Here is a 60948-nt window from a genome sequence, read left to right on the forward strand (position 1 = left end):
TCAAAACGGAGGAAGCATTTCAGATATTTGGATTATCTGTTCCAAACCATTCATCTTTCATTAATATATTTTTTAATACACACAAGTTTCCCCCTTTCGTCTTACTTTCACTTTATCATCTCCTCACTCTTGTGAAATGGAAAAAACGAAAACAAAATACACAACGAACTGCTCATCAGTCAAACAATTGAAATATCAATAAATGATGCAGATCCACCGCAGTCTATCACTGCCTGAACAGCTGGATCCGGATCTTAAGTAAGAAAAAGACAAACTCGTTATTGCTGATTTGGAGTGACTAAGTTGTCAAAGTTGCTACTCGGGTTGGTTGCAAAGTCCCTCTCTGGCCTCTTCCAGCTGATCAAACACAGGTTAATACAAGGTAGAGTGAACGGCAGGTGCAGAGGGACGTTAAGGACAAACATGAGTCACGACTAATGACAGGAAGCAGAGCAGTAGGCTGTGAGGGAGGGCCGTAAAAAAACATCTTCAAACTCTCTTGTTGTCTTTGGCTTTCACATGATCCTATATCTGGTCATTTTGTGATTCGTTCATTTTGTGAGCACATTTTTAGACATTTGTCTCGTCCGTCGCATCTATTCTCTCTCCATTCTTTCTCCTACTACTGCAACTACTGCTGCAAGTATTCAAACGTGGATTGTTTAGCCTATAAACTCATCAACCGTCTAAACCCTAAAAAACGTTTAATTTTCACTTATTTAGACACCAGAGAATATTTGGCAATTTATTATGATTACCAGATTTTCACAATTGCTGCGGATCAACTTTCTGTCCATCGACTTCACAAATAATTGTCTGGATGCACATGCAATGCTTTGAAAAGTGCATTTTTAAATAAAGATTACTGACTAAATTGTACTGAACCACTTGTTTTGTTGTTTAAACAAACCTCTTACTTCAGTCTGCACTAACTGACTGTCATTTGGACAACGTTGTGTTTGAAGAGATGTGGAAGATTTCCAGGATCCTCATGTGGACAAAGTATGATCTCCGACATTGTTTTTTCCGGTATTTTTTTACTTACTGTCAGAGTACTATTTCAGTGTATGAATGCACCATGCCTCTGTCTGTCCGTTTATTTGTCAGCCCGTCAACATGTTGGACGGTCCTGCAGAGGCAGAGATCCAGAGATCAGCCACTCAGTCTGCAGGCAGCACTCAGCTTCTTCCTCTCAGTCAAACAAAGTCTTTAAACGACTCTCAAAAGGCCCAGCAGTCAACTCCACTGCCAGAGCGCGCACACACACACACACACACACACACACACACACACACAAATTTAAAACCTAATCCAAATAAGTCCGGTCCAACAGTGCCAGGCCCTCTCAAGAGGCTACAGTAATGAGATCACAACACAGAAGTCGACTTTTAAATCTTAACTGATCCTGAAACATCACATTACAATTCAAACTGCAGGATCACTCCAGATGTATCCACTGGATGACGTGTTGGCACACCATAATGTAAGTGAGTGTCCATGGTGACGTGTCTTATTTTGTGCAGGCCCGTGTGCAAAGGAGGTCGAGAAAATCCTCCTCATGAAGAAGTGTCAATGCATGGCTTAAAACTTCAAAACAAAAAGTACAAAAGTAGCTGTTTGGAAAACTGCGTTGATTTTAAAAAGTTACAAATTTATCTCCGAAACCTTTTAACATGGCGACATCTGCCAGCCAATCCCTCTCCAATATAGTGACTATTCAGTATGAGGCTTTTCTTAAAGGGGAATTCCAAGAAGTCGGGTTGCATTGTTGGTAATGTAGGCGGCAGGTTGACGAGGAAAAAGCATGTATGGAGTAAAAAAAAAAGAAAAAGACGATATCTCTGATTTATTTTCAAACTGTCCATCGTTATTCCGACTATGTTACAGTAGTGCAATATTAGATATGTGGAGAGCCTGTCATTACAAGTAGAGAACATAGTTCATAGTCAGTCAATATGTATCGAGAGGTTTGCTAACATTACAGCTATTGTTGACACCAGACCAAAATAGTCGATGGCAGCAAACCTCCTCAGTGTATTGAATTAGGCATTATATTGCTGATCAATTTAACTTTTTGTCTTTCAGAGGAAATGTGTTATTTCTTTATTTTTCTTCAAAACTTTAAAGATATATTTTATAAGATAAAAATACTATTTCAATTTCCCATGTTATAGCATGACAGTAAGCTGTGTGAAAGAGGAATTACTGGTGGTCAAAAAAGTACACCTTCATGAAAAATCTAATTCAGTACTTTCCACCTCTGCTCCAACCAGTGCAGACTTGCAAAGATTTTAAAATTGAGTCGCCTGTCGAATCGCGGCGATAACTGGGATTAAAATGGTGTGACGTGTTCCCGGGCTTAAAAGCACCAAACAACTGGCCTGTGATGCGGCAGTGAAGAGCGGTGACCTTTACTGATGACTTCTCTGCATCTCCCAGGCGTCCAGCTGACACTTTCACACCATTAACCCTGGCTGCTTCGCCCTAAATTTGTTTTCTTTCCCACCAGCGAGCAAGGCGAGAGAGGGTAAGGGGGAGAGATAAGGGGAGATATAGGAGAGGGGTGAGGGGCGTTCGCGACAGAAGGAGAGGGGTCCAAAAAACACTCAGGGCTTTGCATCTCCTTGGAGATGCACTCGGCTCTTTAACATGCTAATCTGACAGCATGTAATTGCTCAGGCAACAATGAAACCGAAGGACTCTCGGCCATCGCAGCCCAGTTTTAGCATCCACTTCTCAATGACAATGGACACTTGTGGGAGCATGACTGTAACCTGGAGTGGTATTATAAACATGTATCCCTGAGCATTTAGCAGAGGGATCCAAACGGCCGAATGTTTTCATGAAAGAATGTTCTTTTTTTGGGAGATTGGAAGTTGTGTAAAACAAAAATGGAGGACACCAACTTCTGATGAGGCAAACTGAGATGTATTGAAACCACTAACAAGTATTATCTGTATGTATCTTATCTCTCTGTGCCATAGACCTCCTCTGTTGTCCAAAAAAACTCACTAGAGCACCAAATGTGTATCAATCTGCAGCTGGAAATAGTCCCCAACCAAAGCACAATTCATTCCCGGTTGAGTAACGTTTGTTAAAAACTAAAGCGTCCAGATGTTTTAGGAAATGAAACTACAGATTGGTGACCTGGTCTGTCTCCAGTAGGATCCAGTGGGCTGAATGTGGAGGTCATATTGGGGGATGAACCAACACATTGTTGGTTTTGGTCTTTTCATGTGGTTTTTGTTGACAAAAAGAAATATAGATGTCAAAATAATTAAACTTAAACTTAAGGTCCATTTACTTTAATGATGTTGTGCCCTTAAAACACTTCTCATCCATGTTGCGTAAACGTTGAGCTGAACGTGGATGAGAAGTTGCTGCTAGAATTAAGAAAAAGTCTGAGCATCTATAATTCCATGACAACTGAGCAAACTCAACATGCTGTTGAAGACCATGTGATACGGTCAAATGCACAGGTGGGTCTTCAGTTTTGAGGTAAAGTTGCGTAAAACCAAACTTACCTCATCCTTTAATGGGAATTAAATTCAACATTTTTGTATTTAATAGTCAAAAATTAAGTGTGTGATTGATTAAAGTATAATTCAGATTTTGTGCAGTCAATCACACAGAGAGCGGTTATGAAATAATCTTAATTCTCTCCATTCCTTTCATCGGATTACTGCTCAGACTCCTGATCCCCATTTCCAAAGAACTTGTAATCCCAAACTTATCAGGGCCGAAAAAATACTTGTAAAGATTTTTTCAAAGAATCTCTCTATATGGGTCAACCTCCGGTGACTTTCTAAAAGCTTCCTGAAAGGCACAGCCGTGGAATGAGCTCTGCACACTGCAGTGCTACGTACAAAGCCCTGAGGAACAAAAAAAAAAAAAAAAGGAGGTGAGCTGCTTCAGGTACAGGACACAAAACACACACACATGCGGTACCTGATCTGCACGCATGTTTGCGGCATGACAAAATGAAAGAATGTGCTTGTGAACACACCGCGGGGCAATAAAAACAAAAAAACACACTCCTAAGAAAACTTGTCGAGGCAGAAACTCACACACACACAAAGATGACAGGGGCTGCTTTGTCCCACGTGACTCTTAGTCTTATTTTAGTGTCTTCATACGTTCTCGACTGCGATAAAACCCGCTGAACTTTTTTTTTAAATTGGAGTGAAGATCTCAAAAATCTCACGTTCATTTGGGGGAAAAAGTGTATAAAATGATGCACAAGACATTGAGAATAAGTTGAAGCCATAAAGATGTCTTGGGGTTTCAATATTTCACTCTGTAAACATTTTCACTCTGTAAACACTATTCGATCGATTGATTGAATAGTTATCACTCTCTCCTTCTCCTCTTACAACGTTTCTGTTCTGCTGAAAAGCCGAGATCTACAGGGGGTTCAAATCCCCCCCTCACACACAAACACCCACCCTGAGGTATACGCCTATTCCTGCTCTGCAGCTGGTCCACACTGGGAGCTGGTGAGGGGCCCATCTGTGGCAGCGAGAGTGTGTGGGGAGGGTGCAGCAATGGAGATAGAGAGTGAGGAGGAAGAGGAGGAGGAGGAGGAGGAGAGTCGAGTGTATGTGAAGTGAAGTGACACACATGCTCGGACGCAAATGCAACTGATGCTGTTCGCTGCTGCGGGGAACCATTTCTGTTGCCAGAAAAAATGGTAAATACTAAGAAGTGAGGTAATAAACGAGCAAGAATTATACAGACCAAATTGTGCTCTTCAATTTTGGGTTGCCAAGTAGTAAAAAAAAATACAAAGATCTTACTGTCTGCAAAGTCATAAATAATCAAATTATTGATGAAGTCATAAATAATGTAAAAAGGGCTTCTCACTTTCTGAGGCAACAGCAAAAGTTGATAATTCATCTGTAATTGTAAATGTTAATAATAAGGAGTTATAATTATGTCTTAAATTGTGAGTGTTAATATGTTGCTAATATGCACACTTTTCCAGAAGGTCAGAGGTCAACTAGATGAGCAAAAGAGCTACAAAGACAGAGAACGCATCCCTCTAAATAAGGATGAAAACCAGCCGGAGATTTTCCACAACCTGGTGTTTTTCTTATCAATAACAATAATGGATCTATAAATTGTTTACAGCTTAAAGACCCTTCATAAATGGTGCCTTATTAAAACGTGGTACCCTTAAATCTTAAACAATCCCTTTTTCTTTGCAATCTGTATAACAAACGACACCATTTCGTCTTTGAGGGTCAATGCAGATTGGAAAAATGTCACCAAAAAAAGAGAGAAAAAGCAGAAGTAACAACAGAAGATGGATCCCTCTTCCAGGACAGATAGACAAGTGAAGTATAGAAATATCACATTCTTCATAGTGCTACTGTTACATGATGTAAACACGCCATTTTTATTTTATTACATTGTATATATTGTGCATTTTCCACACTTAATATTTTTTAATTTTTTTTTAATTTTATTGTGTAACCCTGTTTGCTGCTGCCATAGACAAATTTCCCCTTGGGGATGAATAAAGTACGATTCTATTCTATTCTATTCATTACCCCGTAAGTATCACTTGTGGCTACAGTGACTGTTATTCAGTAAAGGTTACATTGACTCACTATAAGTAAATAAAGTTATACGACATAGAACATTAAGTAAATACTAAGTGTATTTGTGACTTTGTTTATCTTAATTCTCACACCAAAATCCGGGGTTGACCTTGTTGTACCATCTTCTTTAGATGATTATATTGAGCACTGGAAATATCTGAAAGTGGAGTCACATCATTTAGATTTGGTCAGGCAGGAAAGGATGTTTTTAAAGGTGCCCAAATAATTCTGGATGTGGTTCGTACTTCATTTGATCCGAGTGTGCTTCACTACATCAGGGTGACACATCTCAGCTAACTGTTGATAATAAAACTGACATGGTTGTTTTTTCTCTCTTCTGTTTCTGATCTGTGAGGAAAAAAACAACAACTGTTCAGCGAATATCCACCCACACGCGGAATAATCACAGCACAGGATTGTGGGTAGGTCAGATGGTGTCGAGCCTCTCACTATCAGAGAAATGATGTAAACGGATTTAAAAATAAATCTGTTGCCTGGCAACGTAATATCACAGCAAAGGAAGCGACGGGGAACGTTTAGGGCGATGTGAGGGAGAGTGACACGGAAGGAGGAAGAGGAGTAGGGGAGGGGTACGTTGTAAAAATATTGATTTAGGATTGATTATCTTTCAGCGGTTATGATCTCAGCATTCACGGAGCACTATTAGTTTTCTTTTAGTCCTCCTCCGCAGCCTGGATTATCCAGCGATATGCAGGTCAGGTGCAGTATGTGGGAGTGAAGAGCGGCTGAAAGCCAAGTGGCAAAACTCACAAGGTGTAAAAAAAAACCTGTAGTAATCTAAAAACTGAGCATGAGTGAATCACTACACATTTAGGAGTGGATTTATGACAGATTGATTGTAATTTGAGGTTGTTATCTCCGCCAGGCGAAGCCTGAGGAGATTATGTGTTCAGCCATTATGTGTGTGCATCTGTCTGTCTGTCCACGGCTAATCTCACATACTACTGGATCCATCAGCCTTATATCCATCAGCTCATCTATGACTGTATGCTCAAGGACGTCTCGTGGTAACAGCGAGTCACACTTAAAAGATATATATTTCATTGAGTGACTCCTCACTAATCTTAACCGGCTGGTGGGGACCACAAGTGACCAACCACTGCATCCGTTTGGACTCTTGTTTCCGCTACGGATTGCAAATTGTTCCTCTCTGGATTTGCATGTTAAGGTGGGACAATTGTATGTATAATGATGGCTTAGCAAATGACAAACTGAACTGAGTGCTGTTTGCAACGGAGCGCGTCTTCTCATGACGGTAGGAGGAGAGAGCTAGTTAGCTGTCAGCGGCCGGCGGGCAGCAATACAGCAGGACTGACAGTTTCTGTTCAGAGGATGCGTTAAACAGTCAACATGAAGCGTCACACAGTGAACTCTAGTTTAGCTCCACGGACGTGGTGCAGGCAGTCGCATATACAGTACAAAACCGTATCTGTTGAGCGAGATGTGTAAGATCTGATATGCTTGCGGTCTAGACTGCAGGCGATCGTGGTTTGGATTCACACAATCAAATGTTAAAAAAGTGGAAGTTGCAGACACACACAGCGGAGATCTACGCTCTTCTCTATAAACCACATCACTCTGCAAGAATCATACTAATCCAGGTTTTCTAGCAATCCACTCATAAACTTGTGTGTGTGTGTGTGTGTGTGTGTGTGTGCGCACGTGTGTGTGTTGCGTTGGTGGTGACACCACGTGATCGCAATAATTTCAGCTATTGGCTTTGGTGAAGGCAAATCTGTCTGACCTGACCAGCTTCTATCTGCCAGCAGGGAGGACAGAGGGCAACCAGGAGGCAGAATACAGGACAAATATGAAGATGGGAAGCATTTCTGTTGCCCGAGAAAATGCTGAATAGTACAGAGTGAAGAAACAAATGTGCAAGACTTAGGGACCAAATTGTTAAAAGTGTTCGTCATTTACAAGCAGATCTCCGTATAGAACAATTCCTCTGAGAATCACCTTACAACACATTACATCACAGTCGTTTAGCAGACACTTTTGTGCAAAGCAACTTATATGTTTTACCCAAATACCACCAGTGGGCCTATGTACATTTACCCAAATATGCAAGTACAATTTTCAGGTATTTGTACTGTACTTGAATAGAATTAATTATATTTGGTATTGGGGATGGGGCGACTGTGGCTAAGATAGCAGGGCCATCCTTCAAGGTTCGATCCCCGGCTCTGGCTCTGTCGCATGTCGAAGTGTCCTTGAGCATCACTTAACCCCAAAATTGCTCCCGTAGCTGTGCCTACAGTGTAGAAATGTGATAGAATCTGAATTGTAAGTCGCTTTGGATAAAAGCGTCTGCTAAATGACTGTAATGTAATGTATTTTCTGCCACTTTGTACCTCTACTACTACGTGTATTTTACAGCTATTGTTACGACTTACTTTGTCGATATAATTCACAATTTTATGATAATAATATAAATCTCTCTGAAGGCCTGGTCACCTAAAGGATTAAGGTTCACCATGTAATCTCAGTGTCCCCAGTTCGAGTTCATGTTGCATGTTCTCTCTTTTATTTCTGGTCATTTCTCTGCTGTATGTTATATTTAAAAAAGGGTCACAAAAAGCTTTAAAAATGTAAAAATAATATCATGTAATAAAGGTTTGATTCTGCATTATAAGTACTTTTACTTTTGATACTTAAAGTGCATTTCATTAATATTATTTTCACATAAGTGTCATTACGAATGCAGGAATTTGACTAATGACGGAGTATTTTTTGCTGAGAGGTGTCTCTAATATTTAGTCTATGCTTTTATGTCAACAAGAATACACTTAACAGCACTAAAACTGTTTTTGACAAAAAGCGCAAACATGGACATTATGACCTCCATAAAGGAATGATTTTTTTCAGTACTGTTGTATTAAACCGTCTTATTAGTTCGGTGTCCCTCATAAACTGGCAGCTAGAGGATAAATTGTTACGCAGTAGCCGATTGACATATTAAAGATGTGTTGTAGTTGAGTATTTGGCTGTGACACCTATGCATTATTTCCAGCTTTAAGGTTGTCACTTTTCCTCTTTTCTATCTCTAGCTCTCTTTTGGTGCTTCACTGATGGATACTATTTTTAATCCATCAACAGTCAGGTTCCATGAATCACCCATGCACACTCAGCACATGCAAATGCTGTCATCAGCCACTATATGCAAAGAGGAAGAGGGGGGAGGATGAGGAAGACCTGGGGGGGGGGGGGGGGGGGTCATCAGAGATGCGACCTCCCCCTTGCAGGCTCGTGTGGCGGCTGTGTTTCTGAGCTGAACAATGGCTAGGAAAGGGTTTCACTAAAGGCAGCGACTGTAATCACGAGTCGTGCGGATGTAACGTTGATAATTAGGCCGGTCCAATCGGTCGACTGAATGACCGATACTCGCCGATGATTCTGGCAAAGAGAGGAGAGGAGAGGAGAGGAGGAGAGGAAGGGATGCTGCCTTTTGGGTACCATGTTGGCTGCTCGCCTTGACGCCGGCCTGCTCCACATATGAGTCTAAAAATGAACACACACACACTCCACCGCCTGTCCGTCTGTTGATCCCAGATCAGCCTGTGATGGCATGGATGCCCTCGGAGCATCATGCGTTTATAAAACGCGCACATCGGCAACAAAAAAATTTGTGATCCGAAACGTAAATATTGCCGATGCTGCTGTCTGAAACCGAGGCCGTTCAGCGCGAGGCTGTATTGTGACAACGCACCATATGGGGGGGAAATGAATTATCACCAGCGCTTAAATAAATACATAAAAAAGGATGTCACTAACCTCTGTGCCATCCTCTATTGGCCGTTACAGGATGGATGAGGAGGAGGAGGCGCAGGTGCAGGGATGCGGAGCGACGCCCAGGGAGACAGAAACATGAAGATGTCAGTCACCGCGTTGATTCTCAATAAAACACACTGCTGTAAATTAAATTAAATTAAAAAACATAAACGCTCACCTGTTTTAACCGGGATGCGGCTCTTGTACCGGATGTTGGCCGTCATGTTGTCCGCTCTCCTCCCTCGATTTCACCGAAGCGACGGCTCTGAGAAAGCGGCCCCCACGCCTCGCCTCCAAAGCCCCGGACGGACAGCAGGAGGGCGGGCCGAAGATGACGGATGAAAGCTCCTCCTCCTCCTCCTCCACACAGACTCAGCCAATCACGCTGCAGAGTTTCCCTACAAGCAGAGTGAACGCACAAGATGCCACGAGGAGGGTTTAGGGTCCAGACCAACCTCACTGACATCCATCTAATTCTACACATTGTGTACATATCACTTCTCTCCGGTGTCTAGTCAGAGATTTTAGTTTTTTGGAAACTCGGCATAAAGGGTCGCAGTGTTCATTTGTTTTAGAAATAAATACTTGACAATCTGTCCCCCAAAATCATAATATTAATACCAATGAGATATTTTACAAGCAATCAAAGGTGAACATTCTACAAATCATTGGACCAGCCATAGACAACATCAGGTTCTGCCCGATAAACCTACAGCTTCAACACTTGGCCTCCCTTTATCCGAGGGTTTCTATTTGACTTTATAACATCCCGAAGAAGACTTTGCTATAACCTACCAAATGAACTAATGTTGATTATATTTAGCTGACTAAGGCCCACAACTCCTCGAGATGAATTAAAGTAAAACATCTTGAACCTCTCTTTACTTGAGAACATTCCTGCCCACTGCAATAAGACTCTACAATAAATCACCTCGAACCAAATCATTCACAAGACTATAACACCGCTACACTGTTGTTTGGTTAATCTTTACACTACTGTTTAGTTAGTTAATTAATATTATTCTATTTCATTGTATATTGTGCTTTTTTATATTCCAATTTTTTACTCTTTTATTTTTATTGTTTATATTGTGTATTTTTATACTTAATATATATATATATATTTTTTCTTTACTCTTACTTTGATTGCTTAAATATATTTTTGTTGCTGTAGCGAACAAAGTTCCCCTTGCGGGAAGAATAAAGTATCTATCTATCTAAGTACAAGTGTGAAGTCGAGTTGAAGCTCGGGTTCCTTCAACTGTTTCACTCAATTACGAGTTCACACTGGGTCTTAGCATCAGCAATAAAAAAAAAAGTCTTTAGACATACATATAAATAATTTGATGATAAAACGTATTGCACCATTTTTCTAAAATGTGTCAAGTCAAAAACACTAGAAACAAAAGAACTGAAGAAAGCAAGACGCATATCAGCGAGGATTATATAAAGGTCAGAAGACTTTCTACTGTCAACTAATAACCGCTAAACATGTCAAGTCATTCAAAAGTCACACATGTCAACTCTCTTTTTGTTTTAAAAGACATTTTATTTTGGAGAGAAATACAAAAAAAATAAAAATGTTTACACCTAAAAACAAGTCTCTACTGAAACATGGTTAAGAAATAATACTAATAATAATAATAATGTGTGTCTTAATAAGTTCAACAGACAGATTTGCGTATAAAAGACAGAAAAACTAAATAATGTCAACAACACATCGATGTTTGAAGGCTCTGCAGGGCGTTTACCCATATAACAGTTACATGTTTAAGTATTTGACTTTTAAATGGCCTGAATACATTACGATGAAAGGCGGCACATGTCGTGTACAAACAGAACATTTCACATATTAAATGACACCACTGAAGCAAATATGGACACATTAAGTCCCTGGACTGAACAGTGGGATTAGTTTTCAGTCTGTAGTTGTAGTTTGGCACCGACATTAAAGATCGCGCAGCTCTTGATGATAAATCCAAAAAATATATATTAACAAAATGGCCCTTCATAGTCAACTAAACCATGATACTAAATCTTAAAGATTGTTGTTTCCCTTTAAAACAAAGTGGTATTAGTTCAAATACTACCACCTAGAATTAAAGTTTGTAGGGTTGGCTACAAAATAAGGTTTCTAGTTTTAACACGATTAAGAACAAACAGCATTTCTCTGCATGGACAGCTTACACCTCATGGACAGCTTATACCTCATTCGTAAGCACACTTAAGAGTTCACTGTGGTAATATTTATAGTTATTGCATCATCACACTGAAGCCCCGAAGGTGTGAAACCATCCAGAGGTAACGGAGATGGGCCACCGAATCACTCGTGAGCTAATAAAAAAACATGAGAAGCAAACTATTTTTATGTTAAAATATGTTAAAACAATCTTAACCCGATGGCAAAATGAATGGAAAATGCATAATTCATATATATATATATTTGTAAACATGATAGTATGGTGGCACAACCTCTTAGTAACACTGGCAGCTCTGTATAGTCATACTAAAGATCAAAGACTAAAACTGGCACATACAAGATGGGATAATGAGCGAGGTCTAGATGTGGATTGTAAGAGGAGTCTTGACAAGATGTTTCTCCTGAAGAGCTGATGGATGGATGTTTGGAGGGAGGAAGAAGAAGAAGAAGAAGAAGAAGAGGTGGTGGTGTGCAGATAAAGTTGATGTGATCCTGGATATCTGGACTCCTGGTGGATCTGCAGGGATGGATTCAGAGGAGGACCAGGTCTGTGCGTGTGAATACATATATGTGTCCGTGTGTGTGTGTGTTGGGGGGGTTGGGATCACGGCGTTTCCCTTCCGCTGCGGCTCTTTCACTCGTCCGATTTCCTCTTCATCTGTGCCTGCATCTGAGCGATCATCTGCTGCATGCGTCTCAGCTACAGAGAGAAGAAAAAGAAAAAGTTAAGTTTTGTGTCCTCGCTTAGTTGATTGATATATCTGAAAACATATTTCAAAAATACTTAAATAATATACATATACACAGTGGGTACGGAAAGTATTCAGACCCCTTTAAATTTTTCACTCTTTGTTTCATTGCAGCCATTTGCTAAAATCAAAAAAGTTCATTTTATTTCTCATTAATGTACACTCAGCACCCCATCTTGACAGAAAAAAACAGAAATGTAGAAACTTTTGCAAATTTATTAAAAAAGAAAAACTGAAATATCACATCAGACCCTTTGCTGTGACACTCATATTTAACTCACATGCTGTCCATTTCTTCTGATCCTCCTTGAGATGGTTCTACTCCTTCATTGGAGTCCAGCTGTGTTTAATTAAACTGATTGGACTTGAATAGGAAAGGCACACACCTGTCTATATAAGACCTTACAGCTCACAGTGCATGTCAGAGCAAATGAGAATCATGTGGTCGAAGGAACTGCCCAAGGAGCTCAGAGACAGAATTGTGGCAAGGCACAGATCTGGCCAAGGTTACAAAAGAATTTCTGCAGCACTCAAGGTTCCTAAGAGCACAGTGGCCTCCATAATCCTTAAATGGAAGAAGTTTGGGACGACCAGAACTCTTCCTAGACCTGGCCGTCCAGCCAAACTGAGCAATCGTGGAAGAAGAGCCTTGGTGAGAGAGGTAAAGAAGAACCCAAAGATCACTATGGCTGAGCTCCAGAGATGCAGTAGGGAGATGGGAGAAAGTTCCACAAAGTCAACTATCACTGCAGCCCTCCACCAGTCGGGGCTTTATGGCAGAGTGGCCCGACGGAAACCTCTCCTCAGTGCAAGACATATGAAAGCCCGCATAGAGTTTGCCAAAAAACACATGAAGGACTCCCAGACTATGAGAAATAAGATTCTCTGGTCTGATGAGACCAAGATTGAACTTTTTGGCGTTAATTCTAAGCGGTATGTGTGGAGAAAACCAGGCACTGCTCATCACCTGCCCAATACAATCCCAACAGTGAAACATGGTGGTGGCAGCATCATGCTATGGGGGTGTTTTTCAGCTGCAGGGACAGGACGACTGGTTGCAATTGAAGGAAAGATGAATGCGGCCAAGTACAGAGATATCCTGGAAGAAAACCTCTTCCAGATTGCTCTGGACCTCAGACTGGGCCGAAGGTTCACCTTCCAACAAGACAATGACCCTAAGCACACAGCTAAAATAACAAAGGAGTGGCTTCGGAACAACTCTGTGACCATTCTTGACTGGCCCAGCCAGAGCCCTGACCTAAACCCAATTGAGCATCTCTGGAGAGACCTGAAAATGGCTGTCCACCAACGTTCACCATCCAACCTGACGGAACTGGAGAGGATCTGCAAGGAAGAATGGCAGAGGATCCCCAAATCCAGGTGTGAAAAACTTGTTGCATCATTCCCAAGAAGACTCATGGCTGTACTAGCTCAAAAGGGTGCTTCTACTCAATACTGAGCAAAGGGTCTGAATACTTATGACCATGTGATATTTCAGTTTTTCTTGTTTAATACATTTGCAAAAATTTCTACATTTCTGTTTTTTTCTGTCAAGATGGGGTGCTGAGTGTACATTAATGAGAAATAAAATTAACTTTTTTGATTTTAGCAAATGGCTGCAATGAAACAAAGAGTGAAAAATTTAAAGGGGTCTGAATACTTTCCGTACCCACTGTATATAAAACATACTTATTCATTTTATATTCCATTTCTGACAATAGACCCCCTAAACTTCTACACACTAATGTGACCTAATGTGTATTTTAAAGTCAAACCGAAAGCTTAAAATAGCAAATGTGTCTCTGCTCTGCTCTTATGATCTGCTTCATTACCATAACGTCGCTGTCTGTGTTAAAACCACAAAAATGTCAACTTCCCATGAGCTGAGAAAAACAGCATCAGCTTTGTGACAATACGTTTTTCATATCATCTAATGTGGTTTTTGTAAAAGAAAAATATTTCACCAACTGCTTTTTACACCAATAACAGTTATGGTTAATATGAATTTACACTTTCTGGTTCGACCAATCAGATGTTTGTGTTCTTAAAGGGTCAGAAAGCTTGAATGTTTTACAACATGTCTTTCAACCACAATGACTGAACAAGACAGGAAGTGCAATCTATAAAGAGACAAACTTCAGAATAGAAACACACGCTGACTGATTGATGCAAAAGCAACGAGACGATTATCACTTTGCACGAGAAGACATCACCAAAATGAAAAAGCATCCCTGAGGACGTCCACTTGAAGTAGTGTTAAAGTGTTATACCTTGAGAATTTCTTTGCTATTGCAAGATAACCTGCTACATTACTGTAAATAAATGATACAGACAGATAGTCATCACTCAATCAAATGAAGAGACAGTCAATATATTTTAATACGTAATAATATTATATAATCTAAATTTATATCAGCGGTTGTGATGAAAGTGTTTAAAAATGAATGAAGTATAAAATCATTGTCAAACAATAAATTAATAATTGTTGGAATGTAAACAGATGTTAACGAGAAGGCAACAATGGGTGAATGATGTTATAACGTGGATAATGAGGATGTAAAGCTTTTAAAGCCATCAATAGTCACACTGTCAATCAATAAACTCTCCTGGAGCTTCCTTTAACGTCTGTCGCCATCTTGTGGCTCAGAATAGTACTCCAAATTACAACCACAGTACGTAGCCTTTTCTCTTTCCACCGGTTGTGATTGGAATATCATGGATGTGTGAATTTAATCTGGATATGTAGTACAGAGTCATGTGCACCTGAAGACCAACGGGTCTCAAGTCGCAGCTGTTCTACCGCTGTTTTGAAATTTAAGGTGAAAGGTTGACTGAAAAACATGAAATGTGAGCGCATAGTCCAGGTGACAAGATCAACTACGACTTAAATGGAATATCACTTTGAACTTCAACATAGATTCATTATGTTTTTTCATATTAAATCCAGGATTGACACGAATAAAATCTGATTTGATTACTTCCAGGGAAGGGATGATGGGTGACGCCTTATTTTAAGGCTCCTGTAAGTTCTTAATAGTCAGACTGTGCGTTTGTTTTTTTACTGAACTACAAACATTTGAATGACTGCAAACATTGGGATCAATTCAAACCTAAGTGAATGTTTAGTCTCTCTTGGAAACTTTATTTTTGATATTTATAAAACTGTATGTTTGCTTGTAATTGTCATTTACACATGGAGCCAAATTTGACAGCTTACCTGCTGTGAACTGACACTCCCAATTAATACATTGTTAGTGTCATAATTGGACAGTGTAATTCGGACAAAATACAGTTTTTTTTAAGGAACCTTTATAAAAATAAAAAAACTAGGAACCTGTAAAATAAAGTAACCTTTTCATTTATAGTAACTTGCTTAGAAATGTTCACAAACTGATCATAGAACAACGCAAACAAGTCAACAAAATAACCTGTTCAAAATATTCTGGTCCACAAACTACCGTTTGAACGTAAATATGATCCTGAACATAACTTTCAGCCCTTTCATGTGGCAACGTTATCTATTTTGGGGAGCTCTGGTGAATAAATTAGTAGTTCATTCTCAGAAAAATAGAAGAATTTTGGAATACTTGTATATTGACATTTAAACATCTTTCTGTCATTTACCATGTGTTTTCAAAGACGGGAAAATGGATTCAACGGGTTTCCGGGTATTACAGGACAAGTTGGTATTATACAAGTACAATAGCTAGTAGTCTGTCCTCCCAGTCCAAACCCTGACAACACGTAAACAAATGAGCCGCTGTCTCCTCACAGAACTGAGGTCATTCCCACCATAAAACTGGGCCAGGACATCCAGGCAGGAAGTGATGGCATATCCTGCCCTTGGGCACATTGTTTACAAACAGCTCTGATTGGACCCCGCCCGCTCGCTCACTGCGGTGCACTATGGGTGCACCGCAGCAGCAACACAAACAGGCCAATCAACAGCAATCAGGAAACAGGTTATTGCTTGGGGACTTGCAGGCTCCCAAAATGTAAACAATACATATGGAAGATAGCAGCGGGATAATAAATTAGACCTTTTTTTCTCTTTCAAACATTTAGTCACACTTAAGGATTGACAGCCAGTAGAAACATAATGTTATGGTAGAGTGTTACGATGCCATGTGTACAACAAAGATGACGGAGCAGTTTTTCTGCACAGCCAGGGTGAGTCTGCATTTACCCTCCATGATGGGTTACTGTGGTTTGACTGATCAGGTCTGAGTGTTTTTGACACTGAAATGGAGATACAGTTCATTACACCTTGTGCCAGTCATTTACCAAAGCCTGCAGCCATATTTCACCTGAGGAAATACTTTTGACGAATTTGTTTAAGTTTTCAAAAATAAATATTCCAGTGATAAACCCACCAGACTCACTGTAATTATGGTTTTGCACATAAAACAATATTTTCTCCTGGGACTAATAAATGGCAGATATCTGCATTCTTTCTGTGTAGTTCTGTAACTTTAACGATAACCAGGACGTGCGTTTCATCAAAATGCATTAGCTAAGTTGAACAAGTTGGACCCTGGAAAAAAAGAAGAAGAAAAAACTCTTTTTTTGTCAGTAATGCGAGTTGTACACGCACGCAAAAGCACTGGAATGCTCCTTTAGGCGCTGTTGCCTCGTGCTAAACACAGCGAAATTTTTTTGCACTGAAAATATGGAAGAACTATTGATTTTGTCCCCCAATTTCTAATAAAGTAGAGTTGCATTATGGCATGTGAGTATTATATTAATATGAATCTGAAAGACCTGTATTTACAGCTATCCACTTGCTGGATCAACTGAGACACATTTTAGTTCAAAGTGAGACGAGGAGCCGCGTGTGCGTTCTTACCTCTGCCTCTTTCTGCAGCAGGATCTGGTCTTTGTCCAGCTCATCCTCGTCCACAGCCCTGCAGAGAACCCAGACGTGTAGGTCAGAAAACCTTGCTTGACACAGAGCGGCTCAACGTGCTGTTGAAGAGAGATGTATACAAAAGCCAGCATCTCACCTGCCCTCTCTCTTCAGCCTCTCCGAGCGGAAGTTCTCGTAGTGCAGATCCTGGGTTACCTCCTGGAGGTCTTGCATGTGGGTCCTGCAACGAAACAAGACATGCGATCCTTTCTTCACACACTGGGAGGCAGTAGAGCTTCGCTGTAAACTATTTAATTAGTGGATGTAAAACCAGCTTAATGAGGATGAAGTTCTGTCCAAGGTTTTTTAAAAGACTTTCCTTCCGAGTATCCTAATACCTAAGCTTTTTTATTGCCGGGGGACACTCACACAAGCATGGTGCGTAGTTTGAGGAAGTCATTGTGGTCGGGGTTCTCCACCTCGACGACTCCCCAGGGGTAGAGACGACCGCGGATCTTCTTCCCCTTCACCTCGATCAGCTGGTTGGAGCCAATCACAGCAAAGGGAATGCTCGCCTGGGAGAGGGAGATAAAAGGTCAGAGGATCCCCAAAAAGATACAAAGTCTGAGGAGGGGATGTGGAAAGTAAAGGTATCGGAGAGAAGGGGGAGGAAGCAAGGACGAATCACTAAACCAGCAGAGGGAAGTGTCTGACGTAGCTCTGTGTCTTCCAGCATCAGCTGAGCGCGTGTGCCTCTCTCTCCCTCTCTCTCTCTCTCACCTTCAGGACCCGGGTCTGCTCCTTGAACTCCTCGTCCTCATCGGAGTCGGCGTCGGGCAGCTGGTAGATCCGGATCCCGTGCTCTGCGATCTCGTCCAGGATCTGAGAGGTGGGAACAGGAGGAAAAACACGGGGTGAGTTGGCAGTGGTCGTGACCTCATCGCGAACTCCCGAGGTGTACCGCTGCACGGGAAAAAAACTCCATTGCTGGAACCTGCAGAGGGTCAGTTCGACTTTCTATGAACAATCTCGATAATGAACGGACCAGAAAGCAATCGAGAAAGCCCCTTCATTCAAAAACCAGTCAAACATCCTCACTGTCAAAACCACCAAGGACCCCTTTCCTTGGAAATATCTTTTACACACTTCATTTTTAGTGTAGTAGATGCTTATAATGTATATCGTATACTAACTTTATCCATACTATGCTTATGTTATGTTCTTGTACTGTAGTTATTCTTAACTTTAATACAACTTTGACAATATAACCGTGACCTAAAACCACTTAAAGCTACAGCTAATTCCCACGTGACACTAAAGTATATCTATATATAAAACATGTGCGTTATAAAAGTGTAAACTGTGAGTCATATGGACAAAATAACAGCTGGCGCTCTGACCCAACAGAAAGTAAGAGCGCCCTATAGACTAATAGGAGGGTGCGAGCGAGTGCCAGTTGTTGCAGCAACACATTTAATTAAAGCCCCCCCGCGGAGGACAAGAGGGGGTGAGACAAAAAGGGTAGACAGGTGAAAAAATAATAACGGCCTGTGCCTGTGTGTGTGTGTGTGTTTCGGAGTCAGAAGGTTCTCACCCTGCTTTATTCACAGGGCCAACCGGTGGAGAAACAAGTTGAAACAATAGGAGCTTTCTTCCCCGCTACCTCTGGGACAGATGTCAGTATTTATTATTCTAAACATCAAAGCTGCATTTTATTTCATGTACTGAAGTGTAACAGGACAGTGGTCAGTCAGCCAGGAGCCTGGGAAGTGAGCGCAGGTTTTCCTACAGAGCTCAGCTCCTGTTTGAGCCCCTTGTTATGGCTGCTGCTTGTTTTCTCAGTGAGCTCTGTACATCCCATGATAGTGTGTGTGTGTGTGCAGGGAGACTCGCTCATTGTTGTGCGGTAGATCCAAAAACAAACAGGGCTTCGCAGGACTCGGGAGGAGAGCGCGACTCAGGACCGGAGCCTCTCCCTCCAGTGTTCCCCTTAAAAATGCACACGATTTACAGATCCGTCCACCGCGCTAGGTAAACATCGCTCTCGTGGGGCATGAGCGTGAAGACTTTTGGGAAACTCTGCACTCAGTGGGAAAATAAACACAAGTGACACAATGGCAGGAAAAAAAAGAAAAGAAACAAAAAAAAGAAACAAACAACAAATCCAGTCACACGAGAAAACAGGAAAACAAATTGAACTGGTAGATCACTAAACAAAAAGCTAAATGAACAACCAAGAAAAACATATATTTAATGAACGCAAACTACAATTAAATATCCAGAAACAATATCTGATCATCACATGAACATGAGTCCGTTGTCTGCCATCATCTGTTCTCAGACCTCGGTGAGCCAAAAGCTGCTAAATGGCTGTTTACCTGCATTCATCCGTTTGGCAACGTGTGCTTAGTACGGCCCGACACCTATAATCAAGACCTCTAAGGGATCATGGGATGTCAAAAATCACTGCCTGCTCCAAATCCCTGTAGTCTCTCCTGTTGATTTACTGTACACAGTGTAGGCCGTGATCCCTGATGTTACGGGAGTCTCCCTCCCCCTATTCTACAAAGTTGTGTATTTTCCTTGGCACACAGATGTTGGCAGTGGGAGCCATTTTGATTTTATGACCATCCTGTTGGGCTGTAATACCCTCCCTCCTCCCTGTGCTGTTATGGTTGGCCGTGCAGGTCCACTCGATGCTGTCGGGGGCAACACGTAAACAATGCCACGCAAGACTCACAGGCCTCAGTATTAATTGGAAAAGGAAGGGAAAGATGAACCGCCTTGCGTTTCTGGCTCACATCTCCGAATGTGGAACATTGTTGGTGGAAAAGGTGATTCCGTCATGTCGGGCAGTTGTGATAAGTGAGAGGGGCGGAGGCCGCTGGAAAACGGTTTCAAAATGAGACACAGTTTGTAGGTGAGGCATGTGTTTCTTCAGCGTACAGTCGGGCTCGCTTCACTTCTAGGAATAGAAAATACACTGTGGCGGTTATGTGTCGCCCCAAATATAGCATACCCGCAGGCCTATACATAGATGTAATTACACAGCGGGTGGGGGGGGGGGGGGGGGGGGGGAGCCGTGGGAGACATGGCTAAGCAGTTTTTTCTGCAACCGCACAGCAGGTTTGACCGAAGCCCGCCAATCATAACGAAACAGGGCACAAAGCCATCATTACGGGGATCAGCCGCTTCATCGCGTCAACCCGTGAGGCCGGGAATAATATTTTTCGTGACTGGTTCATTCCCAAAAACATGAATGACTCAAATCGCCCGCTAAGCAATGACAAACCTCGCTGGCAGAAAACAAATAGCCGCTGGAGAGAAAAAAAAAAAAAAAAGAGAAAATGAGACAAAAGAAGGGGATTGTGGTCCCGATGTTTAACAGGTAACCGCATGCAGGAGCTCACACAGCAGTGATACAGCTGTAGTGTGATTGAGACACAGCTGAGCCTGGCCTGGTGTATCCATTGAGCTGAAACTCTCAAACAGAGAGAACAATACTTGGAAGTAGAAACATGTCCCAGAGCATTGTACCAACAATGCAGAGAGAGAGAGAGAGAGAGAGAGAGAGAGAGAGAGAAAAACCTTCCAAAACACAAAACAATCAAACGATACTAATCAACCCTGACTGAGAAGATCAAGGATCAGGAATTCGGAGGGACCGGACCACTTTTACGTAACGCTTATGTAACCTCGCGGCTGCCTGCCAGCTCCTAGAACAGTGGCCATGGGGAGGAAGCGGTGCGTCGTTGCCGTTAGAAGCAGTAGATCTGCTTGAGCTTTCGGTCGCTTTTGAAAACTTGTGCCGTACTGAGAAAACCACCCCGAGGGACAGGGGCCCTCTTTTTCCAAGACCGCTGAGTTTATTAAAAAGGAAAATCCCGGTCATGGTGAGGAGCGTTTTAATCAGAGCGTTCTCTCTGTCCCTCACGAGAGCCCCTGTGGGTCCAACTGTGCGTCTACGTATCGGTGAATCAAAGGACTGCTTACTTTGCACCTTCTAAGTCTAATTTACACGTCAGAGGAAAGAGCTAACCTGATATGCGACCAGCAACAAGCAGTATTCAATAGTAATACGGTAAAAGGTTACGACTCAGCCGCGGTGAGGGTTAAACTACTCGAAGTAGCATTTGGTGAAGCAGCGTTTTAGTTCGTCACCTTAGCGGTATCCAACACTGAGTGTCACAAGTGTAATAAATCCATATGCTATAAAAAAAAAAAAGTGAGCTTCATATTTGCTGCCAACATTTACAGTCTGTTCCACTGCAGCTGAAGCGTCAAGCTTCGGCCTGTCTCAGTTCAGCCCAAACGCCCTGATGAATTCCACCTGTGCAGCTAATAAACTGTACATTACTGTCTCTGTGGGCTCTTCCCACATGAAATAAAGGCGGCAACACACTTAAATGCTGCGATGAGTACCGGCATCTCCAGTTGTGGAAGTCCAGAGGGGTAGAAAAAGGTTTAAAGTTTCAAGAGGTTGCGTCACCATTTTCTGCCAACAAAACAAGAGTTCACTATTAAAAAAAACTATGATTTAGTCTCTCACACGAGGATCCAATGTGGCTTTCAAGTGAATCTGCAGAGAAATATAAATAATTAGAGAGAGAGTATTGAGCTGTAATTAATATTTCAAACCTCAATCACAAGACAAACAACAGAGAGGTCTGGCACCATGAAAAGAAAAAAGAAAGAAGCTGATTCCTACCACTATTCTTTGGTTTCCAAACTGATTCGCTAAACTTAAGGCACTAGAGAACAAATGCTTCTCTCTTGACAGGAAATCTCTTTCGACTAACCGGCTCTCTGCTGCCTGCAGGGAGTCTTGGGGGGGTTGAGAAAGCCCCAACAATACCTGAGCTAGGGGGGGTCGGAGGGATTTAGACCTCATACCAGCCTCCTACACAAACACACACACACATAGCAAGAGAACGGTATGATCTGGCGTCGGGAGTAGGAGAAGAGTTTACGTGCGTGGAGCTTTGTAGCTCCAGGTGGACGGAGGATGGACCTTCAGAACCACCTCCAGAGCAAATCCCTTGGACTTTTCCAACATTATCCCCCCTTTCTCAAGTACAGCACTGACACGCAGCAAACAATACCTTTCTGTTCACAGGATTAAAGACGCTTGCATGCATGCGCGTGAAACACACATTCCAGGTATATTCAGTCAGAGTCTGAGAAGCCGAGAGTGGACGGTCCAGACTGGAACGGACCGGGCGGGAACAGCTGGATTTGTCCCCCCCACCATGGCAATGTGAAGGCATTATATAAGTTACGGTGATGAACACACTTGCATGCACGCACACCCACCCACACTCCCATTGTCTGGGGTGAAGTATTAGTCCGGTTAAGACCACCCACCTCTCGCTCTGATCAAAGAACACGGGGACGAACAATCCGGCTATTCATGTAATCTTGTATCTACGTGAGATTTACAAGAGGACGGTGCAGGTTCAGTGTTTCAACCACACATCGGGGCTTTTGTGTGACTTGGTCCGGCATTCAAAAGATTCAACAGCAAGAGGTGACTCATCAGCGGCGCGGCCACAGTCCGGAAACCCGAAGCTTGACCCTTTCGCCGAGGAAACCTGCTCTTTTCACGCTGTACTTTCTTTTCTTGAGAACGGATGAAAGCGTGTAACAGAGCGGCCCGCTTAACGAGGGAAAAGCACATTATTGTTTTAGAAATCTGCAGAGACGTGGAGCATGCCCTGGCACAATGACTGCTGGAGGGCAGAAAAATAAATAAGTGTTTCACTGGCAGGAAAAAGGACGGGGCACAAGCTGACCGGGGACTTGTACACTAACTCTAACTCTCTCTCTCTCACACACACACACACACGAGCAGTGAAGTAATCACCACTCAACCTTTACTCATGAGGCGCCTGCTTAGAACACGTCATTGATCAGCTGCCTCTTTGTTTAAACTGCGTCACTTTCTGTTATAGGGATTTTGTTTATTTTTTAAAACGGTGCTGATAATGTGTCCCGATGGGGCCGTAGAGCTGGTTCACACAGCTGGGGCGGGGGGGGGGGGGGGGCTGCGACAGGAGTGAGGAGAGGAGATAAGGAAGATGAGTGAGGACACAGAGGGAGGACGGAGGGCTGAACTATCGTCTGCCGCCTTGTGCGAGAGAGAGCAGAGGAGGAGCGGGGTTCTGGGTCTTTAGTCTTGGCACAGAAGAAGAGATACCGCTTATATTGGGGTCGAGGTCTGTGGCAAAAATGCTTCAGGTTGGCTTCTGCTGACCTTTCATCGTAATTAAAAAGGGTTTAATACTACTTTCTCAAAGCTCATTTGATCAGAAAGGCAACCTAACCAGTGTTTTTGTTTGTTCTTACAACGAATTTCAAATACTTCACATTAATGATGCCCGTTTTCAAAAAGCACATTGAATTTTATACAAATATTTGGACCAATTTACCCTGAGAAATAATAATAATATTAACTAGTAAGTAAAATCCAAATCTTGAATCAAGCAAGGGTGCAACTAATCATTATTTTCATTAGCGATTGATCTGTGGATTATCATCTCAATTATTACACTAGTGTTTTTTTCTGACTACCAGTCTAAAGACATTCAGTTATCTACACAACAGCAGCACATCTTCACGATCGAGCAGCTGGATCTGGAGAATCTTGAGACAAAAGTGACTTAAATGAGGGTGCGGATTGTTTTTCTGCCATTTGACTAACCGATTAATTGTTCTAGCGATAGAATCGTATGGGGGGGGGGGGGTATTTGTATGATTTTTGCCTCCATCAGGATTCCAGTCTAAACCAGCCTTGTATGGTTCCTCTACGTTCAAACAGAAAAACAGCCAGTGAAGCAGTTTGAGACTAAAGCCCAGCACAGGATATGACTGAAAGGTCCCAGACTGAGAGGATCAGTCCCTCAATATACCCTCCACAGGGCAACTTATGAGCTTGAGACCGCAGCGACCCCGTGAAGGCAATAGAGCAAATAACAAACAAAAAAAAGAGGACACAAAGAGGCAGAGGAAGAAAAGTACGAGGCGGAAGAATGATGCGCTGCCAGGAGAGGAAGGACCGGGCGAGAGGAGAGCAGAACCAAGAGGATGAAAGCTGGATGATTTGTCCCGTGAGCCTGAGACGCGAAGAGGGCAGAAGGTTGTGTCTCGTCAGTGGAACAGTCTCGACACATAGCAGGAAACTTATATTGTTCTGTACAAGCTGCTTCCCCCTTATAAACGGTTTCAAAACGGTGAGAAAGTACCCTTCAGAAAAGAAAAAAAACTAATAAATACTGCGGGAGGAATGCTGGGGGAGATCAATCATCCTCCAGCCCCGGGGCTTCGTGGCAGCTTCTTGGCGGCCCGCGACTGAATGGGAGGACCCTCAGCCACGTATACCGAAGAGCCACTTCAGCTAATCTGATCGAACAGAGCAAATACGTTTCTTCTCCTGAAAAGACACTTGAAGAGACGAATGAGCATTGCTGCGGCGCTTAGCGTTCACAACGACTACGTTTACAAGCACGCAAGAAACCAGACTACTGTGATCAGTGTGTCGAGGCAGAGAGAGAGCATTTTCTATGACTTCTGTAGGAAATGAGTGAATAAGCGGATGTCACGCCCCATTTCTTTGTTTTTGTAAAAAGCCCTAGAATAATTGAAATACATTACGTGAAAATGAAATAAGATACCTATTTAGAGATATGGCGGTCTCATGTTTTTTTTATAGTCAGATAATTTGTCCTGTGTACGTGTGCTTCTTTAGTAGTTTCTCTTAATAAACAGGAACACCAATACAGTTCTGTACAGTTTTGGTCGTAGCTATGAGACGCAGTGATCTCTGTGCTGGTATTTGCTTTACATATTTGCATGTGCAAGAACATCCAGGTTCCAAACCTGTTTACGGTTATACACGGTAAAATATTGAGGTTTCACCAGCAGGAATTTAGCTGTAATTTAAAATATGTCTCTTGATTAAGAGACATATTTTCATTCGTATTTCTCATTCGTATTTCACGGCAAGGTGATTACCTTGCCGTGAAATAGCCAGGAGTTAATGATATTAATTAATTAAATGCATGTAAATGCAGCCGGTTCTGTTGCTTTAAATCAGGGCTACTGGCTGAAACTTCAGACTGCACAGAAGCACAAATTGAGATGGAGATAAACGTTGTGTATGCCCAAACAGGAGATAAAATGCCCTCTTTAGGGACACATGGTGATGGTTCTAAATGTGGGGCAGATGGCTCAATCAACCCTCTGTATTTCCTGACAATAACAACTTGTCCAGGAGCTCGCTCTCGTTAGATACAGGCAGACTAAATAAAACTTTTTGCGTGTGTCCGTTACCAGTACAATTTTCTTTTTACTGTGTATGAATATAGTTTAGAAATAAGGATTTGGGTAGTTATCACGTGTGTGGGACTATGTGCGTGAGTTTGTACATTTTGCTGAACTCATCAGCTCCTTAGTGTGCAGCGGGAAATGTCTGTTAAGGGGACACTTAGCGGAGCATGTGAACAAACTCTGCTGGACAGATAGTGTTGTGGGACAGTTCTACAGTAAGTCGGTCAGATCGGAGCGATAATGTTACTCTATTTCCGCCGCCACACTTCTCTTTTTTTATCATTTCCTGCTCCACTGCTGTTTTTTTTGTTACAGCACACGATGCTTTTTCGGAATGAAAAGCAAATACATGAAGAAAATTAAACAAGAGTTGTGTCTACGGCTTCTGCTCTGCCAGCTGGGTCAGAAAGCCAACAGGCCTGTGGATCGGGGGGGCGGTGGTGCGCGGAAACAGGGTTTTGTTCATTTGAAGTGCCAGAGGAACACTCCGAAGGTTTGAGGAAGGTCAAAACACAAAACAGCTCCACGGAGCACAATTCAACGGTGCAGGTCTCTTAATAAGGACAACGCAGCGGAGGAATTTCACCTTCGATGTTTGGGGGCAACGTTCACACAGAGTAAGGGGCCTCTCCGCTGCCCCGGTCTGGCCTCGCACCTAATTGCTAAATCAATGTAATCATAACTGTTATGATGGTTTTTATTATTATTGCTTAAGAATATTGCTGTTGAAGTATTTATTTATTTATTACCACTGAAACAATTCCACTACATCTTTTGTCTTTCCACCACATATGTCATAGACTACTCTGACCTATACTGTTGCCTCTTATACAAACATGAACATGAACACACACACACACACACACACACACACACACACACACACACACACACACACACACACACACACACACACACACACACACACACACACACACACACACACACACACACACACACACACACACACACACACACAATACTCCCGGACTCATTAACCACGTCATCATAGATGTTTTATGTTATTGTCCGAATGTCTTTCTTTACGTCTGTCTTCCATGTTCATGTCACTATATGTTTTTTGTCACAATGCTTCACCAAAAAAGAAAATCCATCAACATGACAGGTTTATTTCCGACATTAATGTCTGTTCTGTAATGTTCTTGTGATACAGAAAAAAAATATATAAATAAGTTACCGAGTTATTGTATTGTCCTCATGAGGCGGATGTGAAATCTTGTTGTCTTAAGAAATTCACCGTGTGCGTCCTGAGACTGTGACCCTGTTGTCTCTCCGGGATGGCGCATCAGCAATTTTCGAGGACTCCGACTGCGGGAGCCTTCGAACAAAGCAGACTCGCTGCCGAGGGGGGAACGGAGCCGAGCTGGACTCCGGTCAGCCTGACACCCTGCCAGACCACCGGCTCCGAGACCTCAATGAGAGGTAGGTGGGAGGTCTGGGCATTGGCTTTCCAATTAAAAAGCAGGCATTTGCAACAACAGCCCATTCACTGCCTGCAATTTTCTTTTTCCCCTGAACTAGGACTGCAACCGATGATCATTTTCCATTACAGTCAGTCTGATGGTTACTTCATCGTTTTGCCTATAAAATGTCCAAAAACATTTGATTTATATTAACGTGAAACCGAGATTAAGTCGGCAATCCTTCACATTTGAGAAGACAAAAAGAATGTTTGTTGCATTTTTTGCTTGCAAGGTGTGAGGTGTTAGGTCAGTAGAGTGGAGCAGAGGTTATCAGTTGTGCTGCGTTGCACTACTGTGGGGCAGGAAGCTGAGGAGCGTGCAGGCAGACACTTTGGGTCACATCCAACAGGACGTATCTGGGATGGGTCGAGACGTGTATGAGATGTGCTGCCCCTATATTATATACAACACTGTCTTCCTGCGCATGTCCCTCCCTCATGTTTCCTCCCGCATGTCGTCCCTCCCTGTACTCGGCTGGCTGGCCGTCTCATTAAGAAAACAAGGCACACGCCGCGAATCGCCACAATTACGCGAGGAAGTACACGTGCATGAACACACGGATGTCTGACACACCGGGCTGTCAATGAGGATGGATGGGTGTTTGTTTTTTGCTATTGTTAGCGTATCATCCAGTGACCCACTTTCTAATGGATAAACCATATAACTGTAGATGAGACAAAAACAAGCACATAAAAATAAATTCAAAACATCCTGGCAACATCGTGCCAAGAATCAATTCCAGGGGAAAGATGATTATACTGTAGAAACAACGGCTATAGATCTAAATATTGTGTGTGTGTGTGTGTGTGTGTGTGTGTGTGTGTGGACTTCAAAACCCACCCTCCTCTTCAGGCGGTCCCTCTCCCTCAGTGTCAGCGTGTCGGCCTTGGCAATGACCGGGACTATGTTGACTTTGCTGTGGATGGCCTTCATAAACTCCACATCCAGAGGCTTTAGGCTGACAAAGAAAGAGATCATGAAATAGAAAAAGAACAATGAGGACGCAGTCAAAAAACATTGAGAAATAAAATGTTTTTTGAGGGGGTGGGACAAGAGAGAAATAGGAACAGGCTTCTTTAAGGTAATCTTCAATGTGCTTGGTTACCCGTGTCCAAACGGAGATATGAAGTAGAAGCAGCAGTGCACCCTGTTGTCCACGATGTGCCTTCGGTTCAGGCCGCTCTCGTCGTGAAGGTATCTCTCAAACTGATTGTCGATGTACTGGATGATAGTCTTGAAGCTGACATCGGAGACAAACAGAGAGGCAGTGAGACGGACGGATACCCTTAAAATCACGCCAAATAACCGTTAAATTACAGCTGCACTTTGTATAGTTGCAGAAAAGTTGACATCTTGTTATATCGGTAATAAGTGATCCGTTTCCTGTCACCAGAAAAAAACAGGATATATGCTACTTTCAAACCTTGTGTTTATTACTGGCTGGTGTGATAAAGACAAAGTTTAACTGATGAATGCATTAAATCATCTTCTGGGCAGAAAGCACAGCATGACACTTTTTGCCTTTATTAGACAGATGACAGCATAGAGGCAGAATGGAAATGGAGGGAGAGGGAGGGGGAGGGAGAGGGAGAGGGAGAGAGCATGCAACAAAGTTGAACCTGTGATGTTGCGGTATTACAGCATGCATTGTAACCATGCGTTCAGTAGTTCTTTAAATTTGTTAAAACCCTGCAATTGCACCCAACTTAACTGATATATGTACAGTTAAAGCGTCTATAATAAGCAGAAGCTTGATTTATTAACTTTTAAACATTATTTATCTTATTATTGAGAAGGTGACAAGAGACATATTCTGCAGAGAGAAAGCAAAGGGCGGGTTGTTTGTTGTGTCCTTTTTGTTAGCCTTCGTCGGGAGAGTAAATGTACAGCTATGTCGGGACAATCAACAAGAAATAGAGGATAGCACACAGGCGCGCACACACACACACACACGGCTGAAGGAAATCTAGACATAGGGAATGCAGAGGGAGGAAGTAGGGAGTTTTTGGGATGAAACTTGAGAAAGGGAGTCATTGAGGACAGGAGGGGAAGGATGAGAGAGCACGCCGGTACAGGAAGTCCGTCCCTCCTCCTCCTCCTCCTCCTCCTCCTACTACTCCTACTCCTACTCCTACTCCTACTGCTACTCCTACTCCTACTCCTACTCCTCCGCACACAAACACACCAGTCCTGGCTGTTGATGGCGTCGCCGTATCCGGGGGTGTCGACCACGGTGAGGCGAAGCTTCACCCCTCGCTCCTCGATCTCCACAGTCGACGCCTCGATCTGCACCGTCCTCTCAATCTTCTCTGCGGAAGCGGAAGCACGGGAACAATTAACCGTTGGCCTCGGGAACCCGAGTGGAACTTTAACATTTCTTTAAAAATCCTGCCCGAGCTAAGTGCTGACACGCAGCATCTGCCGCAACCGCAGGCTTCAAAGAAGGTGGATATGAAAGCATGGGTTTTGTCATCTAAAAGAGCTACCCTTTTCTTTTCTCCCTTATCTGCACAGACCAGGGAGGGCCTGGATAATTGTTTTCAAGCCAGAACAAGTCCTAACCTAAGTCAAGTCATAAGAAGGGGCAGGGTCATATTTTGAGACTTAGGCATTCCCAACATTCCTCTTGAAATAATGCGCTGCTGGAGACATTGCGCCAGACATTTCTCTATTATTATTACAGTGTGCACATTTGTGTATGTGTATGCATGTGTGTGTGTGTGTGTGTGTGTGTACCTGCTGCACCGGGGATGTAGCGTTCAGGGTAGAGATCAGTGAGAAACAGGCTGTTTATCAGCGTCGATTTGCCCAGACCAGACTCTCCTGAAAAAACAATGAGAGAGAACGGAGATTAAAAGCTCTATTCTCTAAAGACATCATGTAGTCTACTTTTAAAAGAAAAGCGCGATCACTCGCCTGCAACCATGAGGGTGAATTCAAACCCTTTTTTCACAGACTTTCGGTGCACTTGGTTCGGGAGGTTGGCGAACCCGACATAACCCGCTGCATCTGGGAACTGCAGAGCACAATAAAACACATACAAGTTGTTCAAAATGAAGGTCAGAAGCTGCAAATGAATGAGGAAGTATTGAAATAGTCACAAAAACATGTAATGATAGTAGATACAGTTTCATGTGATTTCCTATGTTTTACAATTTTCCATAACTTTATTAGGGAAGCGAAGGTGCTAGTGAGTGTGTACGAGTGAGGTTGATGATGATGCCCGATCACTGAGACGTTTCAACAGGCAATAAAGCCTGGCCACTGAACACTTACACTTGTATACAGGATATCCCCTCTGGATGCCTGTGCGAGTGTGTGTGCATGAGATTAGGAGCAGCATGAGTGTTAATCACTGCTGCCTTATTAGAATCCCCTCCTGAATACTCTGTGCGGCTGTGGTGTGTGGTGGACATTTGGGCCCGTTACTCACCTTCCCTTTCTCTCCAGACTGAGACATCGCTGCTGCTTACTGGATGTCTGATGACGGAAAAAAAGAAGAGATAAAGCGGTGAATGAAATGAGATGAATCATCATAAAAAAACAGCTTCGTGTAGCTTCCTCCCTGCAAACAGCAAAAAAACACTTCTTCCAGGCATCTTGATTAAAATATTTCTCCAGAAACGTAAAAATAAAAAATACGTTGCTTAAACTCACACTGTAATGTAATTCACAAGTTTTTGTATTCTTTAAGTGATGTATTATCTATCCAAAGGAAACCATAAGCGTCTATGAAGTCAAGTCATGGAGAATGATATTTAATAATAGTGCTGATTCTTTTGTGCAACCAGACAATGTTGCTTTTGTTCACATTTTCTTTTGATTTCCAAATGTAATTACTCGCCGCGGCTCAAACTCTCTCCTAAAATGTGTTAGAGACACAAATATTTCTGTAATTAAGCTGCTTTGCTGTAAGTAAATCTGTTTAGGTTTGACATAAGGAATCCACTGAGCCCGATATGTTGCATTGCAACATTGCAACATAACTTTCTTAGCTGCCATAGCTGCTTACTCATTGCTCCCACAGGGGCTTTGCTCTGAATCGGTTGTTGATGCTCTCTTTGTAAAGCTAAAGTCAAATTTTTGCCAGAAATGCTAGAAATGGGTCTTTATCTAAATGAAATCATACAAAAGAAAGAAAAAAAAATCACCATATTGCTATCAAGCTGTTCTGCATGAAGGCTATACTATAAATTTGTGTCGTTGTATGGCCCACCCTAAACCTGACCTAACAAGACGTCCACATGGCCACGACAGAGCGATTAGACATCAGGACCCGTAGTTTCAGTTTCAGTAATCTCCATGACATGTGGCTAATTATTTTAAACAGGAATCACAAAAGAGGACTCCACCTCAGGACATGTATGTTGTAAACTGTAACTGCACATGGAGTCGGCTTCACGACGGTCATTATTCGGGCTGCCGTGACGACCACCCTGTTCTTTAACACTATCACGCTGAAGGAGCAGAGATTGAGTGCCCCTTGGCAACAAAGGGTGTTCCCACACTACCATTTAACTGTCCTCTAGGCCCCCCCCCCCACACACTCGATGACCCCGAGCAGACGACAGAGCAACAAGCCCGCTTGATAAATTAGCTACATAATGACGGAGCAGGAAGAACAGGCTCTGTTTTATCACCGACACACTGGCCCTTGACAGGTGGAGTGTGATAAGCATTAGAACGAGGCAAGCCGCCGTGTGCTGCCAAACGGAGATGCACTCTGGTTATGTAATGGTAGTTGGGGGGGGGGGGGGCATGGGAATCTGGATTGACCTTCTCCTATTTGGCATGAGACAAACGCACAGTTGCGGACACTTTGGGAAGAATTTCTCACTGTTATATCCATTAGATGGTAGTTGTTGTTTTGTTGTTGTTTTTTTTTTTGGGGGGGGGGGGGGGGGCTCTGTGTGCATCTAACGTGAAAGTAGGCAGAGAGCTCTCATACTGACAGCGTGGTTTCACCGAGCCCGCAGGGAGAACAATGGCTGTTTATCCCTCTGGTTCCTGAAGCCTTTCCTATATAGCGCAGCTCAGCTGTGGGGAGGAGGGAGAACACGTGCCTCACCCCTGACCACATTCGGGTCCCGACCGCATAGCAGGACAGCAAGGGGGAGACACCGATAATATAGGGAGGAGGGGTGCCAGGTTGGAGGGCCACAGTGTCAAAAGGTTAACCCAGTTAAACCCAGTGTAAATATAAGCACTGACATTAAGAATGAATGGATTTCTTGGTCTTCTATGATAGTAAAATTAATATCTTTCGGGCTTGGGACAGTTGAATTTGTCAACCTTGGCTCTGGGAAAGTGGGATGGACATTTTCTGATATTTCATGGACCAAATGATTCATTGTTCAGCCTGATTGTTTCCCAATGTTAACCGTCCTACACCATCGTTTTGACCTGAAGGCAGAGCTGCATAGAAATGTTGGGGAATAACCAAAGTTATCAAAATTCATCCTGTGAAGAACGTGAATGTGTGTCCCAAATGTCCCGACACTTCATACAAAAGCTGTCAAAAAGAATTTTCTTAAAACCATAAAATGTTGATCTGGTGGTGCTACTCAGACGATCACCAAAGTCATCGGGATGCATCCTCTGGGGAATATGAATCTGTTTGTAAAATATGTGCCAATCAATCTAACAGGTGTTGAGAAATTCTATTGGATGAGTGAAAACTGAGCTGCTGGTGATGAGAGAGGAAAAGTCATCAAAAAAAAGTAATTGGGGTTCATCCTCTGGGGATTTATTTATTTTTGCCACGAGACCATCGTGCATAAATCCACGATGGTCTCGTGGCAAAAATAAATAAATAAATAAGTGATGGACTGCCTAAACAACCCAATTCCTATACCCACAACACTACCGTGGCTCAAACATTAGGTTCAGTCCTAAAAACACGACAAAGATGATAATAAATGTGCTTTCATTGTTAATGAACGTCTCATTTAATGTAGCGGCCCACACCCACCCCAAGTGTTATTCCTCGACAGGCTCTGTGGGAACCAGCGTTTATCCCGGCAGCAGATTAATTAAAGCGCTCCAATATTGCAACGACAACACTACAGGACAGACAAGGCAGGAGGTACACTTCAATAAGACTCTCTCAATAACGGCCATTTAATCGGCTGAGCTGCTTACACGCACGCACGCACGCACGCACGCACGCACGCACGCACGCACGCACGCACGCACGCACGCACGCACGCACGCACGCACGCACGCACGCACGCACGCACGCACGCACGCACGCACGCACGCACGCACGCACACACACACACACACACACACACACACACACACACACACACACACACACACACACACACACACACACACACACACACACACACACACACACACACACACACACACACACACACACACACACACACACACACACACACACACACACACACACACACACACACACACACACACACACACACACACACACACACACACACGGGGGGAGATTAAACAGTTTGGGCCAAACAGGGAAAAACAATGCCACTTTAGTAAAGCCAAAGTGCTTGGCATGTAATGCATTTACAGTTGATTTATTGGCTGGAGGGAAGCCATGAAGGGGGCAGCAGCAGCAAGGCTGGTAGAACTATTCACCTTCCTGACGGGCAGAGCCGAGGGCCCGTTAACCCGCCTCCCCGTGGTTTGAAGTCTTTCTGCTCTCGTTGGAAACATTGAAACAATAATTCCACACCATGGAGATTTTGTGAACTCGGTGGCACGACCACAAAAAACGGTAATTTACTGGCAACTGATCACGGCAACAAGGGACCCGAGAGGTAGCGAGCATAATGAGGTGAGGTTTGGGGGGGGGGGGGGGGGGGGCTTGACTGTAATCAAGTAGCCCCTTGGGGACCAAAGGTAGTAGTGGTGGGAGACAGTAATAAAAACTATGATACTGTTTTTTAAGCCATGGTTTTAGAAACACTATATAATACGAGCCCAGGGAGAGACGGGCGGGGGGGGGGGGGGGGGGGGGGGGGTACAATACACGGAATGAAAAAGCCTTTCAAGCATAAGGAAACCAGCAGGACAGGTTATAATACACACACACACTTGAAAGTACAGGATGGGCCATTTATGATGGGGACAGGGGAGGAAATTACTCAAAACAAGTGGGAGTCGTACGGCATCAAAATGTTATCATAACACTGCTACTCACACAGCTGCTGTACAGTACCATGAAGTTTAAGGTGGGGGGGGGGGGGGACTCTGCATCGATGATTAATAGTGAAACTAACACTGTGGTGCGGTTAAAGGTTAGTCTCCATGCTCGTTCCTGGTGATAGAATCTGTATGTTTTGTTAACGGGCATTTGGATGTAAGAATATAGCAAATTGATTAATGAAATAAATAAATTTCACAATATATATTGTTATGAGAGGTTACTCAACTAGGAGAACAAGTGTTAGTTGCAGCCCTGAATTGAGGTAATCATAGCCTCGTTATGCCTATTTAGTGAGGGCAGACATATTTCTTTGACCGACAGGTTTAAGTAAATTAAATGTCAAACCGGACAATGTTATCAGAATAAATCTATACTCATAGGGATGAAAGTTATTCCTTCACCCGGTGTTTCTTGTGAACAAAGGTATCCTGCTGCGTGACTCACACAATAGTCCAGGTCCACTCTGGTCTGTCAACTTTTTTGTTTTTTCTATTCACACCACAATGCAAAACGGGAGGAAACGTCCTCTCGTAGTTAATAGTGTCAGACAGATGTCTTCCCAGCTCAGTGTTTGTGAGACAAGATCGCAGGAAGGTGAAAGGGTCAGAGAGCGGTTGAAGGTGCTGCATCAGACCCCCGAGACGTCTTTCGGGGCTCAGAGATGCTGTCCTCCTGACAGAGAACGGAGCGCGGTCTAGCCGGGTATAAAGCTATATTGTTTCTGAAGTAAAGTGCAGCTGCCAGCCCGAGATTACAGCTCACACACAGCTCTGTGCCCGCGTTGTTCTCCTCTCAGCAAGAAAAGGAAGTGAAATATGCATGTTTTCATTGAGCCAAAAGCACAAGCAAAAGATGGATGATAACTCTTCAATGGTGGCCCTCGGCCACGTCTCAAGACGGACACATAATGACAATATGTAATTGTTTCCCCGCTGTTATTGTGTAAATTGTCCAAACGCCAAATTTATTTTGCGCAAAACATGCCCTTACAATCAAAAGGTCAAGGATTAATCGGATGTTAGAGAGCGATTTCAGGGTTCAGGAATGTTACACAAAGCGGGTTTTACAGGAAATGTGTGGAAGTTAATGCTTTGATTTGCAGATTTTTTTGTTGTAATGGGGCTGATTTAGGAATATGTACAGGCCCACTGAAGTGTGGGGAGTTTCCCTGCAGTTAGATCAAGTATGGACTGGAACAATGGGACAATAAATGAGCTCAAAAGGCATTGAGTGTTTTTTTAAATAAAAGGTATTGGACATTCATCTTTGCAGTGAAAATCTGAAGAGGGAATATTTACTTTTGTGTCAAATAAGTGCGGAGATTATAAATCAGTGCTTGAGTCAGTGGATAGGGGAGATTGAAGGCCTTTATAACAGTTGGATGTCCACCACACCCAGTCTGACAGACACTCACCGAGTCTCATTTCTACGTGCGCAGATAAATACCGTATTTACTTAAACTGGGATTTCCTCTTTTAAAAGTATTTTGATAAACCGACTTTGAGTGTAATACGGGTCTGAAACTTTGTCAACGTTAACTTGTCAAACTGTCGCAAGCAACAGTTGTTACCGCGGCTGGTGTCGTGTTGCCAGCAAAGCTTCAACGGACTCTCCGGTGTGTCTTCTTCTTCTTCCCTTCCGTCTTATTCAAACACGTTGTTTAAAAAAAAGAACACGAACATAAAACAACAAACCACGGAGCAGTTCCTTACCTGAGAGTAACTTTGAATAAGTGTTAATCAACTGGAGCAGTTGCCTCTTGCCGCTGTCCCAGCCCAGGAAGGGAAACCCGGAAACCGTTCCCGTGAGTCGGCTCCGCCCTCATCCCCGAAGGCTTGTCATTAGGGTTTCTTGTTGCTCCGCCACTGGCGCCATTACGGTTCAACGGCCAGGACGGCTGTCCCAGCTAAACATCATTCTGTTTAGGATCCAACATGGCGGTCCAAGTGTGACAGTTTCTATAACTATTCGCCCCAGTAGAAGGCATTTTCCCCCTGTCGACCCATGACTTCGTGGGAATGTTTGACGTTGAACTATTTGATATAAATTGTACATTTAAAACCGGCAAGCTATATCTGGCTTTGTGACGAAATATATTTGACTAGATTACACTTTCTATATGACCACGAAGCGTACATACAATATTTAAATGCTCTGGATATCCTATGTTATATCCAGTGGTGGAAATCAAGTCGCCTATTGTTAAATATATTACACATTTTGTACTATTTTAGGTTCTGGTATTTCCATTCCCATGTTAATTCATTTTATTCTACTTCACTAATTTCCGAGGAGTAGCCCACTTTATGTATTTGACAATCACACATTACTTTACAGATCAAATGTTTGCATACGAAACACAACCAATGATGAGCTTTTAAAAACATAGATTTTAAACGGATAGGCCTACACAGCTAGCTACCCAATAGGAAATCAAGCATTTAAAATCAATTTAAATGAAATGATTGATACCAAAGTACTTGAATAACAATTTGAATGCAATTACTTTTACTTTTAGCAAAGTATTTTCACATTGTGATAATGCCACTTATACCTCTTGTAATTACATAAAGCATATCCTGGTTTAAATATGCACTAGTGGATTGTATTCTGAAATGTATATAGGTTGTGCAAAAACACCATCAAAGGCTCGTTATGGGATATTTCCGGTTTAAATTTCAACAAAGTATAATTAACAATAAAGTTCCTGACAAGTCATTATATTTCAAATTATTTTATACTTTGAGTTAAACCCACCAATATATATATATATATATATATATATATATATATTCAAAACATAATAATACAAAAACACATATTCAATAACATGGTAGAAACACATAATACATACATAATAATCACAAAATCATTTTTATGAATTCATATATAAAGAAGCAAGAAAAACTTGATTTCAAGAATCAAATAAAGAACATTTTGTATAATCCAAACGTTTTAGTGAATTTAGTGTGTGATGGCAAATTGTTCCGGTGAAGGGAAGCCTTGATACTTGTTACATGTTTCTGTCGGACAGGGAAACAGAAGAGGATCTGGCTCTCTTGGTAAACACACTGAGATAAAGCTGTTAAGGCTGCTTCAATTTAAAGTGAATAGCCTGCATTTAAAATAAATATGACAGGTTCTTTTCTTTCTTCCTTTTTGTGTCATTTTAAGACAGACAATTAAGAGCCTCTTACACAATTGGGTGTGAAATGACCATTTTAAGCTGCGTGTACACCGCAGACATGTGGCATTAGCCTCCATGTCTGAAAAATCAATAACAAGTGGCGTGATTCACCCAACCACTGCATTTTAGCTGCTCCACAGCCTTAAACCCCCTCCCACCCCACCGTGCGCCTTCGAACCCTCTCCTGCTCCCCCTATTCATTGTAAATAACTGTTCAAACGCACAATGCGCCCTGGACCGCTTTATTCAGCCTCACAACTTCCCTGCGTTTTCATTGGTCCCCCGAAGATGCGGCGACAGCTGATTGGATGGAAAGTGTATCCTCTAGTCCGTACACCCCCCCCCCCCCCAGATATTCGTGATCCGGTGCTACTGTGATTCCAGTTGTTTTCACATCGCCTCAACCAACAAAGAGACCCGGAGCTGCTGTCTCTTACATCTCCAATGTGGTGATTGATGCGCAACTAACGACCGACGCTCCTTCACGTCGAGGCGAGAACTAAGAGAGAAAGAGCAGAAATATACCTTTGCACTCCAGAAGATACATTTGGGAGAGAGTTTTAAAAGTTCCACACGGACTTGACTGAACGCAAAGAGTGAAAATGGTGTCGGCCGGACTGGAGATCCTGGGACTATCGCTGTGCGTATTCGGCTCGCTCCTGGTGATGGTGTCGTGCGGGCTGCCCATGTGGAGGGTGACGGCGTTCATCGAGGCCAACATCGTGGTGGCTCAGACGATCTGGGACGGCTTGTGGATGTCGTGCGTTGTGCAGAGCACGGGCCAGATGCAGTGCAAGGTGCACGACTCCGTCCTCGCGCTCAGCCACGACCTGCAGGCGGCCAGAGCGCTCACCATCATCTCCTCGGTGATGGGCGTGCTGGGGCTCATGGTGGTGATCGCGGGAGCGCAGTGCACCAACTGCATCCAAGCCGAGTACGTCAAAGCCCGGGTAGTGAACGCTGGAGGGGTCATCTACATCGTCAGCGCTCTGTTCGTGCTGGTGCCCCTCTGCTGGATGGCCAACAACATCATATCTGACTTCTACAACCCGCAGGTGCCCGGGTCCAAGAAGAGGGAGATCGGCGCCGCGCTCTACATCGGCTGGGCGGCCACGGCGCTGCTGCTGGTCGGGGGATCGATGCTGTGCTGCTCCTGTCCTTCCAGCGGGAACTCTGGATACTCGGTAAAATACGCACCGACCAAGAGGGCCACGCCGAACGGGGACTATGACAAGAGGAATTATGTGTAGTTTATATGTGGCTCGCGGACGGCGGTGCGTAAAAGTGACCTGCAGCTATTGGAAAAACTTAATATTTGCACCTGCAGTTGTTTTTTTTGTTTTAGAAATCTGAACTTTGAAAATCAATGGAGGCACATCTGCTGTTTTTTATACACTGGCCATTCAAAACGCTCGGACCACACATTCACAAATCCTTTTTGTATCTACAAGAAATTTTTTAAATAAAGACTATCGACTACAAGCCGTATGCTCTCAACAAAAAGGAGGATCTTTGTTAGGTACCTGCTTTCGTATCTTAGACATTATTAGTGTTTTGACTTGTTTACCGCTGTAACTGCAAAGTTTTTCTTGTCTAGAGGAGCTCTTGCCATCGAATATATACATTCTTCTTCTTTTTTTGCCTTGATGTGCATTGTCAGCACAAACTTGTACAGTAACCGAGAATGATTGCACTCCCACACATTCAAATACCCATTTCCTCGAGTGGAACTATACGCCGACATGTTGAGGACTCCAACAATGTCTAACAGCAATAAAGAACGAGGAGGAAAAGTGCGTCCCAATGAATCTCGGCCAGGCTTTTTGTGTTGTTTCAGAACTTGATGGCGGTGACTGTGAGGTTTTGCAGTCTATCATGTTGGACCTGTAGATTCGGGGAGAGTGTGGGATCTGTGGGTCACAACATGAAATGTTATTACAGTCCGCTATCCGGCTGCACTGAGCACCTGCGACGTTTTTTTTTATTATTGCAACACTGTCACTGCAGGACGTTTTTTGTTTTTTTCATAAATCTTCCGAATAAACTTCTTGTTTTCTGTTTTGTTTGTTAAACTTTGATGTAATGATTCACTATTCGTGTATATGAAGATGCAACATTGTGTCATTTTATTAAGATTAAACTGAATATATTGTCTTGAAATCTTCCGGTTAAAGTGTGTTCTTGAGTTGTGATGGTCCGCAGACGGCTGCGTAGAGCCCTCGCGCGGCTGTGCGTAATGCGTGCCGTTCCCACCGTGGATCCATAAACCCCCACGGCGGGAGAAAGTATTTTGGTTAGCCATAGAAATCCAGATGACAATGTCCATTCAGCCAGAGTGGGGCTCTGCTGTTCAACTCACAATACTCCACAACCTCCCCCCTTCAGACCCCACACACCCCCCCAAACCCGCATGCAGTCAATGAAAGGCGTTCAAATCGTGGAGAAAGTTCCTGCATGGAATCGTCTTCCCGCGAGTCACTTCATTCATCCGCCGTCGCAGCTGCCCATCTCCCTCTATCAGGGCGGTGCCAGGATGGATGCATGCGGGCTCCACCACAAAAGATTACACGCCATCACTCTTGAAGCAATTAGTTTATCCACTGCTTCATGGGCACCGCGTTTAGCATATACACTGAGCGGTCATTTACAATATTGAGATAAAAGCAGTATACAACATCAATGGAAAATCAATAGGAAAAAAAAACCACAAGATATTTCAGTCTTCCAGTAACAGTCCTCTGATTTAACACTGTGACTGGATTACAGCAGTTTACTTGTTTTGCTGGTCACTTAAGAATCTTAGCAGGTCATATGCCCTCTTAAAGGATGAAAACATGCAGGAAGTCTGATTACAGCCGGGGGAGTGTGTGACTTCACAACAGAACCTCAAATGCAACCAATGCTCAATAGGTTTTATACTACTGGCTCACTGTATTATTTACCAGAGAATATGCCTCTCATTCCCAACAAATACTCATGCAATAGTGTCCAGAGCTTTCAACCAACTCACACAGTCTTCCTCAACGGATGGGGTTTGCTCAGTTGTCATGGAGATGGATCAGTTGACACTGTTAAACTCAACTGTTGTGATTTCAGCACTTTTAGGTCTTCTCATGGGTTTTGGCCAAATAGTTAAAAAAATGAAAGTTCCTTCTCGACCTTGGAAATAGTTTGACGAAACAATCACAACTCAAGTTCCTCTTACAAGCTTTTTGTAGTCGTGGAATTCAAATGAGCCGTGCACGCGCTGATGACCATGTGATTTTGGATGAAAGGTCTGGGGGGGAAAAGTGTCATAAGGCTTGAGTTGGGATTGTTTTGTCAAATCATATCATAATCATAAACAAAATGATTGCACATTTATAGATAGTGGATTAATCAATTTCATCAACAAAAAATGAATCCTTGAAGCCATTTTATAGGGGAAAAAATGGCAAAAATGTGTCACGATCAGGCTTTGCCCTGTGTGTTCTGTGTCTTTGTTTCTTTCTGTAGCTCCTCACTCACCTAATCAGTTCATTCAGTGCACCTGCCAGTCACACTCACCTCATCAACTCATTAGTCTCACCTGTTCACTCTGCCTAGTTCACTATTTAAACCTCTGTCTTTCACTCACTCACTGCCAGATCATTGTGTTTGTTTTCCGTCCAACCCGCCCGTTTTGCTCGTCCTGTTCCCGGTTTTCCAGTCTGCCTGTTCTGCCTTTTCCTGCCGGATTTTCCCCCCTCGTCTTTTGTCTTGTCCCTGGATTCCCTGTTTTGTTTTTGGTTGATTAAAAACCTTTTTTTCACAACACCTGACTGTCTGCGTTTGAGTCCTCATCATGCCCCGTGACAGAATGATCTGGCCCAAGATGGACTCAGCAGACCACAGTATGGAGTGTCGCCTTCCTGACTGGTATGAACAATTCATGGGAACCCGTCTGGCCTTTGGAGGACCTCGAAGTGTCCAGAAGGCAGACCGTGACCTAATGGACATCCCGGTCAAACCTCGAAGGAGACAGAGGCAGAGGAAGGGCCAGACTCCCTCTCCCGCTGGGCCGCAGTTATTCCCCGCTCCCGCTGGGCCGCAGCCGACTCCAGCTCCCCGTGTCAGGTCGGCGGTTCGACCGACTCCAGCTCCCTGTGTCCGGTCGGCGATCCAGCCGACTCCAGCTGTCGCCTCGGAGCAGCAGCTATCCCCAGTCCGGGCCGCCGCCGTCTCCGAACCGCAGCGACCTCCAGTCCGGGCCGCCGCCGTCTCCGAACCGCAGCGACCTCCGGGCCGCCGCCGTCTCCGAACCGCAGCGACCTCCAGTCCGGGCCGCCGCCGAACCGCAGCGACCTCCAGTCCCGGCCGCCGCCGTCTCCGAACCGCAGCGACCTCCAGTCCCGGCCGCCGCCGTTTCCGAACCGCAGCGACCTCCAGTCCCGGCCGCCGCCGAACCGCAGCGACCGCCAGTCCCGGCCGCCGCCGAACCGCAGCGACCTCCAGTCCCGGCCGCCGCCGAACCGCAGCGACCTCCAGTCCCGGCCGACGCCGAACCGCAGCGACCTCCAGTCCCGGCCGCCGCCGAACCGCAGCGACCTCCAGTCCCGGCCGCCGCCGTCTCCGAACCGCAGCGACCTCCAGTCCCGGCCGCCGCCGTCTCCGAACCGCAGCGACCTCCAGTCCCGGCCGCCGCCGTCTCCGAACCGCAGCGACCTCCAGTCCCGGCCGCCGCCGTCTCCGAACCGCAGCGACCTCCAGTCCCGGCCGCCGCCGAACCGCAGCGACCTCCAGTCCCGGCCGCTGCCGCCTCCGCGCTGCAACAACCTCCAGCCCTTTACCCCGCTGGGTCATCAGTCTATCCCCCTGAGCCCCAGTCTATGGACTCCGGTTGCCCGGAGCCCTGTTCCCCGTCTGATCTCCAGCCCCTGGAGCCCTGTTCCCCGTCTGATCTCCAGCCCCTGGAGCCCTGTTCCCCGTCTGATCTCCAGCCCCTGGAGCCCTGTTCCCCGTCTGATCTCCAGCCCCTGGAGCCCTGTTCCCCGTCTGATCTCCAGCCCCTGGAGCCCTGTTCCCCGTCTGATCTCCAGCCCCTGGAGCCCTGTTCCCCGTCTGATCTCCAGCCCCTGGAGCCCTGTTCCCCGTCTGATCTCCAGCCCCTGGAGCCCTGTTCCCCGTCTGATCTCCAGCCCCTGGAGCCCTGTTCCCCGTCTGATCTCCAGCCCCTGGAGCCCTGTTCCCCGTCTGATCTCCAGCCCCTGGAGCCCTGTTCCCCGTCTGATCTCCAGCCCCTGGAGCCCTGTTCCCCGTCTGATCTCCAGCCCCTGGAGCCCTGTTCCCCGTCTGATCTCCAGCCCCTGGAGCCCTGTTCCCCGTCTGATCTCCAGCCCCTGGAGCCCTGTTCCCCGTCTGATCTCCAGCCCCTGGAGCCCTGTTCCCCGTCTGATCTCCAGCCCCTGGAGCCCTGTTCCCCGTCTGATCTCCAGCCCCTGGAGCCCTGTTCCCCGTCTGATCTCCAGCCCCTGGAGCCCTGTTCCCCGTCTGATCTCCAGCCCCTGGAGCCCTGTTCCCCGTCTGATCTCCAGCCCCTGGAGCCCGGTTCCCCGTCTGATCTCCAGCCCCTGGAGCCCGGTTCCCCGTCTGATCTCCAGCCCCTGGAGCCCGGTTCCCCGTCTCTCGAGTGCAGTTCCCCTCCTGGTTCCCCGTCTCTCGAGTGCAGTTCCCCTCCTGGTTCCCCGTCTCTCGAGTGCAGTTCCCCTCCTGGTTCCCCGTCTCTCGAGTGCAGTTCCCCTCCTGGTTCCCCGTCTCTCGAGTGCAGTTCCCCTCCTGGTTCCCCGTCTCTCGAGTGCAGTTCCCCTCCTGGTTCCCCGTCTCTCGAGTGCAGTTCCCCTCCTGGTTCCCCGTCTCTCGAGTGCAGTTCCCCTCCTGGTTCCCCGTCTCTCGAGTGCAGTTCCCCTCCTGGTTCCCAGTCTCTCGAGTGCAGTTCCCCTCCTGGTTCCCAGTCTCTAGAGTGCAGTTCCCCTCCTGGTTCCCAGTCTCTAGAGTGCCGACCCCCAGTCTCTAGAGTGCCGACCCCCAGTCTCTAGAGTGCCGACCCCCAGTCTCTAGAGTGCCGACCCCCAGTCTCTAGAGTGCCGACCCCCAGTCTCTAGAGTGCCGACCCCCAGTCTCTAGAGTGCCGACCCCCAGTCTCTAGAGTGCCGACCCCCAGTCCCTAGAGTTCCGACCCCCGGACCCCCAGTCCCTAGAGTTCCGTCCCTAGAGTTCCGATGTTTTTGTTTTTTGTTTTTCTTTTGGACGTCTGGAATCCGTCCCTTGGAGGGGGGGTACTGTCACGATCAGGCTTTGCCCTGTGTGTTCTGTGTCTTTGTTTCTTTCTGTAGCTCCTCACTCACCTAATCGGTTCATTCAGTGCACCTGCCAGTCACACTCACCTCATCAGCTCATTAGTCTCACCTGTTCACTCTGCCTAGTTCACTATTTAAACCCCTGTCTTTCACTCACTCACTGCCAGATCATTGTGTTTGTTTTCCGTCCAACCCGCCCGTTTTGCTCGTCCTGTTCCCGGTTTTCCAGTCTGCCTGTTCTGCCTTTTCCTGCCGGATTTTCCCCCCTCGTCTTTTGTCTTGTCCCTGGATTCCCTGTTTTGTTTTTGGTTGATTAAAAACCTTTTTTTCACTACACCTGACTGTCTGCGTTTGAGTCCTCATCATGCCCCGTGACAAAATGTACTTATTCCAGCTTCTAAAATGTGAATCAGTCTTATTTAATATTGAACTGCATATCGTTGGGTTTTGGACAATTGCTTGAACAAAATAATTAAAATATGTTAACCTGGGCTTCAGCATCTGACACAAGCAAACAATCGATGAATTGAGAATACAATTGACAGAGTAACTGGTCGTGAAAAAAAATTACTTGTATACTTTCATGCTGGAGTCAACTGAGAGATGATACCATTTTTAACCTATTGTTGAAACGACTACACAGGGTGATGTCATTAAGAATATTGTGAGTATGTGATTTTGTCTCCGAGGGCTGCAGTAGGCGTTCCTACTTTGGGGTCTGTATGGGTTTTTCTACACAGACACTCCCTGGAAGGTCCAGTCTGGTCCGCCTCACTGAGATGTTTTTGTGGGATTGTTAGTTCCACTCCTCTAGTCACCACACAGAGGGGTGATGAAGCGCAGGGTGTGTTTGGGGTGAGGGGGGTGTGTGTGAGTAAGGGGTTAAGTGAGTGTATGTGTGTGTGGAGAGTTGGGGGTGGTAGAAGGGTGGGGGTGGGGCACCACCTTTAAAAAAGGGCCCTCATTCCAATGAGGAGAGAGGCAAATAGGGCCTGCGACGTCACTCAATGGGCGCTCGCCATGGTAACCAGCCAGAACCTGCAGTTGCCTGGTTACGGAAGCCTATAATGTGGTGGTATGGATGAGCCTAATAAAAGGCCTGGCCAGCAGACATTCCTGCAAGCATGGACACACACACACACACACACACACACTATAGTGCACAGCAGTCTAGAAGATGATGGGATTTACTTGAAGCCCGTAATGGTCACCGAAAAAAAAAGAGCTGTGACAGCAGAAACACATTTGTTTCATTGTGATGTGTTCCAGTGTTGCCGTAAAATGTCGCACATTAGATACACAAACATTTCTTCTGGTCGAAGCGAGGAAAACATGAATGAGAAATAAAAGTCGCTGATATCTCAGAGAGGATTCATAGAACCCCTTTGACCTTTAAACTTGAACCTCCCTGAGCCCGACGGAGCGGGGGCAACTCGGTTAAGGTCATGTCATGTCAGAAGAGGGTGTTGCAATGCTGGTTTCAGATTTCTGCTGCAGCCAGTGAGCATTGTGCATGTTTTTTGGGAGGTTGGGCCGGGGAGTCCTTTCTCATGACGTGAACTTTCAGCTCTGAATCTGGCCTTAGGTCGGGTGGGTCGAAAGTCACTCCCCTCGACCGACCAGGCATGATCTCATCGAAGCAGAATCCCCCGCCTTTGATGGAGGGGTCACAACCCTTAACCCATCGAGCTCGTCACACCAGCAAAGAAGCAGCTACACAGTCTGCTAATGGAAAGTTGGCCAATTTGAACTTTGAATTTCATTTAATCACATAGATTCTTCAAAACAACCACAAATGTAGCAGTTGGTCATTATAACGGTGACTGGATCAGTGTCATTAATGACTGACTGCAGGTGCATACAGTCTGCAGACGTCCCAGCTGGATGGAGCTTAGTCACAGATAGCGAAGCCAAGAGTCAGCAGGTGGTTAAACATGGACAAAAAGTGGCTTTGTATACAGAGTTAAAGACCCCATGAGCCGTTTGTTTGAGAAACAATGTAAGAGGTAAGAGATGTAGATCAGACAAAAACACCACCACGTTCCTTTTCTCCTGTATGTCCGCAAAGTTTATGGCTCGGTGACTCACAAGTTTTTGTTGCGGCCCAGTAGCACGACCAGGCTTCCTGTGCAGCGGACAGCGGAACAGGAAACAGGAAAGAACATGGAGGGTGTGGGAGAGGAGGGGAGTTTGTAAAGTGTGGTGGTTAAAGCACTCCCAAACACACACACACACACACACACACACACACACACACACACACACACACACACACACACAGGTACGAGAGAATTATGTATGTAACTTGGTCACATCTTTTTCATCAGTAGGATTATGAAATGATTCCCAGTCAATTTTTTCTAGATCAGAAAATATGTGATTCAACAAGCCAATCAGATTTGTCCCCCCCAATCTGAGTATCTGCACACAGCTTGAAAACTGCCTTTGCACATATATTTTTCGCAACCCATCAGAGCGCACTTGCCGTTTTTTCAAGAGGGTGCCTTAAAGAGAAAGGCGCCAAAACAGAGCGTTTAAGACGGAGGGAGAATACAGGTATTGTCAGACAGACAGTGTGAGGAAAATGTGTTTTTTTTCATGAACCTGAAAATGAGCAAGATTTGTCCCCTTTAATGCTTGAGAAAATTCTCTTACTTATTAAACCAAATGAATAATTTTAAAATGTCACGAACTGAAAACAGGGATGTTTAGTGGACATACCTGGAGATACGTAGTTAGGACATAAACAACATGCAAAATACATATCACCTTTTTATTCTTTTATCACATGTGAATAACCATTTCACATCAGAATAAAGGCATTTTCGTGAGGGAATGAGGAACATCAAATATATCTTAAGTGCTTTACACACGTTATTTTTTTAAAGTGGAGTTAAGTAGGTTCAAATGAATGATAACACTATGTACAGTATCTGCCGGATGTGAAAGTGTTTGCTAACAAGTTCGTCATATCCAATTCATATATGTCAACGTGTTGGTTTCCTCGATCCCCAAATGACCTAAGAAATCAGTTATTGCAGCTTCAAAGCTACCTCAAGATTTAAACCAAATAGTAAGGTCACTAATATTGCTACAGCTGTAGGATCACACTTGAACACCCTAACATAACCTTATTATTTATAGATGAATTCTGCCAAATATTCAATCGTACCTCCCCAAAACTTCACAGAATCCGTATTGATGTGTAACGTGAGACAGGCCAACAACAGTTTTACAGTAACAGACAAGTGTTTTATCAAGAGAGTGATAAATAGTGTGCGCTGTGAAGGTTTTATCTCAGAAATATGAGAGAGGAGTAGTCAAAAACAGGGAGTTTCACCTCCTTTCATGCCTGACTGAGTGAGATCATGTTTCCATACAGTACATCATCATCGGGAGGCAATTTCAAATAGATAGTCTCACGCACACACACACACACACACACACACACACAGACGCACACACACAAAGAGGTGAATGACAGCCCTCTGCTGAGATGAAGAGGAGGCCTGGCAGCATGAGAGGAATGTCTGGGTGGGATCAGGAGACATTTCTGATTTGGCATGGTTTGCCAAAAATGTATGTGATGTCAGTCAGGACGAAAAAAAAAAAAAACCTCCTCTAACACCAGTGTTTATACACCAATCACAGTGGCACAGGTGGTGTTGCTTTAAGATAAAGATAAAGAGGTTTTTATTGCCATTGTAGTGATACAATGAAATTCCGTTTGGTAGCCTTCAGCCAGCAGCAGCGAACAACAATAACGATAACAAACAATATACAAGATAAAAATACACAAAAGGAATAGGGTTGGTTATTTGAAGTCCCATATTAACATAGGATACGGCAATCAGTGGCTAAGCAAACTAACAGCCTGTCTAAAAAACACACACACACACACAGGATTTGTACTAAGTGTATTGTTTCCACACTAATTGCATCTTGCAGGAAAACTCTTGCTTGTTCTTCTCAGGAGTCAACACATGAAATGTGGAAACAGTCACATTTACAGCAAACCCACGTTAAAGGTTTTTTTTCTTTTTCTCTGTCTTTGTGCATGGGACCGCAGTGTATTTTTCAAGAATGAAAGTTGCAGTGCATGTCGTCCACTAAAGGGAGTCCAGCATGACTGAGCCACCTACCGCTGAGAGTGAAAGGAAAGTCACCCGGCTGCAGAATGAAGCTGTTGTGTTTTCAGCCTGGCCTCCTTCGCCTCTTTCTCCCTGCCATCCCAGTGTCTGTGTAAGCTTAAATTAAATTTGAGCAACACACCAGCTCAGGTTTTCCCCCACTGTGGAATAAAAAGCAATCTGTGCAAAACATATTTACGCATAAACAAACTCAACTTAACCCTGACCCTAAAAGCCCCATATGTGGCAGTAAGTTTATGTTAAAATCATTAACTGTCATTTTGTTTTTTGAATATGGAAAGCACAATATGAACCAACATAATGTGTTTGCTCAAATTACCTTAAAGCAAACATGGAGCAATGCAATGCTCCAGAAGTACGGGGATAGTTTACACAGGAACAGACAGGAACAGCTAGTTATTGGGGTCACGGAGCGCGTTAATCCAGCCATTAAATGACTATTATTTGCACAGGATTTTTATAAGTGGCAATAATGACTTTATTGATATAAATGGTAAATGCATCAGGATCACACAAACAAATTTGGACTGCCAGCAGGTTGTAAGCCTTAATATAATGATTAAGGATTGTAAAATATCAATAATAAGTCAGTAATAATGGAACTTCCAGGCGGTCTATGTGAGGGATTCTCTTTGATATATTCAAGCCAAGTTAAACATCAACTAAGGGCATTACTTCACTTAATGTTGGGCTTGGTAATGTTGAGAAACTAGTCAGACTACACTAGATTACAAAAAATTATCCAACCAAAAACCCAGCTCAGTTTGGCCAATTCTTTTCCAATGAAAGTAGCTCACAGCACTAGCTCGAAAAAGTCACTAAAGTCTCTAGCGAGAAAGTTGTCAAGTCGGCAACACTGACAACCAGTTGTCATTCCCAGGTCGTCAAATACCGACGTTTTGTCAAGCCCCTCGGCATCTGATACCAACGCACACGAGACCCTTTGGGGTCTACTGTATAAGACGCTCAGGTCTTTCAAGTAACTACAATGTAAACCAATCTGCCTCATTATTAGACGCGCAGAGAAAATACTCCGTGATAGGGGGGAGGTCAAAGCAACATCGGACTTTCGGCCAGGAGACCGGCGTTCGCGTTGTTGAGTTACCTTAAAGTTACTTTATCGATGTTTGTGACGTGTTTTCAGCACTTATATTACGTTGTGTTGGCTTTACTTCGTTTACGTACTAATTTTAAGCCCAACCAGGATGTTATTTTTCCTGAACCTAACTAAGTGATTTTGTTGCCTAAAACCTCAGTAAGTGTTTTTGTTTGAATTCCCAACGTTGCCCACTGCGTTTACTGCGACCGTGCGCTGGGCTACCCAGAAAGTGGGTGTCAGAAAGTGGCGCCAAAGGGTCTGACCAAGCGCCAGTATGTGACGAGTTGGAATGAGAACGTGTTGTTCAGGCCTCTCTCTTAAGCCAACGCCCCCCCCCCCCCCCCCCCCCCCACACTATTGTTAGCACTAACAGCAGACAAGCTAGCAGCTAGTGGAAGACTTCTGGGACTCACAATGAGTGCGTCTCTCTTTTTGTTTTTATTCGTCGATTGCTGTCTGGATGTACATGTCACAGCCTGGCCCCTCAACATTTATGGATTACAATGGATTATCACTGATCCATAAACCATCATTTGGTCATAATTTATGTACCAGTATTTAAAATAAAACATATATGAAAGGTGGCACAGTATCCCTCTGAGGCCCATGGGAATGTGGCATTACTGTCTTTAAGAGGCTGTCTGACAGCTCAGACTTAAAGAGTGAAGATACTGGGATCGTATGAAACTACGCGACCAAAGGAATCCATCGTACCAACCAATCAATCAATCGTGTCATGCTAGCTTGTAGTAAATGGGGCCAAATAGCACCCCAAAGTCAGGCAAAATTTTAGCGAGGGAAAACTGGCGTGGTGATTTTGGAAGGGGTCCCTTGACCTCTCACCTCAAGATATGTTAATAAATATGGGCTCTATGGGTACCAACGCGTGTCTTCTTTATTGACGTGCCCACTTTAGATAATCCCTTGCATTCATATTTGAATATTTCTTGGAATTGCAAAAGACTCTTGTGGATCCAATGAGCCCAATTGTATTCCTGTGTGACGAAGTTAGTCCCAATAGTAGCATTCAACTTGAAGTCACTGTCACCTGTTGTGACCTCTAGGATAATCACAGCCTCATGGAACTTTACAACCACAAACTACAGACCTAGGGCCTTCAGAGGATGTATTGCTTCTCTATGTACATTGACAATGAGGGGGTTTCTGAGAAAAAGTTTCCAAAAAAAGAAGTGCTCGCCTTTCAATTGTCAAAAAATGAAATTCTTGCAAAAATCTCCAAATGTCAAAGGTTTTTGATACCAAATCACAGAATGACTTTTTCTTTGGTGATCCTCGAGGTCTTGGTGTCTTAATGTGGTAATATAAAGAGATCTTTAGAGAAGTGGTAAAAACAAACAAAGGTTCACAGCTTTCAGAGGATGTATGTGGCTTATGTGGCATCTACTGTTGTCCTGCTATCTCCACCTAAAGATCCCCTCTCCCCCCTAAGAAATTCAAAAACAGTCTACGTGGGTCAGAAAAATCCATAGAGATTACAGGCTTTGCATTTTCAAGAGTCTCAATCATGAGCTGGCAGAGCAGTAGAATAAAAAGACCAATAAATGATATAAGTATGTATTTCAGATGGTATTATTATGTATTGGCATTGACACCTTCACAACAGCTTTCAGTGGACTTGCGGCATGTCGGAATTAAGCCGATTCAACCACAGAATTCCGTCAACATCAACAAGTGTCAAATTCATGCGATTTTTCCAGGCAATGCTAATCTCTTTTGCATGAAAGCACTTTGAAACAATGGAAGAGAGGAGAGCAATTCGGGGCACAACACCCCAACTGTGAGAGGTCATGAGGGGTTAAAGGTCACAGGGGGTTAGGGATCATTAAGGGCCTCTGTGGGCCGACAGGCTGACATGAAGCTAGCAGCAGCAGCAGGTCGGAAGTGGAGATGTTTTTACTGGTTCTAAACGTGGCGGATTTCAGAGAAATGTTAGTTTACATATACTGAGCCTGTGTGTGAGCGTATATATGTGTGTGTGTGTGTGAGCATCCTCTCACAGCATGACAGGGAGACAGTCAGCTGTAGGTCTTTGTCTCCGGCTGTCCGGAAAAAATAATCCTATCTGGAATCTGGGATTGTTAGAGACGCACGAGAGGGGCAGGATGAAAATAGTTGAGACTGTTGGAGAAGGATGAGAGAGGAAAAAAGGAAGTGGAGCAATTCGGAGTAATTCTTATTTCACAGGACATATTACAAAACTCCAGCTAAGAGATAAACTGAACCGTCCACAGATTTTATACTCGCAGGGTGAAAATAATTCAACTTCAGCGACAGTTGATTTCAATAAAGGACACTGTGTCTTTGTCACCAACGGCAACAAGTTGTAATGGCGGCAAACATCTAAGCAAATTGTCAAGCTTAATATAATAATGTTTGATAATATAAAAACACACTAGTTGCTAAACTCTGTTATTGTTGAACAAGCAGAGATTTTGAGTTTTAGAACAAATATGTCAAAGGTTTTAGGTCATTTAGAAACAAAACTAATGAGTTTATTTTTAGATTGTTAAAAACATGTTTCCCTTATGACACATTTAAAGTGTGTTTTGCTTTTTGTTACTTCAGTGTTTGAGCTTCACAGTGTAAAATGACGTGTGAGCAGATTGTGACACTAGAGGGCTGTTTTTACATTCATCATCTGCTGAGGGAGGAAAGTTTGTCTGTGCTCACTTTTTAAAGGAACAGTGTGCAGCACTTCAGGGGTGATTTATGTAACTCTCAAATATAAACATCCATCTTAACAATCCAGTATCGGCTTTCCAATATTTTGATTTGGGTAAATTGAAGTGATTTTGAAAGGGACGGTTTATGAAAGGTTCAGTGACATACAGTAACTTTTACTCATCTATGCTATCAAAAATGATGACGATGATATCCAGTATATACTCTATATATATAATATATATATATATACATATATTTAAAGATTTATGTGTGCTGTAAAAGGAGAAAAAAAATCACGTATCCCCTATATAAGACAACAAAAAGGGAATTTATTGTGTTATGGGAATTGTCAGATTTATGTGAATAGTTATATTATGCAAGGACAAAATCGCAAGTATTAAGCTGCGTTGCAAGTTGCAACTATATAACAACGGTTGTCATATGAAGACTGCTGCAGCCTGTGTGAAAGAATATTATAATTAACTTCATCTTACCCTAAACTAAACGCAACAGGTTTTTATGCCGGTTTCATACAGATCAATATGTATGACAAGTGGCATCTAGCCATGTATGTATGTACAATATCAAAGCTCAGAGTGGTAGTTGCATATGGATAATATGGTAAAATACTGCAAAAATAATCATATAAGCCACAACATACTGCATCATTACTTCCCACAAACATCCCCGAGAGCTCCACTCAGCAGCTCACCCCTGAGGAGCAAAAAGCAACGCGCCCGTTTGAGTGGGAGGCCTTCAGAAATGCCGCTCTGCACATCTACACGTCGGCTGTATGGGGGGGTATGTTTCCCTCAATGTGTGTGTGTGTGTGTGTGTTGGGCCTGTTGCATGCCACATTCCTCCAATGCAGAGCGGCGGAAAGGCCAGCGGCCCCACTTCACCAGAGGTGCCAAAAGGGTGGTGGTGGGGGGGGGGGTATGGAGAGCAAAGTGATTGATGGCTGAGGAGAGAAGACCAAATGATGGGCTGAAGAACAGGTGGATCTCCTCACTGGAACACCGACCGACCGACCGACCGATGCTACGTCTGTGCTCACTGGCCAGGTAAGAGTCCGGTTGAAATCAGCAGTCGTTCAGTCAAAGAGAGGACTTGTAGAAACACAGCGCGACACTGAGGAAAACTAAAACACGAGGTTCAAAGTTCACTCTTGACCTCAGAAACTGCATTTGAGAAAACAATCTCCAGACTCCACTGTATTTGTGCTGCTGCCATACGTTTGAACGTGTCACAGATCGACACTCCAGTGGTCTCATCGCGAAAAGTGAATACATCGTGCCAAGTTGTACGATGTATTTTGCGACTTATGGCCACAGTGGTCACTTTTTAGCAAAAGTTACATCGCCCCCGTTTAAGGATTTCTCACCCGTGTTGGTTTATATGCTTAGAACGCCCCTAACTGAAGGGACCCTGTTCTCTACTGCAGCTTCATGAACTTTGAACCTCAGAGTTTTAGCCAACACAAAAGCCTCAAAAGTGCTTGACTTTAACATCCACAACATTGCGATTCCATCAGCTGATGAAGATCATATAATATGATCAAAAGCTCCAGAACATACTGGACTCTTTTGAAGAGTTAATCCAGGAGTTTGGCCTCCCTCGATCCAGTATTTGGCAGTCAGCACTGTGCTGGGCTCTCAGAGAGAAGCCCCTCCGACACCATAGCCTGCTCTCTGATACCATGAACATATTTGGACTGGGTCATGCGTTGGGGAAAACAATCAAATCATGTTGAATCGAGGTTCTGATTATCTAAGACTTTAAATAGATTCGTAACTTCCAAAAATCTATTTTTGTAGAAGTGTTTGATGGACAGTTATCCTATAGTCACAGTTACGATTTATTTTTGAAATTGGCAAGTTTCTGAGAAATAAAAAGGCAGCTAACTTACCAATTGTATTAATGCCACAGGCCCCATGTTTATTTTGTGTATAACTTGGACTCAGTTGTTCCTGAAGTCACTGGGAGTTGACAGAAAACCTTTTTCGTGAAAAGTATTATTGCAATCAGTTGCTTTAACTTTTTCAAATATAAATATCCCGTAATCTTGTACCCACTTTACTCTGCTTTCCTGCCATGATCTGCCACACCGGAGTAGATATCATTATTTGTTTATATTATATTAGTTTTTCAGAACTGTGCAGTGCTGAGTGTTATGTTCAAAATTGAAAAATGGCAACAAAAGCTCCAAAACAGCTCGCAGTGGGATTCTCTCGTCTAACTAAAATGTTTAAATTACAACCGTAGCAGAAAAAAAGAAAAAAAAAAAAAGAGTTAAAAATAGAAGAGATAAAGGGGATGAGCAGACAGACACGTTTATCAGCAATCATGTCTCTAAAAATAACCCTCCTCTCCGCCCTCGTTAATGATATAAATGGGTCTTCCTTTCAGTTGGGGGCATTAATTCTCCTGGATAACATCACGCTGCTGCGACTGTAAACAGCATCATTATGGATGTAAATAGTTCTCAAACTCAGAGGAAGCGACGAGACGCAGGCATTCATACACAATTAAGTGATGACGATGATGATGATGATGATGAGGCAAACTAACTCGACCTCCCCTTGCCTCAGCTCGACGCGGATCGCGGCACGTTTCAGTCCCGCCGCTGTCGCTCAGTCCAGGACTTTTCCGTAAAAAAACCCGCCCTAACACCCTCCGCTCTGTAAGGTCACCATCGCATCCTGATCCAAGAGTGATAAGGATCTTAATGACCCCACAGAGAGCGAGCTTAGGCTCCAGCACTCCAGACGCTCTCTGGACCGACGGTTAAATCACCACTGGGAGGCTCCCGGCCCTACTTTCTCCAGTGCGCATGCGCGCCAGGGCCCGCGGCCCTCACCTTTGCCCCACATGAGCGGATTGAGCTCAGGAGAAGAAGTTAAGTTCATTAAAGCTAAAATAGTTTCACTCGGAGTCTCTCTCACACACACACACACACACTATTAATTTTCGTGGAAATACACAAGTCGTGTCAGCAAAACAAGAGATTGGATCCAGATGAAAAGACTGTAATCGGTTTGGATCGCCCTCTGCCGCCGCACGCTGTGACTGCCAACAGAGGACACTCACTGCCAGATCTTTGTTTTCACGACATGAGAGAAAGTTCAACCTCACTTATGACTAATAGATTAGGTCCCTTTTGCCCACAAACCAACAATGGTGCTTCTTAACGTGGCTCAGTGGGACCATCCAAAAAAAGAAATCTCATTTCCTATAATAGTGTTTTTACTTGTGGAATACTTCCGTCTGGAGGAAATTATTACCAACAAACAATAAACAGGTGTTTCTATGTTGTCGTTTTTATATTTAAGGTATACAGGTTTAGGATTATTGGCTTTAATACATTGCCACCCTCTTCAGTATGATTCTCTTTTTTCTTCTTTATAATGACCGTTATAACCGACTGAAATATCAAAGCAGCAGCGCTGGTAAGTGTTGGATGCACCGATCCTGACCGTAGGAGGGAATAAGGGGAATAACACCGTGACAACCAGTTGTTTTTTTTTGTCAATATTGTTAGAAAACAAACATCCTTGTTCTCATGTCAACTTATACAATGATTATTCCAATTGATGAGGTTTACAGATTTTCTATTTGGGGAAGAGAGACTACGAGTTGAGGTATCAGAATCTGTATCGGGAGAAAAAAACTAAATATCTCAGAAACATGCTTCAGTAATTCTACATTTACATTTTTTTATCTCCGTCAGCCCGTCACACACCAGGCCATCTTTTACTGACAGGCAGGAGAAACTGTCACCTGATAGTTCCTTCTTACAAAATTTAAGTTTTGCTCTTTTAGCACTGTAATTTTTAGGCGACTAAATAGAAGACAGGAAATGACAAAAAGGACATGATTTGGAGTATTTGACATTATAACTTCTGTCCAAAATCTCACACTGCAAGCCTCTCAGTGAAGTAAAACAGGTCATCCATGTGGAACATGGGATCACTCATTCAGAGACTGGCCAGCAAAAAAAACACAACACAACTATAAAAGGCATGTATAAAGAGATAATTAGAGCACCTGCTAACAATATGAATCTAAAAAGCAGAGCTCGAGTCATATTTATACAGGAAACGAGAGAAAAAGATTTTCCACATTTCACAGCTCTCATGTCTCAAAAACTCCAAGAAACAACATTCAAGTAACTAACTAAGATTTATTAAACATGTTTAAAATGTGACGAGCGACTCACATACAGACGGGAATAAAAAGACAAACGTGACAAGAATTTAAAAGCAAAAATAAGACTTCCACACATTTACAAAGACTGTACAATATAGACACGTTGAAATCATGGAGAAAGTTCTCTTATGGGTGGCACCGTACATGCCCGACACCAACTCTGTTCAAGACCCAAACCCAGACTCAGGCTCATGTTCCCTCTCACGACAGGAGGGTGATGAGTGCGTCCAGAAACTTGCTCCGGTCCTCCGTCTTCAGTTCAATTACTGCAGAGAAACAAAACACGGGCAAGAATGAACGAATGCTGAAGGAAACAAGTGTCAACTAATGCACATCACAAAAATCTCCTTTGTGACATGAGCGCTGATAACTGAAGCTCTGCTTGAAATGAAGACGAGGCTGCCCCCTAGTGTCTGATGAAGAGACGGACAACTCCCCACTCGTAAGGACTTTAATGAGGACCAGGACACAACACATGAGAAAAGTAGATGTCAGTCTTACTTGAGGTGTCGAAGTTGTCGTGAAGAGTTCTGGAGCTGGTGCTCTCTGCGGCTTTCTCAAACGCTCGACCGAAGAAACTGTTAGAGTACAGGGAGACAAGGTGCAGAGTTGAGGGAACGAGGCATTTCAGCCGCACGCAACACAAAGTGAGTCGATTACATGATTAGTGCATCGCCAGAAACCTTAACTATTGTTTCTGCGATTAACAGAATAAATCAGCAAAAGATGTGACACAAAAGTATTATTTTATCTCCAAAGCATCACATTACATAGCAGGAACAGAATAGCAAAAACTATACCAGATATGTAATATTTTACTAATTAGTAATCTCAGATTCCAGGGTTATATTTTACACAAAAAATGAATGATTATGACAGATATTATTTATTAAGAATATTCCTTGCTCTGCTCATATCCCACATATTTAAAAAAGAAAAAGTGAGGTCTTACTTCTTCTTGTCAGATGTCTCAGACTCTGGCGGGATTCCCACAACAATGACGGAGCCCTTCTCCACGTCCTTGGGAGCCGCCATGATGAGAGGAAGCAGTTTGCAGCGCTTATTCCTCGTCTAGGCCACAAAAAAAATAAAAATAAAACACAACGAGTGAGGCCAACAGCGGTGCATTTTTCAGAGCGAACGAATAAAAGCTTCTTCCTTCACTGTGCGATCCAGCCGACGGCAGTAAGATACTCACGGAATGGACAAAAGCCTTCAGGAGGTACTTGCAGAGCAGAGTCAAGGCCATGGGCTTAGAGAAGAGCTTCACGTCCGGTGTTCCCTGCACGTGAAAGAGCAGCAGGAGGAAAAGTGTTGAGCCGAGCAGCACGGATCTGCCGTTACAGACGTATCATTCGGACACTCGTACCTCCATGAGGTAGCAGTAGAGGAAGGGTCCCTGCGACACGATGAGGTTGGTGCAGATGCAGCTGGCGACCGTCTGCTGGATGGCCATCAGCTTCTTCTTAGCCAGGTCAATGCCCGAGTGTAGACGGTCGAGGTTGCTCCTAAGAGGAAAAACACACCAACAGTTCATTTGACACAAGTATTCCCCCCCCCCCCCCCCTTCTTATATAAAATCGGATTATAAACATTTAGATACTTTTACAGCTTTAAACCACTCGTTCTGGTCGTCTTTATCAAAACGCTGCCACAAACCTGGAAAGAGAGTCCAGAGCCTTGATGAAGTTGTCGCTGGCGCTCTCATCTTTCTCAGTGCTCTCCAGCAAGGCAGCAGTCGCATGCACCATGTCACTGGCCAGGAAGCGGTTCTTGAAGCCAAAGTGAACGCCAAATGTCTGGATGCGGATGTCCTTCATGCTGTTGGAGGAGGGGGGAATAAATAAAAATAAAGACTAATCATTTCAGGCTGTCGGTCAATAAATGCTTCAGAGTGTCTTCAGGTAACATCTGGATTCATACCCATATTTATTGGAAGACTCCTCAATGACGTCCCTCAGGTTCTCTTTGATCGACATGTCCATGGAGTTGAATTTCTGCCTCACTTGCTTCAGAGGCAGCCTGTTGAAAAGCAAATGTCAGCCATTAAAACAAGCGAGGCAGCTCTACTTCACAAACAAAAGTACTGACGTCCAGGCAGTGGCCCTTCACCCCATGTCAGCTAGGAACTCCTGGAGCTTCTTTTGGCCATTTAACGTCCACAGCTTGAAGTTGCACGACGTGTAGCAGGAATTACAGATGCTCTCATACAGGGACCAGTGCTGGTAGAGGGCGAGACGGAGGCTGAAGAAGAGCGTTAAGGAAAACTACAAAAAATGAAATATAGTGATTTCTGCCACTATGACACTTGACCGTAAAAAGGGTAAACAATATAAAAGATCCACTCCGACAACATGTCGGGTTAATTAAGGATACTCATATTCAAAGGAGATCCTCATACAGTCGATGGAGAGCGAGTTCTCCTCGTCCTCGTTCCGGTGGTTGTGTCGGGAAACGTGACGCTGCATGGTGGCGATGTCCGTCACATACTTCATACTAGAAAAGGAACCAGGCGGACAAGAATAATTCACATAAAGCAAATGCATCTTGTGATTAAATTCTAAGGACAATCGATTGATGTTTTGGAGAACTGCGTTTTGAAATATTAAATATATTCTTACTGTGTGATTTTATCATGAACCCACTGGTCTGTCAGGCCAATGACGGCCCACCTGCAAAGACAAAAAAACAGACAAGATAGTCCACATCTAAAAGTCTGGCCAGTGCGCCTTCACAATTTGTATTACATTTAAAATAAAATGACATAGCTTACCAGAGCATGTCCTTGGTGTCTTTGGTCAATACCCACGCCAACTCAAAAAACATCAGCGCAGCCTGACGTAAGACACATGAAACACACGATTAAAACATCAGTATTCAGGAATAATAACAGGATATGTAAAACACAAGTCAACATACAGCTGAGCATAATGAACTCTCAATTGTGTACGGAGATATTTAAAAAGGTTTCCAGGATTCTAAAAAGGATGAAAAAGTACATTTTAAAAAGCGTCTGTCTACTCACAGAGGTCCCGTGATATTCATACTGCTCATAGTCAAACAAGATTTCCCGCCTGAGAAATGAGTGAAACATTAGTGTCAATTCACAAATTGTAACGACTATAATATGACAAACACCACTCCGCCTCCTTAAAAACACTTCACCTCCGTGCCTCCCACTCCCTCTTCGCTCGCTGCCTGTCGATTCTCCTCTCAACTGCCCCCTGCAACGACAAACGCAGTCACACAACCATTAGAGCCACGTCAACACTCTTCTGATTTATGTCGGCGACGTATTCAAAATACGCACTTCATCAAATCTCCGCCGTTTCCCAGACGGCTCCGAGCCTTCGTCACTCTCATTTCCAGAGTCTCCTCCTTCCTCGTCATCTTCATCTCGAAAGATGTCGTCGTACGGAGGAACGCCGAGGTCATCGTCCTGTTTGATTAGCAGCTTGATCTGCGGATGAGATGACGGGAGTTTTCCACAAGAGTAAGCATGAAGCATGGGAGCACGATTTCCTTCCTTTGTTGTATCGCTCACAAAAGATAAACGGGAGGACGTGCTTTGCCACCGCACAAGCTAATAAAGACAAACGGCTGTTTGAGCTGAATTGATCATTATGCATCACCTGGGAGTCATTGTAGACATTGACCACATCTACAGGCCGGTGAGTGTCACAGATGAAGAAGACGGAGTCATCATCCGGCTGCAGCGTCTCCAGAAGGTCAACGTTCGCCCCGCAGTTGATGAGAACAAAATAGCGAAACTACAACACACGAAACACCAAGATTATACACTTAACAGTTTAAAGTGACAGTTGGGGGAAAACCTTGGTTCTTCCTTGCTCATCCTTCTGTCATTTAATCACACATACGCTCAGGTCTGACTTGAGCTCACCTGCTCTTTGTGTTCGAGGAAGGCCGTGCTGAGGTCCTGCCAGCCTGTAACTGGCACCAGTGTGTACTGGACCTGGTCACAGTGGAACAGCCCCTGGTGAAGAGACAACAACATTCAGCAGTTAGTCTATAATTTACGAATTCATATCAGCAGAGTATAAACTTTTTTTCTAAACCAACATTTAATGTGTGCGGCCATTGCTTTGGTCTCAGAAATATGCATAGTTTAAATGTAACCAATCAAGGTGCAGCTATTGTACACAACATAGCGCTAGATTATACGAGGAAGTGCTGCTAAAGTGTCACAAATAACTTTTAATTTAATCTAAATGTATGAAGGGATACAATCTACAGAATAGCCAAACACTACTAACGTTACTTATTGATAAAGTGAAATGAAATACTAAACCGGTGGTCACTCATACAGCAGGATACATGATACATTTAATTCAGGGGATAACAGTAATGTTATGTTATCAGTCTGAACAGAGGTAGCAGGAGCTAATGTTTGCTAACAGTTAGCACGTTAGCTTACCTGTAGAATCTTACAGGCGCAGAGAGCGTCGATGTCTGACGCCACCAGGAGTGCGACTCTCTGAAAGCAAACGTTTAGTTAAAGGTAAACTATATCATATAAATACGTTGCGTCTCAAACAGACTATAAGGTCCGCTGAGTGACGTTAACGCAAACAATACTTCCATGTTTCAAGTTTCAGTCAGTTGCCCTTCAACAACTCACCTGGTTGGCAACAACTTCATAAAATTCCTTCCTTATGTCCGTGATAAACATTTTCAAAAGATAAAAAAAGCTTTTAAGATGAGGACAGACCGGGTACAATAAGGCTAAACCGGCATGAACAGCGGGATGTTTTCGGGTTGCTGTCAGACACGGAGCTTTCTTTGCTGTTCCTTGTTGGAAATGTGGCGCCAAATCTGCACGTCACATCCAGGTCAGATTCCAACCAATCACTGAGAGGAAAGTAACGTGTTCGAGGCCGCGCCCACCAAATGAAGTCAACAAAGAGGAGAAACCGAGAAACCTGTCAAAGAAACACTCAACCAACTGCAGTTTGTACTGATTCCCGCGACAGTATACCCCGATCTTGTACTTTACTCAAGTATTTCAAATGTGGTGCTACTTTATATACTGCTCAAACATTGTACTTTTTACTCCACTACATTTATCCGACAGCTTTAGTTTGACTTTGTATA

General features: G+C 43.9%; 3 protein-coding genes across 3 annotated transcripts; 1 reads left to right on the forward strand and 2 right to left on the reverse strand.

The window, feature by feature from the left end:
- Window positions 1-10929: 10929 nt before the first annotated feature.
- Window positions 10930-35994, reverse strand: LOC142957449 (septin-2A). Its single transcript, XM_076099288.1, has 12 exons — window positions 35904-35994; window positions 30433-30479; window positions 29916-30015; window positions 29736-29822; window positions 29185-29308; window positions 28105-28239; window positions 27840-27957; window positions 17971-18072; window positions 17620-17765; window positions 17348-17431; window positions 17191-17248; window positions 10930-12295 (listed from the first exon to the last, which is right to left on the reverse strand). The coding sequence occupies exons 2-12, from the start codon at window positions 30457-30459 to the stop codon at window positions 12230-12232; spliced, it is 1047 nt and encodes a 348-aa protein (XP_075955403.1). The 5' UTR covers window positions 30460-30479; window positions 35904-35994; the 3' UTR covers window positions 10930-12229.
- A 1806-nt stretch (window positions 35995-37800) lies between these two features.
- Window positions 37801-38646, forward strand: cldn5a (claudin 5a). The gene has a single exon (XM_076099289.1). It carries the CDS (start codon window positions 37981-37983, stop codon window positions 38626-38628), a length of 648 nt encoding a protein of 215 aa, XP_075955404.1. The 5' UTR covers window positions 37801-37980; the 3' UTR covers window positions 38629-38646.
- A 17144-nt stretch (window positions 38647-55790) lies between these two features.
- cdc45 (CDC45 cell division cycle 45 homolog (S. cerevisiae)) lies at window positions 55791-60665 on the reverse strand. Its single transcript, XM_076099262.1, has 18 exons — window positions 60476-60665; window positions 60272-60331; window positions 59738-59830; window positions 59469-59606; window positions 59147-59296; window positions 59002-59060; window positions 58862-58910; window positions 58610-58671; window positions 58458-58508; window positions 58213-58332; window positions 57949-58080; window positions 57760-57858; window positions 57496-57657; window positions 57206-57344; window positions 57035-57118; window positions 56789-56907; window positions 56338-56414; window positions 55791-56102 (listed from the first exon to the last, which is right to left on the reverse strand). The coding sequence occupies exons 1-18, from the start codon at window positions 60524-60526 to the stop codon at window positions 56038-56040; spliced, it is 1710 nt and encodes a 569-aa protein (XP_075955377.1). The 5' UTR covers window positions 60527-60665; the 3' UTR covers window positions 55791-56037.
- Window positions 60666-60948: the final 283 nt, after the last annotated feature.

Source organism: Anarhichas minor, unplaced genomic scaffold, assembly GCF_050575085.1.
Source record: "Anarhichas minor isolate MPS153535 unplaced genomic scaffold, ASM5057508v1 ptg000025l, whole genome shotgun sequence".
In the NCBI taxonomy this organism is placed as follows: Eukaryota; Metazoa; Chordata; class Actinopteri; order Perciformes; family Anarhichadidae; genus Anarhichas; species Anarhichas minor.

Bases quoted from the DNA above. Each gene is read 5' to 3' on its own strand.
- LOC142957449 (XM_076099288.1), bottom strand. From the start codon at position 30,459: ATGTCTCAGTCTGGAGAGAAAGGGAAG. The intron at 28,240-29,184 runs GTGTGTTTGTGT...CTCCGATGTCAG, and splicing joins GCCATCAACAGCCAGGACTG to CTTCAAGACTATCATCCAGT. The intron at 27,958-28,104 runs GTAACCAAGCAC...TTTCTTTGTCAG, and splicing joins ATATCTCCGTTTGGACACGG to CCTAAAGCCTCTGGATGTGG.
- cldn5a (XM_076099289.1), top strand. From the start codon at position 37,981: ATGGTGTCGGCCGGACTGGAGATCCTGGGACTATCGCTGTGCGTATTC.
- cdc45 (XM_076099262.1), bottom strand. From the start codon at position 60,526: ATGTTTATCACGGACATAAGGAAGGAATTTTATGAAGTTGTTGCCAAC. The intron at 59,061-59,146 runs GTGCGTATTTTG...TTGTCGTTGCAG, and splicing joins AACGGCGGAGATTTGATGAA to GGGGCAGTTGAGAGGAGAAT. The intron at 58,333-58,457 runs GTAAGAATATAT...TTCCTTTTCTAG, and splicing joins GTTCATGATAAAATCACACA to TATGAAGTATGTGACGGACA.